This window comes from Nomascus leucogenys, chromosome 6 (genome assembly GCF_006542625.1).
Source record: "Nomascus leucogenys isolate Asia chromosome 6, Asia_NLE_v1, whole genome shotgun sequence".
Taxonomy (NCBI): domain Eukaryota; kingdom Metazoa; phylum Chordata; class Mammalia; order Primates; family Hylobatidae; genus Nomascus; species Nomascus leucogenys.
The window spans coordinates 9,077,572-9,149,660 of NC_044386.1; positions in this window are offsets into that span (position 1 = coordinate 9,077,572).

The window sequence follows — 72,089 nt, forward strand, 5'->3', positions numbered from 1 at the left end:
GACATCAAAGGCCCTGATGTGAAATCAGTCTGGGCTTTGTGATAAACAGAAGTAGGAAGGACTAGAGTAGACAGAGGCAGAGAGGAAGGGAGGGGCCAGGTCATCAAGTCTCTGTGATGGGTCAGGCACCGGGGTGTAAGGAGGAGGCTTCAGGGAGAAAAGTTTCCAGATTTCTGTTTTGAGGCACTAGCTGGAAGAGATACCACTTACTGGGCTTGAAGAAGAGAAGACCTAGGTCCAGTTTAGAACATGTCAAGTATGGAGTGCTGCTAAGACACCCTTCCTGCCCCAGGTCTCTGGCCTGTGGGCCAGGATAGCCCACAGTCCCCCTTCCAGGGATCCCCCACTGCAGCCGTTCCCCTCTAGAGCCTGGGAAGCTGATGTAGACGCCTAAGCTCTCAGGACCCACGAACCCCTCACCAGCCTCTGCCTTGCCCTTGTCCCCTGAGCCTGGGTGAACCACTAATCCCCATATGTGAGTCTCCTGTGCCTCTGTGGTGTCTGTATCAATTCCTATGGCTTCTGTCACAAACTGCCACAAACATAATGGCTTAAACCAACACAAATCTGTGTTATAATTCTGGAGGTCAGAAATCCCAAATGCACCGCCCTAGGCTAAGATCCAATGTCCATATCGGAGACTCCGGAAGGAATCAGTTCCTTGCCTTTTCCAGCTTCTAGAGGCTGCCCACATTCTTCGGGCCATGGCCCCTTGCTCCATCTTCAAAGCTCACAGTCACACCCCTCCAACCTCCACTTCTTTCATCCTATTACCTCTGACTCTCCTCCTCCCTCATGTAAGAATGCCTGTGATTACCATGTTCCCACCCTGATAATCCAGGGTCATCTCCCCATCCAGATTGTCAGTCCCATCTGCAAAGTCCCTTTTTCCCATGTAGGGCAACATATTCATAGATTCTAAAGATTAAGACATGGGCATCTTTGAAGGGGCTATTATTCTGTCCATGACAATACCCTAAATCCTCTTCCTCACCCTGCAGGTTATTTCTCATTCTCTATCCTGCCACAGGTTTTTTACTGGGAAAAAAATCAGACAGAACAAGTTCTGGCAGGAATGGAAGGTACGAAAAGAAGAAATACAGGAAGAAATCACACACTGAAATTAACAACCGAAAATACTACACAACCACAAAATTGTAAAAAAAAAAAAGTATATTTGACGGGCACGGTGGCTCACGCTTGTAATCCCAGCACTTTGGGAGGCTGAGGCGGGCGGATCACGAGGTCAGGAGATGGAGACCACGGTGAAACCCCATCTCTACTAAAAATACAAAAAATTAGCCGGGCGTGGTGGCAGGCGCCTGTAGTCCCAGCTACTCGGAGAGGCTGAGGCAGGAGAATGGCGTGAACCTGGGAGGCGGAGCTTGCAGTGAGCCGAGACTGCACCACTGCACTCCAGCCTGGGCGACAGAGCAAGACTCCATCTCAAAAAAAAAAGAAAAAAAAAGTATAACTACAATCCAATCCAAAGTTTTACAAACATGTGTTAAAAACTTTAGACCAGTTAAATTCAATTGAGTTTAATTGAGTAAAGAACAATTCATGAATCGGGCAGCTCTGGAACCAGAATATGTTCCGAGAGGCTGCAGTGTGGCTGTGTGGTCAAAGACTGATGGACAGAAAATGGAAGTGGGTACAGAAACAGGCAACTGTTTACAGCTTGGTGTTTGCCTTATTTGAACATGGTTTCAATAGTTGGCTGCCTTTTGCCAAAGCTTGATGACTGGCCAAAACTAAGTGATTGGCACAAGAGTAGGTTATGCTCTGTTTCCACATCCAGTTAGGTTACAGTCTACTACGTACAGAGAGACCTTTAGGCTGAACCTAAAATATGTAAGGAACCAGCTTTAGACTAGACTTAATTTAACAGCTATATTAGAGTATAGGCCCAGTGTGCACAATTCAAGATTAAGACATACATAAGATTGCTGATATCAAGTTCATAATCAATTTATGCACAGTTAAATAGATTCAGTGCCTTTGGGACTGAAGAGGGAAGAGAGACACACATTGGGTGTTGGCTTCCATTCAGTGAAACACCAGAAGCTGAGTACCAAAGCAGCACCACTGTATACTGTGCCTCCCTGGGATCTGGGCAGGGCCCCTGCACAGAAAGCATGTCTGTGGCAGGGATGGGAGCCATTACTTAGGAACAAAAGTAGCCCAAGGACCTGCCTGGCCTCCTCCAGCCCAGCAGAACTGAGATGTGATGGCAGGCACACTCTCCTGGGAACTCTCAGGCCACGACTGTTGTCCCCTACCTGGGGGAGCCATGGGTCTCTCCTCCTCCACCTTGTGAGCTCTTGGACTCCATGGGTAGGAAGCAGCTCCTCTGGGAAAATGGTAGATGGATATTGCATTAAATACACGGCCAGCAGCCAATGCCATGTGGCATGTCGTCTACCTCGGCTCCATCCCTCTCTCCCCGACCACTACTTCTGCTCTTCCATATTCTTCCCAACCCTCCTGCTCACAGCACCCTCACTTTCCACCTCCCTCCAGCACAAAAGATTTTGAAATGGGAACTTGCCTCCTGCTAGGGTTATGATGAGTAACATTTTCAATCACAACACATTTCAATCATAAGGAAAATAGCTTTAGAGGATCCCCAGGGAGTAGGAGTAGGTGAAGAAAAAGCATATTCATACAAGTTAGATTACCTATTTTTTAAAAAAAGAAAGTTGCCAATGAGAAAATGGGACTCCTTTTGAGCCACTAAAATGTTAACGTCTGCACATACCTAAAGAGCTATGGATTCCTAATCTTTCTTCCTCACGACAGTAACATGCTTTGGGGTTTAGAGAGCAGATTCCAAGTCTGAAGCCCACACCCATGGGGACAGCACCACAGCTTAACCCTAAGTGGTCCTATTGGCAGAAACTAAATTGGAAGATTCTGGATGTCTGCAGCCTAGTAGGATGGCAGGGTTCAGTCACTGGAAAACCGTCACATATGTGTCTTTGAGCCTTCCCTGCAAGGTGTGCAGAACTCATCTAGAAGGACATAGAGCTGAGGTTTTATCAGGCTCAAGGTATCTTGCCTGCTTTCTGTAGATAGCAAATTTCATTCAAGACTTGCTTTCACTACAAACTAGTAGCAAGGTATATTAGTCAGGGTTCTCTAGAGGAACAGAACTAATAGGAGACAGAAAGAGAGAGAGAAGTTTATTAAGTAATATTAACTCACACCATCACAAGGTCCCACAATAGGCCATCTACAAGCTGAGGAGCAAGGAAGCCACTCCAGGTCCCAAAGCTGAAGAACCTGGAGTCCTATGTTGGAGGGCAGGAAGCATCCAGCATAGGAAAAAGACGTAGGCTGGGAGGCTAAGCCAGTCTAAGTTTTTCAGGTTTTTGGGCCTGCTTTATATTCACTGGCAGTTAATTGATGCCCACCCAGATTAAGGGTGGGCCTGCCTTCCCCAGCCCATTGACTCAAATGTTAATCTCCTTTGGCAACACCCTCACAGGCACATCTGGGATCAATACTTTGCATCCTTCAATCCAATCAAGTTGACGCTCAGTATTAATCATCACACAAGGTTTGAGGGCATAACTAACCATCAACCACCTCTTAGTGTTGACCAGACAATTACCAAGCAAGGAACACATCAGAGCTGGGTATGGGGCACCAAGTTCAGGGCAGTCCTCAGCAGTGATATTTAGTGAGTGTCTACCGTGTGCCAAGCCAGGGGTTGCTGAAATGGATGACAGGGCTATCTTTCTCTTTCAAGGGGCTCCCTTTCCTGTAGTTCAGTGGTTATGTGGCCTTGCTGCTGACCAGAACAAACACCAATGCTACCATTTCCTAGAAAGCCAGTGTGAGCACTGTCTGGACAGCACACACTATTGAAGGCCCAGGTGAGGGCCCAACGAAGGCACTGCCCACAGGAGGTGCCCAGACAATCCCTGATCTCCTGGCCCTGGGTGATCACACCTGGATGAAAGGTCTGGGAAATCACACCTGGATGAAAGGCCTGAGGAATCACCCCTGGATGAAAGCTCTGGGGAAAGACCTTTTTTTTTGTGAGATAGAGTCTTGCTCCATCGCCCAGGCTGGAATGCAGTGGCATGATCTCAGCTCACTGCAACCTCTGCTTCCCAGGTTCAAGCGATTCTCCTGCCTCAGCCTCCCAAGTATCTGGGACTACAGGCGCATACCACCATTCCTGGCTAATTTTTTGTATTTTTAGTAGAGACAGGGTTTCACTGTGTTAGCCAGGATGGTCTCGCTCTCCTAACCTCATGATCCGCCCACCTCAGCCTCCCAAAGTGCTGAGATTACAGGCGTAAGCCACTGCACCCAGCCAGGAAAGACCATTTTTACAGGCAGTGCACAACCACCAGTGCCTGAAGGTCTTGGGTCCTCAACAATGCATTATTATAAACCTCCACGGCTCGCAAGTTTCTAATACTGCACAAGCTTACCAGAGGAGATTGCCACAAGTTCACAAGAGGAGAATAGATATGTGTGTACAGAGGCTAAATAGGAACTTACAAGATGAGAATTCACAAAAGCTTACAGGAAAATACACACACAGGCTCACATGGAGAGATGCACACGGGCTCACATGGAGAGATGCATGAGGCTCACATGGAGAGATGCATGAGGCTCACATGGAGAGATTACACAGGCTTACATGGAGAGACTCATGAGGCTCACATGGAGAGATTATACAGGCTCACATGGAGAGACTCATGAGGCTCACATGGAGAGATTACACAGGCTCACATGGAGAGATTACACAGGCTCAAGTGGAGAGATTACACAGGCTCACGTGGAGAGGTTACACAGGCTCACGTGGAGATTACACAGGCTCACATGGAGAGATGCATGAGGCTCACATGGAGATTGTACATTGACTCACATGGAGACAGGCACATGTGCTCACATGGAGAGATGCTCACAACTGCTGGGGCCCTTAGAGGCCATCTTATCCAACTCAGTTTACAGAAGGAGAATGGAGCCAGGAAGATTAATATCTTACTCCAGACAACCTGGCCATTTCAGGACAGTCCTAGAATTGGAGATCATGGTCATCTGACAAGATGTGTTGTTTTTTAATCTCCATTCATACTAAAAAATTACTAAGGCACGATTTCACCCAGGGATGCTTCCGGCTTTATGTACACGCAGGACAAGGAGCACTGGACTGAAATCTGCAGGTCTGGGAAGTTCCCTCAGGGCTGCCTGTTGACTGACAAAGGAGCATCCGACAGTCCTTTTATAAGACAACTCTCTCAGCAGTCTCACATTGGCCCACTCCAGGCCAGCGTACTCCTTCCTAAGTATCTACTGCCCGGCTTCTCTCAGGATGTGCTGGTCCTGCTCACATCTCCATGGTTAGAACGCCTGTCTTCACCCCCAACCACAGTAGGGTCCCTCTCGCCCTCAGCCCCCATGCCTCCTTTAGTTTTCCTTTTAGTGTTTATGCTACATGGTATTTTACCTTTTTTTTTTTTTTTAGATACAGTCTCATTCTATCACCCAGGCTGGAGTGTAGTGGCACAATCTCAGCTCACTGCAACCTCCACCTCCTGGGTTCAAGCAATTCTTCTGCCTCAGCCTCTCCAGTAGCTAAGATACAGGCACACACCATCACACCTGGCTAATTTTTAAAATAGTTTTGGTAGAGATGGGATTTCACCATGTTGGCCAGGCTGGTCTCAAACTCCTGACCTCAAGAGATCAGCCCACCTTGGCCTCCCAAAGTGCTGGGATTGGTATTTTACTTTTTGTGCTTTATCTTCTTTACTATCTAGAATGTTCTCTGGGAGAAGGTAGAAAGAGAGGCTAGTTTGCTTGCTGCTTTATTCTTAGTGTCTAGAATAGAGCATGGCATGTAGTAGACACTCAATCAGCACAGCATGAATAAAATAATGAGTTAAACTCATTTTATTTCTAAATGCAAATATTGCTCTGTTTTGTTTGCAAAAGGCTATCTTGAAGGATATATGTTGTCACATTTAAAAAAAACAAATTCTGGTGAGTTTCCAGAAAACAATGATCTTGTATCTTTATACCTCACTGTGGTTCCTGGAACTGTAATCATAGAATAAATGAATGACTACCAAGTGGGTAAGGAAGAGGAAACATGCATTAGTTTCTCTGTGATCTTGCCACCAACGAATTAGGCTTTCAAATGTCCATCTGCCTGGCTGGGCTCAGTGGCTCATGCCTGTAATCCCAACACAGGTGATTACTGTGAGGCCAAGGCAGGTGGATCACTTGAGATCAGGAGTTCGAAACCAGCCTGGCCAATAGGGTGAAACCCCGTCTCTACTAAAAATATAAATAAATAAATAAATAAAATTAGCCAGACATGGTAGGTGGTGTGCGCCTGTAATCCTAGCTACTCCGGAGGCTGAGGCAGGAGAATCACTTGACCCTGGGAGGCAGAGGTTGCAGTGAGCCGAGATGGCGCCACTATACTCTAGCCAGTGCAGCAGAGTGAGACTCTGTCTCAAAACAAACAACAACGAAAAAGAAGTCTATCTGCTCTATTGGGAGATAAGGAGGGGGAAAGGGGACACACTGCAAATGCCTCCACTTGAGGACAAGCTCCAGATGACAACTGTGTGGTGTCACTATGCCATCGGAAATTTTCACACGGCTCTCTAGACTCCTTCCTAGGGCATATTTGTAAATTATTCAGAAGTGATGGAAAATAACATTGCACCATATTCTTTCATTTTCCTGACAAACTGTCTTAAAGCAAATGCAATTGGTCATGATGCTTTCTGAGATCACTCCGTGCTTGGATGAGTAACCTGGGATATACAAATAATGTAGGTCATTCCAAGGAGCCCTTATCTTAATAACAGTTACACTCCGTAGCAGGTCCTCAGTAAATGTTCACTGGACTAGAAGCTTCCTCCCAGTGGTGCCCACATAGACAATAAATTCCCTGAGAGGGAAGTCACCACCGCTTCACCCCGCCCCACCCTCCTTCCACAGTTATCATGGTACAGCCAAGAGGGACCCCTGACAAGTACCCCATACAGGTCGCCACTGACTGAATGGTTTGAAATCAGTTATCTGGGCAGCAAGGTGAAATATGTTTAATGCAAACCATTTTGGCAAATTGGCCAGTATGGCCACCAGAAACTGATAGCTGTGAGCAGCCAGTAAGCAGTACTGTGTGATCATTTGCATGACTTTAAAATTATGTTGAAAGAGAAATAAGAAAGCCAGTCCAAATATCCAACATTTATAAAAGCAGAATCTCAATTATATTATCATTAAACCTAGATGTTTGGTTTGTATCTGAGCTTGTTGTGTCCTTTTGAGCCTCCTTTCCCCACTGCCCTGCATGCCTTGTGTGTGCACGTGCGCCCACACACACACACACACACACACACACACACACAGTCCACACTCTAAAAAGCCTCCACTGACAACAACCTCTTTAATAATGCAGCATGGAGAAGAGAACTAGAAAACTGTTATCATGTTATTCTGCCAGAACTCAAGTGACAGGAGAAAATATTTTCCAGCCCTCACATCCTTGAGATGCTAAAACCTGATTTGCAATTAGTTTGGTGCTGAATACGAGTGCCTGATGGAACGGCATTGTAGCAAGACCAATGATGTCACTGTGCAAAACCATAAATTGTGCACTTACTTAAGACGATTTGTATGCAGAACAAAAGGTACCTCGGAAATAACCATCCAGCAAATGAAACTGCATTCCTGAGTGGCTAGGCCTGAATTTAATGAAATGAGTGAAACATGTGCCTGTAGTGTCTAAAAGATTTGAAATGTAGGCCCTTGTTCTCCTTGGAATAGTTTGGGTTTGCATTGCTAATTAATTTACGTTCCCAGTGAAGGGGTGTGTGTGTGTGTCTGAGTGTGTGTACATGCGAACACAAGTGCATGTGCATCTACTTGTGTGTATAAGCCAATAGCAAATAGCTACACAAAACACACAATGCTAGAAACAGCATTACTATACAAGAGAACACCCTTAAGTTTCAGCATCCAGCCTGCAGGATTTGAATGCAAGCACTGAATTAAGAGGTTGCTTTAGGGATCAGGATGGTCATGATTCCCTAGTAATCACTTCCCTTTGCCACTACCAGCCTCTGCATGCAAAGATATCTAATGGAGGTCCGCAGAGAATAATCTGAAAGCTAGGAGGCTACAGGGACCTTCGGGATGCAAACATTACGACATAAAAACAAACTCAGCCAATGCAAAAAGAAAAATTAAATTACCTTTAAAAGTGTTATGAAGCCAGCTAGGAACACTAAGGAAATTTATACGAGCCTTTGCTAACTGTCTTTGCTGCTAGAATCTTAATTCCAGAAGGCACTGATGTGCAGTCCCTTCAGATTCTCGAACACACACAGGGATGAGGGTTCAACAGTCAATATGCAGTTCCCATGTGAGGTGGGCCAAAACTTCAGGGAAGACAATCATTAACAAAATAAGAGAAATGACAGCTTAAATGTGAATTTGGAGAACACCTTTTAAATTGTTTGCACAGATGTGACATTATTTACATGACAATTTCATGCTCCTCAGCACAGAGAAAATAAAACGAGTTAGACGACATTAATGCAACCATTAATTCTATTAATGGGTTAAGGATTGTTTCTAGAACTTTTCTGTTGCTTCATCATCTTGATATAATTAAAAATATATGTTGCATCTGCAATGTTGTTTCAGCACCTACTGGGAAAAGCAAGTCAGAAAGAAAAAGAGTTTGCTAGTTTTCCTAGAAAAAGAATGTTTACTCTTGTCAAAAATGTTGAAGGCCTTTGAGTTCATTTGTTTAGGCTGATCCCATTAGTCAAAATGTTGAAAAATGTTTTAGGACTAAATATTTTTCCAGTCTGAAAAAACAATGAAGAGCGTTGACTACAATACTTATTTCAGAAAGCAACAAATAAATAGGCATGTTTTAACCAAAAAAAATCACTTAGCTTCTTTAACTTGATGTTGCTACTGTTTCCTCAAACTCAGCTGAATCAGCTCCGTTTAAGTGGCAATGCTTTGGAAGCAAAAAATGATAGATTACGGTGTGGCAAGCTCCATTTCGAAAACACAGGAGGGATTCTCTTCCCTTCTCACTCACATTTCATCACTTACTTGCAATTTCTGTAAAGTACTCTCCAAACTGGGAAGGATGAGGAGGCCGTGGGAAAGATTCTCATTCAAGAGATTCAAGATTCACCCTTCACCCTGTAAAATATTCCGTGTTGTCGATCTGTAAATAGAATTATAGCTCCACCACCACCAAGCTGTGATGCAAAAGTGCCTGGGTAAACTAAAATTAAATGCCAATGAAAAATACCTCTCTGCACATCAGCATCTATCTGCTTGGGCCTTTTTTGGCTTCCTCATTTATCTTTATTTTCATTTAGGGCCATGTGGTGTACTGCCTTTCGCTCAAGGCACTCTCCCTCACAGTCGTCGGTGGGTGTGTGTTGTCCTTGTCACCCACAGAGCTACATGGGGGAAAGAAATTACTTATCGATTTTCCTTTCTGTGGAATGGTGTCTTTGGCTGGTTTCTTGAGACAGGGCAATAATGCACAGAGCCCCAGCAGCATGGATGCAGGCAGCATGCCACACTGGGCTGCACCACCAGGGTCACCCGCTCTCACCGGGGTCACCTGCGCTTAGCTCTTTCAACAAAATAAACAGCATACACTTCAAAAGTTGAAGGAATGAACAAAGCAATGGTATGTTCCCATCTGAGTAGTGGAAACAGCATGATTTGAATTTTCTTTTACTCTTGTATTCTAAAAAAGCTTTGGTTGGGATGGCATACTATCTGGTTGGTTAAGGAAGTATATTTGACATTTTAGGGTTCGTCCTAAATTTAAAGTCAGAAAAAAAAAAATTAGGAATGCTGTGAGTTGTGAATCAAGTCTTCGTAATTTTGGGCCGATTACCAAAGATGCCATTTTTGGCTTCCTGAATTGTTACTAGAGATAGCGGTCTGGGCTGGGAGCAGTGGCTCATGCCTGTAATCCTAGCATTTTGGGAGGCTGAGGCAGGAGGATCACTTGAGGCCAAGAGTTCAAGACCAGCCAGAGCAACATAGAGACCAACCCCATCTCTCAAAAAAAATTTTAAAAATTAGCTGGGTATGTTGGTGCATACCTATAGTCTTAGAAGGCCAGTGTAGGAGGATTGCCAGGAGTTCTAGGCTGCAGTGAGCCATGATTGCACCACTGCTCTCTCTAGCCTGGGCAGCAGAGTGAGACCCCCATCTCTAAAAAGTAATAATAATCATAGTAAAGGGAGAGATAGTGGTCTGACTTCCTACAAGTCTGACTTCTAGAGAGCAGGCTGGCTTTCTGAGCTGGTTACTGTAGATAACAAGTTGGTTTTCTGGACTGGTTGCTGCAGGCTGTGGGTCAGTTCTATTTTTATGCATAGTCTGACCATTGCCCGTTTGTATGTTTATATATCCAGTGTCTCACTCTTTCCTCAAAGAAGGTGGACCTGACTTTTTGCTGCTGAAGTCCAAAGGAGAATGCAGCATACTGTCCAGCCTAAAACACACACCCCACTGGGGGACAACTGGCTTTAACACCCAGAGCTTCTCCGGTGGTTTGTGACACGCCTTTCTGGGAGCCATTTCTGAGAGCCACACACAGCAGGAGTGTGAGTGCTGTTCTGTTCAGCTGTCAGAGATGCTGATTCCTGTGGATGCTGCTGAAAATCTCAGAATAAGTGGATTGCTTTCCCCACTCCCCATAGAGGAGCTCTGTATTCGCAGAGCACCTGCACCAAGAACTCTGCACTGGTCACAAAGTCTTCCAGTTTTCCAAGGCTGATATGCAAAGACCAACCCCACCCCCATAGTACCTTCTCCCCTGACTATCATGGTACCAGGCCCAACACCAAGGCCACAGGGGCAGGGTCTGGAGGTGTCCCCTTCTGATGTACAGTCACCATCGGGCTGCTGGGCTTCCTGCAGCCAGCAAGTGCTCACTGGTGTCCAGCTTGGCCTCAACATCTTCTAGGAGCTTCACTTATTGCTGGCAACTCACTGTTTGAGGCTGCACAACAGGAGACCCAGCTCTGATGCCAATCAGCCCCCTTATTCCTGTTTAAAGCCTCTTGGGGTAACAACCCCAGGATCAAAGATTTAAGAAGGAAGAATAAGAAAAGTGATGTTGGCCTCTTCCCATAACCGTCCCAAGAGAACTCAGTGGTGTGTCCTGGTGCCCAGAAGCTGGGTCAGAGCATGTGGCCTCCATCCACTGCAGACTTGGAGGTCCTGGGCAGATGTTCAAGAGCCTGTTTCCGAAGAGAATGGTCCTAATGAGTGACCCACTGAACTTCAGAGTATTCCACCTCAGACCAAGGTGGTCCAGGTAGTGGCCCAGGTAGACCTGCCTCTATAGGGATGGAAGCTGTGTATCTGTGGGAGACTAAGTCAGACATCAGCTTGTACCCAGTCAGCCTCAGAAGCCACTGTGGGTGCTTCCTGCCTTTGCTCCCCTTTGACCTCTGTCCCAGTGTTGCTGATAAGATCTCACCAGCCCAGCAGCTGAGTCTTGTTCTTCTTATCATCTGACGAACCCTCTTCTTGCCCCTAAGGCTCAGAGCACACTGAAGGCTGGGGGGGTCGGTTGGTGATACTCACTTTTATTTTTTAGTTTAAGTTCCGGGCTACATGTGCAGAATGTGCAGGTTTGTTACATAGGTATACATATGCCATGGTGGTTTGCTGCACCTATCAACTTGTCATCTAGGTTTTAAGACCTGCATGCATTAGGTATTTGGATAATGAATTTTTTTAATGATGATAACAAAAGCCAGTTTAAATCTCTTTTTCAAAACCATAATTTAATTTTATTCAAAATGGTTTGCTGTATATAAGAAATATAATAACCCTTGAAGAAAACAGTTTTGAAAAGTCATCTTTCTTACTACTCTAAGCTTCTACATTAAGCTCTAGCCACCCTTTAGAGCTTGCTGGAGAAGTAAACAAGCATCCAATGCAAATTGGGTTATACTTAGTTCTAGTTAAAGAAGAGAAATAGCTAAAGGGGACATTGAGTCATGAGTTCTTCTAAAAACAAAGAGGTAAACACAGAAAACTTGTAATTAGGAAATTATCTAGGGACTTTATATGCATACAGGCAAAATGCGCTACTGATTAGATTGATTTTTTTCTACTGAGTTTTGCTATGTAGAAAAATTCAACCTGTTGAAGTGGATGAGCAGCTATGCCCTGAGCAACCACATCTATACCAGCCCTGGCCAGCCTGAGGCACCAACAGACTGAAATGCAGATCTGCTATGAGCTCTCATTGGGCTTTTTCTATAAAATATTCATGGTGAATTACAAAGGATCATTTGAATCACAATCTCTAGAAACACGTTGGAAAGGAGAAAGGCATCAAATTGCATCTTAGGCTTTTATCTTTTTTTACAAGCCACTCTAAAGTAATTATAGATTATTCAGGCCAATGTTAAACTCAAATTTTTAAAAATCAACATTTATAATAAAATGACCTGCTGATTTCTTACCCTGCTCACCATATGGTGATTCATATGGTGCAATGAGGGCCAGTGGATTCATCCCACTACTGCCTCCTGGTGGTAATGTATCTTAATTGCAGGAACCATTTTACAAAAAACAGTTATGCTTTGAAAAATGAAACATGAAGTTACAAATACTGTGACATAAAAAATACAGACTTGACATCTGTGGTAGGAGAGATATGCCCAACCATCCATTCTTACCATGTGAGGGAACCTATTGTGAGCTGAGTGTTGAATTAGGGAACAAAATTTCTAACTTGAAAATTCAGTTTCATCAATAAAAAAATACAGATTACTCAAGCCAAATGATCAAATGTCACTAGAAAAAGAAACACACAGTATAATCAGGTGCTGTTAACTCAATATACATAATATTTTAACCCAGAAACACAATAATATTCTTCAGACAGCTTGACATCAATGTGGACAGGACACCTACTTGATTTCTCTAAAATCGGTTTAAGGAACTGATTGACCCATCCTTCATTAATCACCCCTGGGTTTTTCTCCCTAACAATTTTGGTCACGCAAAATCTCCAGAAGCCTTTGTGTCAAGTGTCTAACCCAACTTTATTTTGTATACCTCAAAATCCAATTCAAATTCAGCTTTCTTCATATGATTTTTCTTTCCCACTCAGAATTAAAGTGATTTCTCCTTCTAGCAGTTAGATTGGCAAAAATAAAAACTATGACCCTGTCTACAATAGTTACCTCCACCCCCTTATGTTTATATAATATTACACCATTGACATCCTTTGCCCCACCTGTCATGGTACTTTGCTGAGCTATGTGTTTGTTTGCTTACTGTGTATTTCTGCCCCTAGAATGGAAGTCTCATGATGGCAGGAACCTTGCCTGCTCTGATACTTTAAGGAGCATACCAAGCTCCTGAAATACTGCCTTGCACGTAGATGCTCACTAGATATTTTCTGAATGAACTAACAGTCAGTGTTAGTGAAGGTATTATAGTCAAACTCTTAAACTTTCTGGCGAGAATGCAAAAATTATTCAGAGGACAGTTTGTTAATATGAATCAAATTTCATTATACAAATATAACAATTGAATATAAGAAATGTTTGTCAATAGAAATTATGTATATCATCAATAGTATGCTACACAGCCATCAGAAATGATGACGTCCAACTATATTTACAGACACAAAAAAAGGTCCTTGACATATATTTAAAATTAAAAAGCAGAGTTTACAATAGCATGTGTGGTGGTTAATTTTAATATGCTAACTTGACTGGGCTACAAGGTGCCTAGATATTTGTTCAAACATAATTGTGGGTATTTCTGTAAGGATGTTTTTGGGTGTGATTGGCATTTAAATTGGTAGACTGAGTAAGAGAGATTGCCCTCCCTAATGTAGGTGGGTCTCAACCAATCATCCAAGAACTTGAACAAAAAAACTGCCCCTACCCCAGATAAAGAAGATTCTTCCAGACCGACTGCCTTTGAACTGGGACAATGACTTTTTCCTGCCTTTGATCTTGAACTGAAACATTGGCTCTTCCTTGAGCTTGCTAGCCTTCAGACTAAAACTATACTGTCAGCCCTATTGACTTTCAGGCCTTCAGACTCGAGCTGGAACTAAACCATCAGCTCTCTTGAATCTCTAGCTTGCCAATTCACTCTGGAGTGAGTGAGATATTGAAACTTGCCAAACTCTATTATCATGTGAGCCCGTTACTTATAATAAATGTCTTTCTGTGCATACATATACCTCCTATTGGTTCCATTTCTCTGGAGAACCCTGACTAGAACAGTGTATAGTAGGATCTCACTGTGCTAAAATATTAGAACTATGTAGATCTAGTTTCTGTAGTGTGCCCAGTTTGTTCATGCCTCCCTGTATTCATGCCTTTCTATGGTTCCTTTCACAATGACTCTAGGCTTAGTCATGCAACTTCCTTTTCACCAGTGAGACAATAGCAAATGTGACTTAAGCAATGACTTGAAAAGTGCTTGCATATTGGAGTTGCCTTTCTGCTGCTCTTGAAACCTGAGACAGCCTTGTGAACCAAACCAAGCAGCCTCGTGCAGCAAGAGAAGCCACTGAAGAAAGGATTTAGCTCTCCTACCCATGCTAGTCAAGGCCCATCACCACCTCACTGCCCACACAGGACCAAGCTCAGCTGACGTTGAGGGGAGCTGCCCCCTCCCACTTCCCTCTCACATTCTGAACAGGCGACACCACTCTGGGTGCATCTGACCCTTCATTCTCACTACTGAGCACCCATGGACTAAAACATGGTGGCACATTACTGCAAATCACAGGCAACTTAACACCACCATTCAACAGCTGCAGTCACCTGAGACTAACCTAGACCAGAACTGACCAGCTGAACCCAGCCCAAATTGCAACCTTAATAATTGCAGACTATGCTGAATTTTTTTTGATCTTGCCCAAACTCCCATCTAAGGGGTTTGGGGAGTCATGCCCTACAAACTATAAATTCTCATCAGATGAGTTTTATTTAACCCTATATATCATGACTTACTTTCCAAATCCAATATGGCATATAACGCTATGTGACAAAGAAGAAAGTCAACATATTTTATCCCAAAACATGTTTCTTTGCCATATTTTAAAATGGTCCTGCAAAGCTGTCCTTTGTGGGGGAAAATGTACATTTGTAAAGAATCTCTATTAACATAGCTAGATCTTTTTCTTCCAGGCCTCCCAATCCTGAAGATATTAAGTAAGAGTCTAACACCTTTTACAGGAAACATTTGTCATCTATTGTCTCTAAGGGCAGCCACTGTAAGACTTCAAAAGAATCTAAGTCTCCACAGTCTTTTATTTTAACCTGAAGGTTTTCTTTCTATTGATCCCAGGTCTTTAGACAAACTCAACCAATTGTCAATAAGAAAATGTTTAAATTTACCTACAGCCTGGAAGCCCCTCCCACTTTGAGTTGTCCTGCCTTTCTGAACCAATGTATTTCTTAAATGTAATTTCATTGATGTCTCATGCCTCCCTAAAATGTATAAAACCAAGTTGCACCCCAACCACCTTGGGCACGTGTTCTCAGGACCTCCTGAGGGCTGTGTCACAGGCTATGGTCACTCATATTTGGCTCAGAATAAATCTTTTCAAATATTTTACAGAGTTTGAGTCTTTTTGTCAACAGAATCATTTATTAAGTAAATGGTTAGCATTTCAAGCTACTAAGTTTTGAGATGGTTTGTAATGAAGCAAAGACTAACTGATATGTTACTATAGAACAACAGCAACAAAAAAGCCTAGAAGGCTATATCCTAAATTGTTAATAGTGGTTACCTCTATGTAGAAATTACAGATGACTTCTGGTTCATTCTTTTTAGCATCTCTGCATACGTGTTTATAGTAAGTGCATATTATGTCTGCAAGCATAAAAAACAATTAAAACCCATTTCATTTTGAAAAAATAATTTTTAAGTTGATCTCTCCCTTCTCAGATTTCCTGCAATAATTACTGTTTACATGACTAATTCACCAATCAACCATGAAGTGTTTTGATATCAAGAACTGATATTTAAGGCTTTCATTGTTATTTGACTATGGCAATGGAACATGCAGTGATAGTTTTTAAAAATTTTGTGTATCATCCACAGTTATTAAGCCTATGACTGGCATACAGCATGGAGCCATTAATGATATTATTTACTTTGATTTGAAATCACTGTTTTGTATTAACAAATAAGGCAGAGTAAAGAGTACAATATCCGCAAGAAGAGGAGAGGTCCTGGCAATGGCAGTGTCCAGAATAAACCTGAGTTACCTGAAAACTCAACATCAAAGCATCTGGTGCCCACTTGCAACCGCCTATGCCCTGTGGTAAGAGTGGGGATTCTTGTGGCCATGCCACAATTCTCTGCTCAATGTCCAATTTCAAGCTTAATTCAAATTGATTTAAACATGCATATACATATCTACCAGAGAATTAAACAAATCATGGAAATTTAGAATACAAATTAAAATTTCTTCTAGAGACCTGATATGGAAAAAGAATATTTGAAAACTAGTAAAGCAAATAATGTGGAAAAAATGGCTTAAGCAAAAAGGGTTCAGATGTGAAAGAAATCATCCTTAACTAACTTTCCAGAATTTAATTTTTAAACAATATGGCCAAGAAGTCAAAATTTATTCACCTCCATCCAAGTTGATGAAAAAAATGTAAGAAAGCAGGTGTTATGTAGCTTTATCTGATTTTTCAAAAAGACTCCATGTAAAGCTTTAAGAGAGAGAACAAAATAGTAGATGACAAAAACGAGGCAAATACTTGATTAAGAATCTAAAGTGAGCCTCCCTCGCCTTCAACTTCGAGTTAGCAAGGAGGGTCACTGGCTCCTTCAAGGAACGCTGCCACGCATCATAAAGCTAAGTGGCTCTGACAAGGATCTGAGCGTCAGGGCTCTAAAATCTGCTGACAACACTAAAGTGGGAGTTGGAAAGAAGAATGAGGAGCTGTGTGACCAGGTTTAAAGGAATTTGAATCATTTAGGTAATTGGGCCAGCAGATGGCAAATGCAGTGCATTCTGGAAGACTGTGAAATAATTAGTCTGAAAGACAGAAGCTAATCTAGTAATAACGATCTTCCATTTATGTAGCATTATTTTTTACAAAGCACCTTTCACCAAGTGGTTCCCCTAGTACCTTCTGTAATGGTCATGCATGGTATGTTAATGTGTTCACAGTGATAGAAGAGGCACTCTTGGTGGAACAGTGTAATCCGCACAACTGTCGCCCAGAAGAGAAGGCAATGCCCGAAGGAGAGGTGGGAAACCCCCAAGGTGATTCGCCAAATAGAAATATCTTTTGGACACTAAGGTTGAGAACTAAACCGGCAGGATGTTTGCTTGAATTTGAGTGATGACTCATGAAGGATCAGAATGCTATTTCCTTGGGATGAGATTAAAAAATACGTGCATGCCAGGATTTAGAGGTTTATCTCTAAATAAAGGCTGAAAGAATTTAGCTTTATCTTTCTAAAATGATAAAAGCACCACACATGTTTTTTTAAAACAACAACAACAACAACAACAACAACTTTCAGTTAGCCAAGTGAAACTTTTCAGTTTTGTAAATAATTCCCAAGGTTAAATAGGAAACATGCCGAGTAGTTCAAGGGAGAGTGGAGAGAACATTGTTTCACAGGCTGCATTTGCTTCCCTCCCTCAGAAGCAAACCTCTTCTCTCCCCCTCTACTCCCCTTCTTCTAGAACTTAGTCAAAGCAGAATTTGTAGGATCAATATGGCCAGGGGCTGCCATATTGATCAGAGCAGCTCTAGAGAGTGAATCAGGCTGTGGTGCCCTAGAAAGAAATATCAGAAGGTCTGTTTCCAATGTCCTGTGTGACCCGAAGCTCTTCCTTCTCGAAATCATTATTAGCCATAAACGTTCACTGCAGATGATCATTTCTTAATCAGAAAAATACTTCTTTACTGCACTTGGCTCTTTTCAACTCATGCTAACAGATACCACATTTCCCCATGTCCCTTTCTCCCTGTCATAAACCACACCTTTCCACTACCTGTGCAAAACAGTCCATGCTTCCTCCTCTGCCCTGCCCCCTCCCACTTCCCTTTCACATTCTGAACAGGCGACACCACCTCTGGGTGCATCCAACACCTCATTCTCACTACTGAGCACCCATGGACTGAAACATGGTGGCACATTACTGCAAATCACAAGCAACTTAACACCACCATTCAACAGCTGCAAGCAAGCCATTCCAAGCAGAGGAATTCTCATGGTCACGGTGCTTCAATAACGCATTAGTGCTTTTTGAGTTTCTTGTCTGTCTTACAATTGTTGTTATTTTTGCATTAGCAAACATAGCTATACAAACTGTTATGAAAAGTATGCCCTCTAAGACCTGCCTAATTTTATCTAATTCCAGGATCCTAAAAAGTTTTCTGGGTGTGAATTTTGTTCCATTTTCTTCCAGGAAAGTCTAAGAGTGTGTTCCAAATAGTGCTCCACCAGGAGAAATCCAAAGCTGGTAAGATGTGCCTGAGGATCTGGCAAAAATCAGCATCCATGGTCTTGGGGATTGCAAATATTCTGCTTGCAGCCTCTTCATAGATTCTTTTACAGATGGCAATTTTATATGGCTTTACACTGTAACAAGAAGGAAATAAATGGGGCTCTTATACTTCTCCTCTTCACTGATGCCAGGAGAACATAGCCTCTGGTTCTCACCAGCAGGACCTTCTCACTGTTCTTGGCACAAGAAGATGCCAGCAAGTAAAAGTTGCTAAGCGTTGCTTTTAGATCGAAAATAAGATGCACATGGTAGGTTTCACTGCATGACTTAAGCAAAGTGCCAGGTTCTGTTTTCTTTTAAATATTCTCACTAGAGGGATAGGAGAGGGGAGAAAAAGTGTCAGAATCATCTGCAAATCAAAATGCTTTTTAACGGGGATTGTGGACCACGGCTTTTCTTTGCTGGTTTCATGAAACCTCTGCACACTCAGGAGAAGAATGCATGTTAGCTGGTATGAGCGGGGCTGGCAGTCTCCATGGAGTGGGGACGGAGGAGTGCAGATTCCTTTTAAAACATTATTTAAGGTTCTTCTCAGCCATCCACACCGCACATTGATCTTCTGTCACAGCTCTGTGTCTGGAGGGCTGGTACTCACCATTGATCCACAGAGTGCATTTTTAGTGCATCAAAGAGATACAGAAGGTGGGACTCTGAGGGAAAATCTGGAACCACACTTTTAGTGCTGGACACAGCTCAGCAGCATAAAAGTCACATAAAATATTAAGCTGAACTTGAGATTTTTTTTTAATGCTGTGAAATCTGTTGACAAATGAGACTCAATGGGACACAAAAAAACAGAAAGGATTAATACCTCTTCTAATGGAAAAATCTCCCGACAGAATAGAAGCAAGCCCTAGGACCTGATAAACTGAATCCCGCATTCATCTTTCTGCGAAGGACCTTAGGTTGTAAATCACAAGTGTCTAGGCTGAAAAGTTCAATCAGTCTAGATGTGGTGGTAATGGGTCCAGGTCACGCATCAATCCAAAGACAGACTGGTTAGTTTTACTCCACAGTCAAAGAGTTTTACCCAGATGATAAAATCTATGCTCTTCTCAGGAGCAAGGAGATGGCTGGCTTGACAGAGCCTGTCACAGCAAGGGACAAAACTACTATAAAAACAGACCTTCCCACCCAAGCCAGCATGCCAGCCACCCATGGAAGTCCTACCTGTGCCACAAGGTCAGACTCAGGGTCCCTGTCTCAGTCAGCTTAGGCTGCCATAACAGAATACCACAGACTGAGTGGCTTAAACAACAGAAATGTATTTTCCCATAATTCTGGAGCCTGAAGGTCCCTGATCAGGATGCCGGTGGGGTTGGGTTCTGGTAAAGGCCCTCTTCCTGGCTTGCCTTCCCTCAGTGCAAATGCATGGAAAGAGGGAGAAAGAGATGACTCTTCCTCTCCTTTTTTTTTTTTTTTTTTTTTTGAGACAGAGGCTCACTTTGTCGCCAGGCTGGAGTGCTGTGGCACGATCTCAGCTCATTGCAACCTCTGACTCCCTGGTTCAAGGGATTCTTGAACTGGTTCAAGGGACTCAGCCTCCTGAGTAGCTGAGATTACAGGCATGTGCCACCACACCCAGCTAATTTTTGTATTTTTGGTAGAGATGGAGTTTCATTATTTGGCCAGGATGGTCTCGATCTCCTGACCTCGTGATCCACCCGTCTAGGCCTCCCAAAGTGCTGGGATTACAAGCATGAGCCACCATGCCCGGCCAACTCTTCCTCTTCTTATAAGGCTACCAATCCTAGTGGACTAGGCCCCACTCTTATGAATTTGTTTAACCTTAATTGCCTCCAGAAAGTCCAGTCTCCAAATACAGTCACACTAGGGGTTAGGTCTTAGATATATGAATCTAGGAAAACACAGTTCAGTCCATCACGCTCACCTTCCATACACAGCCTTCTTTCACCTCCCTAATCAGACATAATTTTCCCTGGGGAAAAAAAAAAAAAAGATGAAAGAGGATTTTTTTCTTTGAGGGAGACATTTTAGACACTTTTACCTAAACCTTTTTCTAAACACTGAAAGAGCTGAACATGTAAATCAATAATGAAAAGATAACCTGCTCATATCCCAAGTGGACAACTAACTCATGAAGGCTATGGGACAAAAAGCAAGGTCAAAAGAAGACAATTCTTATGAATTTGCAGATTTAAGCTTCCAAAATGGTGAACTGCATAATCTCTGGTACCTAATAGATTCTCAATGTCTAGTGAATGAACAAATGAATACATGAATGATGGATATTTTCTGATAATGAGAAGAAACTAATATAAATTAAAATCAAAGCCAGAAATGGCCTCATCAATGCTTATTCAAGGCTAAAGTTGACTAAAATGACTACCCCTTTAAAATCAGGATTTCAAATTATAAAACTATAACATTTCAAACACAGATAATTACATTTCTTATCAAATGCATGGGTTCTTGTAAAATAATTCAGTTTAATATATACCCAATTTAATTAAAATTTATAAGTGGTTGTGGACTAAACCAAGTGTATCTTAATTAAATCAGAACATGGCTCACAGATGTTAAGGTCAACCCCAATTTTAATAAAAAAGATGGAAATATAATCATTAGGGACTTGGCTGAATAATTGTGGTCAGGTGGAAAGTAAGATGAACGGAAGGCCAGGAAGACCCCTTCTACTCAAGGCTAAAAAGTAAAATGACCTACAGAGTGCAAGTGCAGAAAGATGGGGTTGCCTGCTCAATGAGCCGCTGAAATGGAGGTAGGAAATTCAGGTATGAAAAACCAAGTCAACAATCAATCAATAAACTTAAATTGGATAAGGAAGGAGGAGGAACTTTCTCTGACAGTTCACACATCATGGAAGGTTGCAGTGGGTTCTGCTATCATCAAAACAATCAGAAGTGAAAATAGGACATTCTTAGAGCCAACGCTAAAGCCTGAAGGATTGCATGAATAAGGTTGACACATAAAACACAAAGTTTTCAGTTAAATCAGAATTTCAGATAAACAATTTTTTTTTTTTTTTTTTTTTGCTAAAAGTATGTCCTACGCAACATGCATCCTGTATCGTCTTTTCTAAATTTGGCACCTACACGTGAACTTAGGCCTGTAGCAAAAGGCTTATCAAGGAGCTTTCTATAATTCCAATATAAACCACAACATTTATTGAAGAATTATCATTAAGGGCTGACCGAAGTCTTAAAATAGAAAGTATATACCTGAATTACACTGTAGGCTCATTGCCAGCCCTTGGAAGGCACACAGAGAGACGATCTAAATTTTAACATTCGGGTCATTCCTATCCACCTGCCTAGGAGTCCTTCTTCTGAATATATCTCCCTCAGAGCACAGCAGACTCTGAGGAATGTGTCAGTCACAGGGAGCTATGCTGGTCAGAAAATCAATCCAGAAATGTTGATTTCAGGTCTATTCCATAAAGAGAACTGTGCTGTTAATCAAAGCCCAATGGCACCTCTGCACCCCTGGAGACTCTGTGGGCAGATGAAGAAACTGAGGCCCTAGACAGTGAAATGGCTTTTCCAAGGTTTAGCTGGGTCTCCCTGGCAGAGCTAAGACTAGTGCCCCGCTATTGTAAATCACCTTTCCATGAGTCTTTCAGTATGGAATAAAGCTTATAAGTGCTATTGAAGCTCAGAAATATATATATTATATAAATTTTATATATTATATATAATTAATAATAAATATATATTAATTATATATATTATATATGTTTATATAATATATAATTAATAATAAATATATATTAATTTATATAATATATAAATATCTATAATATCTATATTAATTTCTTGCTCTTTGGATGTTTAGGAAAAAATTTAGATAGGTGAAGATATCACTCACTTAACAGTGTTTATTCACTGTCAACTTCATGCCCAGCACTGTTGTAGACGCTGGGACCACAGACACAATGCTGCCCTATAAGGAGATTTATCACCACAGCCTTCCCCACCTCCTGCCAGGCACAACCAGACTACATTTCCCAACCTGCCTTGCAGCTGTGTGGCCATGTGACTGAGCACTAACCAAGGGAATGTGGGTGGGAGTGATGCCAGATATTCCCAGGCCAGGTCTATTGGAAACCTTCTGCATTAGTCAGAGCTCCCCAGAGAAACAGAACCAACAAGAGAAATGGAGATGGAGATAGAGAAACATGAAGAGATCTAGAGATAGAGATGGGGAGATGTAAAAAGATTATAAGGTATTGCCTCACATGATTATGAAGGCAGAGAAGTCTTACCATCTGCTGTCTGCAAGCTGGACACCCAGGAAAGCCGGTGGTGTAGTCTGAAGGCTGGAGAGCCAGAGAGCTGACAGTGTAGATTCCACTCTAAGCATGAGGTCCTGAGAACAAGAAGCATGAGAGAAAAAGAAGGTTGATGTCCCAGCTCAGACAGTTGGTTAGAATGGGAATTCAACCTTCCTCAGGCTTTGTGTTCTGTTCAGGCCCTCAGTGAATTGAATGATGTCCACCCACATGGGAGACATCAAACTACTGTACTCAGTCTATGGATTCAAATGCTCATCTCTTCCAGACATCCCCTCTCAGATACACCAGAAATCATGTTCAATCAGCTACATGGACACCCCATGGTCCAGTCAAGCAAACACCTAAAATTAACCATCACACCAAACACCTAAAATTCACCATCACACCCTCCATGTGAAAGGAGGCAGAAGATCCAGCAGAAAAGTCCCAGGCCTCAGAGGAAGGAGGACTCACAAAACGTGTCCGTGAATCACTACCTGGAAGGCTGGGCACCAGACACTCACATAGAGCTGTCACATGAAGAGAAAACTAATCCTCTATTGTGTGAAGTGGCTGAGGTGTAGGAGTCATTTGTTTCAGGAGAGAGACAACCATGATACACTGCCTGGTGAAACTTAGAGAAAAGACAGGTTCTGGGCAAATACACAAACGAAAACAGATATGATTGCAACTTGTTGTGAGTGTTTTGTAGAAACAACATGAGCACAATGATAAAGAAAAGCTGAGATGCAGGAGGCTGCTCTGATAGGTTTGGACATGGCTGGTAATAAGCCAATTACAATAAGAACGGTGAGAGTAATAGCAGATGCCACTACAGTGTCCTGTTTGTGGAAGGCCCTGGGATAAATATTTCATGCACTGTAACTCATTTACTCTCACAACAACCTATGAGGTAGGAATTATTATCATCTCCATTTTACAGATAAAAGTAAGGATCCCTGAAGCCACCTATACTATTTCATTCTCATGCTGGTATGAAGAAATACCTGAGACTGGGTAATTTATAAAGGAAAGAAGTTTAATTGACTCACAGTTCGGCAGGGCTGGGGAGGCCTCAGGAAACTTACAATCATGGCAGAAGAGGAAGTAGACACGTCCTTCTTCACATGGCAGCATGAAGGAGAAGTGCCGAGGAAAGACGGAAAAGCCCCTGATAAAATCATTGGATCTCATGAGAACTTATTATTACGAGAACAGCATGGAGGGAACTGCCCCCATGATTCAATTACCTCCCACCAGGTCCCTCCCATTACATGTGGGGATTATGGGAACTACAACTCAAGATGACATTTGGATGGGGACACACCCAAGCCATATCACCAGCATATTTCCTGATTGGTCAAAGCCTGTACTATACCAGGTGTTAAGTCTTTATTATTATTATTATACTTTATGTTCTGGAATACATGTGCAGAATGTGCAGGTTTGTGACATAGGTATATACGTGCCATGGTGGTTTGCTGCACCCATCAATCCATCATCTACATTAGGTATTTCTCCTAATGCTATCCCTCCCCTAGTCCCACACCCCCTGACAGGCCCCAGTGTGTGATGCTCCCCTCCCTGTGTTCATGTGTTCTCATTGTTCAACTCCCACTTATGAGTGAGAACACACAGTGTTTGATTTTCTGTTCTTGTGTTAGTTTGCTGAGAATAATGGTTTGCAACTTCATCCATGTCCCTGCAAAGGACATGAACTCATCCTTTTTTATGGCTGCATAGTATCCATGCTATATATGTGCCACATTTTCTTAATCCAGTCTATCGTTGGTGGGCATTTGGGTTGGTTCCAAGTCTGTGCTATTGTGAACAGTGCAGCAATAAACATACATGTGCATGTGTCTTTATAGTAGAATGATTTATAATCCTTTGGGTACATACCCAGTAATGGGATTGCTGGGAAAAATGGTATTTCTAGTTCTAGATCCTTGAGAAATTGCCACACTGTCTTCCACAATGGTTGAACTAATTTACACTCCCAACAACTGTGTAAAAGCATTCCTATTTCTCCACATCCTCTCCAGCATCTGCTGTTTCCTGACTTTGATCACCATTCTAACTGGCGTGAGATGGTATCTCATTGTGGTTTTGATTTGCATTTCTCTAATGTCAAGTGATGATGAGCTTTTCTCATATGTTTGTTGGCTGCATAAATGTCTTCTTTTGAGAAATGTCTGTTCATATAGCCCACTTTTTGATGGGTTTTTTTCTTGTAAGTCTGTTTAAGTTCCTTGTAGATTCTGGATATTAGCCCTTTGTCAGATGGATAGATGGCAAAAATTTTATCCCACTTTGTAGGTTGCCTGTTCACTCTTATGATAGTTTCTTTTGCTGTGCAAAAGTTCTTTAGTTTAATTAGATCCCATTTGTTAATTTTGGATTTTGTTGCCATTGCTTTTGGTGTTACAGTCATGAAGTCTTTGCCCATGCCTATGTCCTGAATGGTATTGCCTAGGTTTTCTTCTAGGGTTTTTTTTTATGGTTTTAGGTCTTATGTTTAAGTCTTTAATCCATCTTGAGTTAATTTTTGTATAAGGTGTAAGGAAGGGGTCCAGTTTCAGTTTCCTGTATAGGCTAGCCAATTTTCCCAATGCACTTTGTTAAATAGGGAATCCTTTCCCTATTGCTTTTTTTCAGGTTTATCAAAGATCAGATGGTTGTAGATGTGTGGCATTATTTCTGAGGCCTCTGCTCTGTTCCATTGGTCTATGTATCTGTTTTGGTACCAGTACCATGCTGTTTTGGTTACTGTAGCCTTGTAGTATAGTTTGAAATCAGGCAGCATCACGCCTCCAGCTTTGTTCTTTTTGCTTAGAATTTTATTGGCTATATGGGTTCTTTTGGTTCCATATGAAATTTAAGGTAGTTTTTTTCTAATTCTGTAAATAAAGTCAATAGTAGCTTGATGGGGATAGCATTGAGTCTATATATTACTTTGGGTAGTATGGCCATTTTCACAATATTGATTCTTCTTATCCATGAGCATGGAGTGTTTTTTCCTTTTTTTTTTTTTCCTCTCTTATTTCACTGAGCACTGGTTTGTAGTTCTTCTTGAAGAGGTCCTTCACATCCTTTGTCAGTTGGATTCCTAGGTGTTTTGTTCTCCTTGCAGCAATTGTGAATGGGAGTTCACTCATGATTTGGCTTTCTGTTTATTATTGGTATATAGGAATGCTTGTGATTTTTGCACATTGACTTTGTATCCTGAGACTTTGCTGAAGTTGCTTGTCAGCTTAAGGAGATTTTTGGGCTGAGACAATGGAGTTTTCTAAATATACAATCATGTCATCTGCAAACAGAGACAATTTGACTTCCTCTCTTCTTATTAGAATACCATTTATTTCTTTCTCTTGCCTGACTGCCCTGGCCAGAACTTCCAATACTGTGTTGAATAGGAGGGATGAGAGAGGGCATTCTTGTCTTGTGCCAGTTTTCAAAGGGAATGCTTCCAGCTTTTGTCCATTTAGTATGATATTGACTGTGGGTTTGTCATAAATAGCTCTTATTATTTTGAGATACATTCCATCAATATCTAGTTTATTGTGAGTTTTTAGCATGAGGGATGTTGAATTTTATCAAAGGCCTTTTCTGCATCAATTGAGATAATCACATGTTTTTTGTCACTGGTTCTGTTTATGTGATGGATTACCTTTACTGATTTGAGTATGTGGAACCAGCCTTGCGTCCCAAGGATGAAGCTGACTTGATTGTGGTGGATAAGCTTTTTGATGTGCTTCTGGATTCAGTTTGCCAGTATTTTATTGAGGATTTTCACATCGATGTTCATCAGGGATATTGACCTGAAATTTTCTTTTGTTGTTGTGTCTCTGCCAGGTTTTGGTATCAGGATGATGCTGGCCTCATAAAATGAGTTAGGGAGGATTCCATCTTTTTCTATTATTTGGAATAGTTTCAGAAGGAATGGTACCAGCTCCTCTTCATACCTCTGGTAGAATTCAGCTGTGAATCCATCTGGTCCTGGGCTTTTATTGGTTGGTAGGTTATTAATTACTGCCTCAATTTCAGAACCTGTTATTGATCTATTCAGGGATTCAACTTCTTCCTGGTTTAGTCTTAGGAGGGTGTATGTTTCCAGAAATGTATCCATTTCTTCTAGATTTTCTAGTTTATTTGCATAGAGGTGTTTATAGTATTCTCTGATAGTAGTTTGTATTTCTGTGGGATCACTGGTGATATCCCCTTTACCATTTTGTATTGTGTCTATTTGATTCTTCTCTTTTTTCTTCTTAGGGGCAGCTGTTGCACAGCTTCAGCAGGCTTAAACTTTCCTGCCTGCCAGCTCTGATCTCCCAGCACAGCATTCAAGCTCTGCTGAGGGACAGACTGCCTCCTCAAGTGGGTCCCTGACCCTCGTGCCTCCTGACTGGGAGACACGTCCCAGCAGGACTCAACAGACACTTCATACAGGAGAGCTCTAGCTGGCATCTGGCAGGCCCCCGTATGATGAAGCTTCCAGAGGAAGAAACAGGCAGCAATCTTTGTTGTTCTGCAGCCTCTGCTGGTGATATCCAGGCAAACAGAGTCTGGAGTGGACCTCTAGCAAACTCCAGCAAACCTCCAACAGAAGGGCCTTATTGTTAGAAGGAAAACTAATGAACAGAAAGGAATAGCACCAACATCAACAAAAGAAAAGTCCATACAAAAACCTCATCCAAAGGTCACCAACATCAAAGACCAAAGGTAGATAAATCCATGAAGATGAGGAAAAACCAGTACAAAAAGGGTCAAAATTCCAAAAACCAGAACGCCTCTCCTCCTCCAAAGGATCACAACTCCTCGCCAGCAACTGGACAGAGAATGAGTTTGACAAATTGACAGAAGTAGGCTTTAGAAGGTGGGTAATAACAAGCTACTCCGAACTAAAGGAGCATGTTCTAACCCAATGCAAGGAGGCTTAGAACCTTGAAAAAAGGTTAGAGGAATTGCTAACTAGAATAACCAGTTTAGAGGAGACCATAAATGACCTGATGGAGCTGAAAAACAGCATGAGAACTTTGTGAAGCATACACAAGTATCAATAGCTGAATCAGTCAAGTGGAAGAAAGGATATCAGAGATTGAAGATCAACTTAATGAAATAAAGCATGAAGACAAGATTAGAGAAAAAAATTAACGAAAAGGAACAAACAAAACCTCCAAAAAATATGGGACTATGTGAAAAGACCAAATCTGCATTTGACAGGTGTACCTGAAAGTGACAGGGAGAATGGAACCAAGTTGGAAAACAGTCTTCAGGATATTATCCAGGAGAACTTCCCCAACCTAGCAAGGCAGGCCAACACTCAAATTCAGGAAATACAGAAACCACCACAAAGATACTCTTCAAGAAGAGCAACCCCAAGACACATAATCGTCAGATTCAACAAGGTTGAAATGAAGGAAAAAATGTTAAGGGCAGCCAGAGAGAAAGGTCAGGTTGGGTTGGGGGATGAGTGGTGGGGAGTATTTTAGGTAGAGCAGTGGTTCTCAATCGAGGGTGATTTTACCATGCAGGAGACATTTGGCAATGTTTGGCAACATTTTTGGTTGCCACTACTTGGGATGAGTGTATACTACTAGCATCTGGTTAGTAGAAGCCAGGAATGCTGCCACAAATTCTATAATGCATAGGACAGTGTCCCTCACAACAAAGAATTATCTAGCCCCAAACGTCAATAGTGTTGAGGTGGAGAAACCCTAGGGGAGAGTAAAAAGTACATGCAGTGCCCCTCTATTAATCAATTTCATGTTGCTATAAAGGAATACCTGAGACTAAGTAATTTATAAAGAAAAGAGGTTTATTGGGCTCTTGGTTCTGTAGACTGTACAAGCATGGCATCTGCATCTGCTTGGCTTCTGGTGAAACGTCAGGAAGCTTACAATCATAGCAGAAGATGAAGGTGGAGCAGGCATGTCACATGGCAAGAGAGGGAGCAAGAAAGAGAGGAGGTGGTGCCAGGCCCTTTTAAATAACCAGGTCTCACATGAACTAACAGAGCAAGAACACACTCATTACTATGAGAAGGTCACCAAGCTGTCCACGAATGATCTATCCCCATGACCAAAACACCTCCCACTAGGCCCATCTCCAACACTGGAGGTGATATTTCAATGTGAGATTTGGAGGGGACAAAATATCCAAACCATATCAGCCACCCCTATAATGGCAAAGCCCCAGGGTGGCTGGCACTGGTATAGATCAGATGGAGCATACATCAGATGGAGTGGCACCAGATGATGTTAGCAAGGTAGGCAGGGTTAAGAGCACACAGAGGAACCCTTGTAAGGTACAGTAGGAGTTGGGATTTTACTTCAGATGTAGGGGGAAGCATAATGGACCACTGATGACTGCTATAGAAAATACAATGGAGAAGGAGTCAAAAGATAAAAAGCTGCTCTGTGGACCAGTGACATATGAAGAGGGTTAGAACAAAACGTGATGGCAGAAGTAGAGTAAAGTGGATAGATTGGAACTTCAACTTGGAGCTGGAAATGGCAGAATGTGTTGACGGCCTGCATGGGATGGTGGGCTGGGGAAGAGGGAGGAGGAAAGGATGTTGCTCCAGGCTCTGGCTTCAACAACTGGGTGAGTGGGGTTGTCATTTACTGCGAGTGAAAAGAAGGAGAAAATTGGGAGGAGGTCATGACAATTCTGAAAGGCCTGTGAGCCAGCACACAGATATGTCAAGTGGACAGTTGAATGTGCGGGTCTTGGGTTCACATAAAACATATGGGCTGAAGATTTATGTGGGAGGCATGAGGATATACCAGCTCTCCCAGGGATACAGAAAGGCGACCCAAGATGAGCCCTATGGCCCTCAAATATTTACAGTTAGGGAGAACAGGAGGAGCCAGCAATGGAAAAAAGCAAAGGCCAGATCTGAAGAGAATGTGGATTGTGATTATCTGCGGAGGCCATTGGTGACCTTGAAGGGCACAGTCTAAAACAAAGGTCAGAGTAAAAGTCAGATTACCAGGGCCTGAGATAGTAAGCATGGACAATATGTGCAGAGAATTCTTTTGAGAATTGAGAACTTTTTGCTGTGAAATGGAGCAAAATGATAGGGTAATTGCTGGAACCTGAAGGGGTCAAGGAAGATTTAAGAAGATGAGAAAAACCACTGCCTGTTTGTAAGCTATGAAAAATGATATAGCAGAGAAAAACTGATGATGCAGGAGGAAGGGGAAGGAACAAGAAGCAGTTAAATCCTTGAAAAGATGGTAGGAGTGGCGGCTTCCAGAGAACACAGACCTGGAGAGGGAGAAAGGAGAAGTATTGTACTTCCAGTGCAGATGGGTTCCCAGGTTTTATGCTGCTAAATGAAGATGTGTCCATCTAACTCCTCCTATTTTCACAGCTAACTCACATTTAGCTGATGACCTGGTTGTGAGAAGGACAGAAAGGAATAGGGTGCTGGGAGGTTTGAGGAGAAAAATTGAAATATGAAATAGTTATCCCAAAGAATGAAGAGCAAATATTCTGGGAGTTGTGAAGGGAATAGGTTTGATGGGCAATGTTGGAAACTCATGAGAAGTTTGAGACCATGAGTTTGAAGTGAAGAGCCAGCCAACTTGCCTGAAGTCCTACAGCAACATTTTATGTTTCAGATGCATACCTAGACAAATCAAGTGCTGCGGGTTCTCCAGTACACACCCAGCCCCCTTCAGGATATGGCACTCACTCTCCCACTGACCAGAGCACTGCCTGTGGGAGGCTCATATCTGAATCCCCACTATGGGAACTGCCCATGACTGAAGGGAGCTGTTCCCCCAGGTCATGGTTGTTCAGGGAAAAGAAAAAAAAGGCCTTCTCACCTCCATGAAGAGACACTCAGGGCATGACAAGGTTCAGGCTGTATCCGTTAGTGTGAAGAGAGCCACACTTTCTCAAAGGAAGATAAAAGGGGCAAGTAATCCATTTTATTAGACTAATTTTTAGAGCCGTTTTGTGTTCACTGCAGAATTGAACAGAAAGTACAGAGAGTTCCCGTATATCCCTGGCACCCCTCCACACACAGCCTCCCCCACTATCAACATCAGGCACCAGAGTGGTACTTTTGTTACAATAATAAACCTACACTTAACACATCATTATCACCCAAAGTCTACAGTTTACATTAGGATTCACTCTTGGTGTTGTACATTCTATGGGTTTTGTATAATGACATCTATCCACCATTAGAGTATCATATGCAGTAGTTTGTTACTGCATATGATACTCTATTATGCAGTTTATTACCGCATGTGATACTCTGTGACATCCACCAATTTTCATGGGTTACTATATTCATTTGCTAGGTCACCCATAACAAATTACCACAAACCTTGTGGCTTAAAGCAGCAGAAGTTTATTCTCTCACAGACAGAATCCAGATTCACAGAGGCCATCCAAAATCAAGGTGTTGGGAAGGTCATTCTCCCTCCCAAAGCTCTGGGGAAGAATCTGCCCTTTGGGTCTTCCAGTGTCTGGTGGCCACTGGTGTCCTCCATATTCTTTGGCTTGAAGACACAATCTCTGCCTCCATCTTCTCACCCCCTTCTCCTCTGTGGCTGCTTCTCCTTGGTGTGTCTCTTATAAGCATCCACCCAGATATAAGGACCCACCAGATAGCCCAGATAAATCATGTCAAGATTCTTATTTGCACCTGCAAAGGCCCTTTCTTTAAATAAGGTCACATTCACCAGGTTCCAAGGATTAAGACATGGACATGACTTCTTAGAGGCCTCTGTTCAACCCACTACAGTTACTCAGAGGTGGGGCAGAGCTGGACAGAAATATCTCCGGCCTTCTCCACAACTGGAGAGAGATGAGGATACTAGATGCTGGGCATGGGTGAGAACAGAGGCCATGCTGGGCTCCATTAACAACGATGGGTGAGGCGGGGAAACTGGAGTGCATGATGAGAAATTACTTAATAGGTACAATGTACATTATTTGGGTGATGGATACCCTAAAAGCCCTGACTTCACCACTATGCAATCTATGCATGCAGCAAAATTGTACTTGTACCCCATATGTAATCCTATACCCATTTTTTAAATAAATCAATTTTAAAAATAAAAATGTATTTTAAAATAATGATGATGAAGCCAGTGAGGAGTGCAGTGGTGGTTCAGAGGGGCCTTATTTTGATCAATACTTGAGAATTAACATCAGCTCCCTCACGCTCAGCCCCTCAACGCTGTTCTCAGTGACTTGTGTTAAATCTTATTGCCAGAGAATAAATGAACCACAACAAAACCCAGAGTAGACCCAGCCGTTCCAGTAATTTTGTGCCAGCACCAGAACTGCAAAGCTAAGAGGAAAAGCCTTCTTGCTTTCCTGTGACATTTTATTATTATATTATTATTATTATTATTATTATTATTATTATTGAGATGGAGTCTCATTCTGTCACCCAGGCTGAAGTGCAGTGGCACAATCTCATCTCACTGCAACCTCCGCCTCCCGGGTTTAAGTGATTCTCCTGCCTCAGCCTCCCGAGTAGCTGGGATTACAGGCACCTGCCACCACACCCAGCTAATATCTTTATTTTTAGTAGAGATGGGGTTTCACCATGTTGGCCAGGCTGGTCTTGAACTTCTGACCTCAAGTGATCCACCTGTCTCAGCCTCCCAAAGTGCTGAGATTACAGGCAGGAGCCACTGCACCCAGCCTCCTGTGACATTTAAACTGTCAGTGAGAAGGACTCTGCTCTGCTGTGAAAGGTTCAACTATATTAAAGCTACATGTCATTTTTTGTTTTTTATTCATGCATAATCAACATTCATGTTTTCAGGTATGTGTGATAATTTAATATATTCATGTAATTTTTAAAGATCAAATCAGTGTCATTGGTATATCCATCACCTCAAATATTTGCCTTTTCCTTATGCTAGAAACATTCCAATTATTCTCTGCTTGTTATTTTGAAATGTACAATAAATAAAGAAATAAACTTGTCTATATTGATATCTACTCCCATTCTGGGGACAGACGTGCTTAGGGTATATTTTCTTTCACTAATAAAATGGTGGATTAATTTTTCTGTGAAAATTCTTCTTTAAAGTTTACTGCTTCTAAAAGCATGGAATTTTATTTCTCTGGTGATCAGTGATGTTGAGCTTTTTTTTGTATGTTTGTTGGCCACGTGTGTCTTCTTTTGAGAAGTGTCTCATGCCAGTCAGAATGGCGATTATTATAAAGTCAAGAAGAAACAGATGCTGGCAAGGTTGCAGAGAAATGGGAACACTTTTACACTGTTGGTGGGAATATAAATTAGTTCAACCATTGTGGAAGACAGTGTGGCGATTCCTCAAAGATTTAGAACCGGAAATACCATTTGACCCAGCAATCCCATTACTGGGTATATACCCAGAGAAATATAAATCATTCTATTACAAAGATACATGCACATGTATGTTTGTTGCAGCACTATTCACAATAGCAAAGACATGGAATCAACCCAAATGCCCATCAACAAGAGACTGGATAAAGAAAATGTGGTACATATACACCATGGAATACTATGTAGCCATAAAAAGGAGTGAGATCATGTCCTTTGCAGGGACATGGATGAAGCTGGAAGTCATTATCCTCAGCAAACTAATGCAGGAACAGAAAACCAAACATTGCATGTTCTCACTTATAAGTGGGAGCTGAACAATAAGAACACATGGACACAGGGAGGGGAACAACACACATTGGGGCCTGTCAGGGGAGGGTGGGGTGAGAGGGGAGGGCGGGGTGAGAGGGGAGGGCATCAGGAAAAATAGCTAATCCATGCCAGGCTTAATAACTAGGTGATGGGTTGACAGGTGCAGCAATCCACCATGCCACACGTATAGCTATGTAACAAACCTGCATATCCTGTACATGTACCCCAGAACTTAAAATTTAATTTAGTTTAAAAGCATGGAAGTACAGTCAGCCACCACCATACACCCAGCCAATTTTCAATCAGATTCATCTCCAAACCACCTGAGGTCTGTTGCTGGAATGTGGGGTGCATTATCCCAGAGAGCAGAGCCACAGACAGCACTGGCTCCCCTAGTCAGCCCTCAAAGCCACTGTCTTAAAGTCTAATTGGAAATGTTTTTAGAAAAGATAATTTTGCAATTAAAAAAAAAGTCATGAATACAGTTCCAGTAGTCACGACTACAACATCAAAACAGTCATGTAGAAAACACAGAAAAGAGCGTCTTGTTAGGTCTCCTGAATAGTGACTGAGGAGAGCCTGAGTGAAGGAACCTGAGAGGGGAGAGAGGCCCACGGGAGCCTGCAGGTGATGGCCGGCTCTCCCGAGAGCCCGTGGTGGACGGTGCTAGCTCACTTTGTCATATGTTTCACTTCGGGAAAGGGGTGGCAGGCAGGACCCATTGTCACCTGGTGTCTTGTCCTTGTTTGTTTTGTGGTTTGGGTTTGGGTTCACCGAGAGAATTATGAAAAGGAAAGAGAGGAAAATATCCTTGATGTGCCTCAGCAAAATTGTAGCAACAAGAGCCGAGGAGGGTGAGGGAGGCCAGTGCAGAGCTGAAAGAGGTGGCAGCAGCTGGAAATCCCTGGGCTGCAGAATACCAGGCCCCTCACTGGCCCTGCAGGTCCCCTCGCCCCAGCCTCCCAACCCTGCGACCTGGGATGAGTGTCCACATCTGACAGCCGCTGAGAAGGCGGGCCTGGCAAGGTGGCCCTTGTATGTATTAATACATGGAGTGGGCACCTCTAGAAGTGGCTGTGATATGTGGGAAGGGTCACATGGCAGAGGTGAAGGTGTACTGAAAGGCAGCACGGGAGGCTGGCTCTGCACATTCCTACCTGAGGATGAATGCAAGGGCTCTGCCTTCCCCAGAGCCAGCACCCTCCACGCTCCACCTTCTGTTTGGGGGAAGGGGTGCCTGTGACATCCTGGACCATTGAAAAGGGAGGCTAAGCACACAGAACAACTCAGATGGGAAAAAGCAAATCACAGGGCTTAGACGGACCTCATCCTACAGTACAGTTAAATGACATCCAAGGATGAGCAGAAGGACAAGGGACAAGACACAGCCCTTGGCACTGCCTTCATGTGGGGCCCACTCCAGTGCTGACAGGAGAGTGTGCAAGGGCTCTCCAGTGAGCACTTCGCTCCAGAGCTCCGGGCAGAGCTCACTGGACTGGACTGATTCCTGTCCTTGCCACCCATGGCTCCTCCCAACCTAGTCCTCTGCTCCTTGGACCACTGAGCCCTCTGTCTGTTCCCATTCCTTCCAATCCCCCTACCCTGTACCTTCTACTGAAATCACTGAATCTTTATCCAGTGGGATGACAAGGCATCTGGCTCTATTTTCCCCCAAATCCAATCTTCATAGCATAAATGTTATGAACCTATACACAGGCACTTCTTTAGCTTTTGATAGTCAAAGACAAGTTATTGAATCTCAAGCACCATTTTTGCTTTCAAAAAGCCCAATTCTTGCAAGTCAATAGCTTGGATCCCAAGACTATAGTCTCTTCATAAACTCCAAAAACTATCCAAGAAACTCATGATGAGACATGACTTCATTATCTGCGCTGTTCACTGTTCATAGCTATTATGGGGGAAGGAGGTGGCCATTATCACCTCCATGGAGACCTAAGATCAAGGAAACACGGGTGTGAGAAGCATCAAAGTGTGTGCATTTGCAGGTGTATTACCCTGGCTAATAAATCTAAATGTTTTCCCAATAAAGCAGTTGGGTAACAACTGCAAAATATTTTATATGCTTACAGAATGTCCAAGATGTGTGTAGGTGTGAATGTGCACATTTGCCTATAACACAGGGGTATCATCTTAGACTAGTAGATGACTGGGCCACAGGATTCTGACAAACTCATGGGTTTTTTAATTATCCAAATGTTCTGCCCTGACCATGTGTTGCAATAATTGTTAGAAATATATAATAAATATACATTTTAAAAGAGTGAACAACAGAAATAAAATAAAATCATTAGGTGTTTTTGAATTGCATTTTTATGGCAGCCCAGGAAACTGACGCTAACTGACTGGCCAGCAGGTGTCCAGGGTGAAAGACAAGCTGGGCCATTGGCCCTCTGTCCTGTGCCATTTCCAAGGCTCAGGCCATGGCCTCACACAGAGAGCTCCCAGCACTCCCGCATCTTTCTGGCTCTTTCTAAAGAGCTGATTCCTCTGAAAATTCCCCATCCCAGGGCTTTTGTGCCCTCCCTTCTCCAAGTTCCAGTTCTAGAGGATAAGAGGTTTCCAGAATCCAGAAACTTTGAGAATCCTGCAGTGCTGTCAGAGGCCCAAAATGTCATCCTGCATCCAGCTGTGGACAGAAGATTCTCGAACACCTGCTCGCCTTGCCCACTCTCTCAGAGGAGATGATGCCCCTTCCAGCCTCAGTTGAGTCTGGAGCCTGGATTCACTCTGCACTCCACCCAGTCTAAGAATCTCCTGCTAAGGTAGGCTGGACAGTGGCCCCTCATAAGGTCCGTGTCCTAGTCCGCTAGCCCTGTGAATACGTTCTGTCAATAGGACACTGTGGGTGCAACTCAGCATCTTGAGATGGGGAGAGTAGCCTGGATTCTCCAGGTGGGTTCAATTTCATAGCACAGGTGTCCTTATAAGGGAGGGCTGAGGAAGAAACAGTATCACAGAAGAGGAAAAGGCAAGGTGCCCTTGAAAGTGATGGAAATGATGCACCCAGCAGCCTTAAACATGGGAAAGATGAGGAACAGATCCTCACTGGAGCCTCCACAAGAAGCCGGCCCCGTCGACACCTTGATTTTAGGTTAGTGAGATGCTGCTCAGAGTTCTTTAAACTAGTATGTTTGTGGCAATTTGTTATAGCAGCCAGAGAGCAACCCCTCCCTCCCATCCACCCCTACCCTGTTCTAATCGGATGATAGCTGGAGACTTTCAGGAGCCCTTGTGTTTTATAACCCAATGGCCACAGTGACCCTAGGCGAGGCCCTGGTCCTTCAAGCTGCATGGTCAGTATATGTGCTGCAGGCCCAGGGTCCACAGAGGGCACCAAGTAGGGAGCAAGACCTTGTTTGTTTTTTATTTCACTTGCTTCCCAAGCAGGAATTTCAATGCTGAAATCCTATCATCGCTATAGAGAAGCTGAGTGTAAGTTCTGTTGGCAGCAAAAATTAGCAATCAGTGGCTACTCCCTACTCAGAGGCAGGAGACAAGTTCAAAGTCAGCTGTGCAAAAAGAGGTCATGGATGGCTGGGGATGTTGGGCTTGGATGTGGCCGGCTCCAGTTCTGGTTGTGGCCGTCCAGTATCATGCAAGGTAACCTTTAAATAGTTTGCATTTCCAGCTTTTCAACTGTGTGATCAGAACCAATTATGCCTTCTCTCCAGGGGTGCTGCAAAATCAGTTACGTTAACTCTGTGCTAATTTTCACACTGTTTGTAACTAGCCAGTGACTCAAGTACAGCCTGATAAGTGGGGGTTGCAAACACCCTGGAGCGAGGTGAGTGAGCAGGACCATTGTTGCGTATTTCCTGAAACATGCATATTTGACATGTAGCTTGGCAATGCAACCGAAGACAGGAAAGCAAGACTGCTGGCTCATGTCATACTGCCCAGCACACTCTGCTTCAGTGTTTTCAAAATGTTTAGCTGAAAGAAAATTTACTCAAGGTGAAGCATAGATAGAAGCCCAACATGAAAAACTGATAAATGTGGCGTTATTCACATCGACATGAGGAACAGACCTTGAGGGCGGTCCAGGGCCCCTGTAAGCTGCCCCAAGCAACCTCTTGAAAAACCTAGAAGCTCCCAGGGGAGCTCAGCTTGGAAACCACCGTTCCAATCCATCCTCGTGGCTGTTAAGAGTCAGTTGGTCCCATGGACTATAGAGTGTTTTAATGAAAACTGGGCCTTTTCACATGAAAAAACAGAGGCCCAGAATTATTGTCTCATTGGGCAAATGTCAGACTAGTACCAGAGCATGAATTGTGGAGCAGACGGGAATGACGAGGGTCCTATAAATTGGGCCCCTGTTTGACATCACCGTGTCACCTGACCTCAGCCCTGCGCTATTTATATCAAACCACATGGCCTCTTCCGGCTTCCCGCACAATTTCTTGCTTTCCTTTCCCACGTTCCAGATTTGCCCCTTTGGAGTTAACCCCTTCACGCCTCTCCTTGCTGCCTCTTTCAAAACCAGCTTCATACAGTCATATGCCTAAAAAATCTGTTACTGCTAAAGGTACCTCCCTGTCAATGTTCCATAATTACAGGGCAATAGAAAATAAACACTGCTATATCCCAAAGGCAACCTCATTCAGTGACCAAGAAAAGGCCAGAGAATTAAAGAAAAAATCTAGAAAACAACACAATTTATAAAATGCCTGGGTTGTACCCATGAAGAGCTTTTAACACATGCAGTTTCAGGAGTGGGGCTTGAATCATTTCTGAGGTACATTCTGACACCTGGCCACAGGTCCTGTTGCTGTCCGTCCTCTGCTGGTTCTGGAGCCACCGAGCCCTCTGCTCCTTACATCCCCTTGCCTCCCCTCCACTGCCACCCAGTTCTAGCTGCATAGATAGTTTGAATTTGGCTTCTGTGTGGCAGCAGAGAGACATTGCAGGTGTGGAAAAGAGATGTTCAAGGAGAACTCCAGCTGAGGATGTTGGCTTGATGCAGTCAGAAGAATAGCAAAGGCTGAAATAAACAAAGACCAGCAACAGAGAGCAGGCACAGGCTGTTTACTCTTCACTTGTTATAGCACGGGAGGCAGTTGCTGTCACTAGTGTTTGGCAGAGACTGAAGGGAGGCAGAGGATCAGGGAAGCTTCACAGTGGCAAAGGGGAAGGCTGAAGGTGTACCCTGAGTGGAGGCTGCTGGCCTGGGAAGCTGCAGGTGGGGTTCACTAGAAGCCAGGAATCCCATGTGATTGGTTAGCAGAGCGAATGTGGCTTTCTCTGGCAGGTCCTGAGTTGGAAGTAGGGGAAAAAATTAGAGATGTCAGTGATGAATCAAGTCCTGGCCACTTGGGGCTGGTTGCTACAGGTGCTATTGTTTGGCTCATTTGGTGGCTGGGGGCAGCAATCTGACTTCCTGGGCTGGTTGCTGTAGATCAGTGGTCCCCAACCTTTCTGGCACCAGGGACCAGTTTTGGGAAAGCCAATCTTTCCACAAGACCTGGGCAAGAGGTGGGGGATGGGGTGGGAGGGGATGGTTTCAGGATGAAACTGTTCCACTTCAGATCATCAGGCATTAGATTCTCATAAGGAGAGTATACAACCTAGATCCATTGCATGTGCAGTTCACAACAGGGTTCACGCTCCTATGAGAATCTAATAACACTGCTGATCTGACAGGAGGTGGAGCTCAGGTGGTAATACTCACTCACCCACCACTCACCTCCTGCTGTACAGCCCAGGTCCTAACAGGCCCAGGGGTTGGGGATCCCTGCTGTAGATAATGAGTTGGTTTCCTGGGCAGGTGATATGGTTTGGCTGTGTCCCCACCCAAATCTCATCTTGAATTCCCACGTGTTGTGGGAGGGACCCGTTGGGAGGTAATTGAATCATGGGGGCAAGTCTTTCCCATCCTGTTCTCGTGATAGTGAGTAAGTCTCACAAGATCTGATGTTTTTAAAAAGAAGAGTTTCCCTGCACAAGTTCTCTTTGCCTGCCACCATCCACTTAAGATGTGACTTGATTCTCCTTGCCTTCCACCGTGATTGTGAGGCCTCCTCAGCCATGCGGAATTGCAAGTCCAATTAAACCTCTTTCTTTTGGAAATTGCCCAGTCTCAGGTATGTTGTTATCAGCAGTATGAATACAGACTAAGACAGCAGGTCTCTACAGATTGTGGGCTAGAGTTCTGTTTTCACATCTGGTGTGGCCTTATCCATTCATATATTCTGTCTCTCCGGCAGTAAACCAAGCAGTTTCAGCCTGTTCCAGCCACATCAGCCTGCAGTGGAGCAGTGATGGCAGGTGGGGGTTGGGGAGAGGGTAGTGGATTGAATGGTAGTCCCCCAAAAAGATACATTCATGTCCTAATCCTCAGAACTGGTGAATGTGACCTTATTTGGAAGAAGGGTCATTATGATGTAATTAAGTTAAGGATCTCCGGATGCAGTTATCCTGAGTCATCCGGATGGGCCCTTAATCCAACAACAGTGTCCTTAAAGGAGACAGAAAAGAAGACCAAGAGAGGAGGAGAAGGCTACATGAAGATGAAGGCAGAGGTTGGAATAAGGCAGCTATGAGCCAAGGAACACCTGGAGCCACCAGAAGCTGGAGGAGGCAAGGAAGGATTCTTGTGGGCCTGGCCCTGCTGATGCCTTGATTTTTGACTTCCAGGCTCCAGAACTGTGAGGGCAACAAACATCTGCTACGATCTACCAAGTGTGTGCTATTTGTTATGCAGCCCTAGGAGGCTAATACAGCGGCTCCCCTACACATGCACATCATAGCTTTGTTCCTCCAGTCTTGCCCTGCCTAAGGGAGAAGACTGGGGAAAGAGGATATTTCCTAGACTTGGTTCAAATAACCAAGATATCTGGAAGAAAATTGAAAAATTCAAACACTCAGATATTTTAGAGTGACTTTATGTTTTATGCCGTGAAAATAGACATCCAGATTTATTTTTATTTTCTCCCAGATGTTTGGCCTTTTGGAGATCTAGACTTCCTTTGGTATGTGGTCAACAGTCCCTTGAAGGTGTATCTGTGGCTATTTACCTAAATACACACATCAGATAGTGTCATTCATATGTTGGTAATTAATAATAAATATAGTAGAACTTGTTTATAGAACCAGGGTAATAGGCATGATGGGCAATACATATTACCTGAGGAACTGTAACCTATTTAGCATACTTAGGATTTGTCCAGTTATCCTCTTAATACACTCCCCCACACTCTGGAGTTTCTCTTTCCCCTCTTATCTCCTGCCCTCTTCTATGCATACATTCTGGTCACTTCTGAATTAACCATAACATTTTAGAAGCAAAAAAACGTGTCTATAGCCAAATAAGTACTGCACTGCTTTCCAAATTGAAACCCCAAATTGTTAAAACTCTGGACTTATTACCACTTTTCCCCATGCAATATCCATGTCACATTAATTGTTTAGACCCTGATTAACTCTAATAGACTCAAATAATAATAAATTATTTGAAAATAAATTTCAAATAATAGAGTGTGGACCTGTAATTAATATGCACAACAAATGCTCTTGGAAATTCATGCAGAATATTCCCAACTGCAGTACGAGCTATCATTGCAGTGTGCCCACAGAGGGTCAGCAGCATCCCAAAACACTTGCCCAGTCACAAATGGGCAAATTCACATCCACATGGGTAAACATGTTGGAGAATAAGTTGGTATATTCAAGTGCAACTGATGCATGGGTTCAACTTCTTTGACCCCAGCTCTGTTTCAAGATGTCAGTTTCTGCCGCTCAGCAGGAATTCCCCAGAAAAGAACCTGCTGATTGGCATCTACAAAGCAGGCCCCCTCTGTGCACTATTTTAGATCTTTCTTTTCTCATCTTTGTAGATAGAGAACAGCAGGAAGAATGAATGATTGGATTCAAATATGAAGGAATGTCCTCTTTTAGCAGACCTAATTTCATTATGTTTCACAGAGAAGGACTGATGAAGTCAACACATTTACACAGAAAATCTCTATGTCTCAAATGCAAATGTCAATGTATGTCACAAACCTTTAAAATTTGCATTCCTTAGAACTACACTTCTAGAAATTGATCCTAGCGAACTACCAGAAAAGTGCAAAAAGACATATATCAAGGGTATTACTCACAGTAGTGTTTATGCAGCAGGAAGAAAAAAAAATCTGGAAGCAATCTACAGTGAGGCAGGATAGGTCGTCAAGGAAAGTTCTCGGATGCAGCAACCATGGTGACCCGAGAGTCAACACAATCGCATTGTAATTGAGCTCGTTCAAGCAAAGCTATCTTCAATAGGGACTTTCTCCTCTAGAGAGCACATGCACTTTGATTTTACCTGTCCTCAAACTTACCTTTTGCTCATTATAATAGTAAAAAACACACCCCTGGGTGGAGATTTAAGATGCTAATGAGACATGCGATGTATGAACAAGAATGTGCAGTTACTGCGCATGTGCACTCAGAGGGCCACCCAGAACTTGTTTATAGCAACACCTCTTCCCATCTACTTATGAATAATTGTGTAAGGCTCCCCTAAAGGGAGTCTCCCTAGAGCCAGTCTTTGCTGCCTCATCCTTACGAGCAGCCTGCCCTGATTCTCTCTCTTACGGTGTACTGTCTATTCTGCACCTAACTTTCAAATTATTCTTTTTCTTTGGCAATAAATTACTCTATGCTGCATCTCCTTTGCTGTGCATCTCTTAAATTCTTTCAAACTAAGAAGACAAGAACCAAGGTATCACAACAGCGCTCAACAAAGGAATTCAGTAGATAAATTATGGGATAGCTCCATAGTGGAAAACGATTAGACTCATTAACATGAGCCAAAAAAGAATATATTTATGGGTCTGGAAAATGTTTATTACTTATTTTAAGTAGAAACTTGTTTTAGTTTCCTATGGCTGCCATAATAAATTACCACAAATTTAGTGGATTTTAAAAACCCACAAATGTATTATTTTGCAGTTCTGGAGGTCCAAATTTAAACGAGTCTCTCTCGGCTCAAATCAAGATGTCAGCAGGATGGTGTTCCTTCTGGAGGCTCTCAGGGAGAATACTTTCTCCTTGCCTTCCCAGCCTCTGGAGGCTGCCTGCAAGCCTTGGCTCATGGTTGCTTTCTCCATCTTCAAAGCCAGGAGTGCAGCATCTTCCACTCTCTCTCTGACTCTGCCCTCTGCTTCCACTGGCACATCTGCTTCTTGACTCTGACCTTTCTGTCTACCTCTTATAAGGACCCTGTGATTACATGGGTGCCACATGGATAATCTAGGATACCCTTCCCATCTCAAGCCCCTTAACTTAATCACATCTGCAAAGTTGCTTTAGTCATTTAAGATAACATAGTCACAAATTCCAGGGATTAGCTTATGGACATCTTTGGAGGTCTATTATCCTGAGTGCCACAAAAGCTCAAATTGCAGAATAATATACTTAGACTTGGTTCCATTTTTCTATGTTTTGACAAAAATTATATAAATATTAACCAACAGACACTCCTATCACTCAGGAAATGCCAAGGTTTTGAAGACCTGTGCCAGGAAGTGAGGATGAACACTGGATATATTCCTTGTTATACCACATTCAGCTTTTACAATTAGCAAACCAGAAGGAGACCTGCCCTGCTTTTTTCAGCTCTTTGCTCTTAGTAGCCCTTTTCTTCAGGAATGATTGCAAAATACACAGATGTACCAAAAGGGAGAAGAGGATAATGGAGGAGGAGATACATATTTGGCTAATATTTACTCACATTACCTTCCACTCATGCGTGCATGCACATATATATATATGCCATAAACCTTGAAGCTCATATGAGACCTCTCCTTGGCACAGTGACTCCATGCTCATATTTTCACTTACTTTTCTATTCAACAAATAAGTAGTGAGTCCCTACAATATAGTGAGCTGCGGGAAAAGCTCTGGAATAGAGAAGGCACAGGGCTTGCGCCACCAGGAGCTTACAATTTAGCAGGTGAGAGGGGCACCAAACAGCTAGGGAAACAGATAATTACTTTATCACAATGGTGCAGTGAGGGAAAAGTTCTAGGTGGTATCAGCACATGCTGGGAGAGTAAAACTTGACAACAGGATCAGAAAAGGCAGTCCCGGGCAGCTCCAGCCACTGTGAGGGCTGAAGCATGAGTAGGTGTCAGCAAGATAAAGTTCGGAAGGTGGAGTGGGAAGAAGAGGGTCCCAGCATTAGAAATATGCATGCAAGCTCTGGATTGGGAAGCCTGTCTTCAAGGAACCGAATAAGGCATAGCATGGAGCACAGAGGATGAAAGAGAAGGAGGATGCAGCTACAGGTGTAACCTGGGGCCAGGAATCAGGGTCCAGTGGGTCAAAGTAAAGGTTTCGGGCTTATCTAAAAAGCAATGGTGAGCCATTGAGGGGTTTAAACAGAGGGTCAACATGATGAAATGTATGTTTTAAAAACCTAACTCCACTGCAGTGTCAAGAATAAACAGGAGGGAGCTAAGGAAATTGGGGGAAGAAAAATCAATTGCTATTTCCACAGTATGATTGTGGATCTGACCCAGATGATGGTATGGAGGCGGACAGAAGTGCACAGGTATTTAGGAAGATGAACTCTGCCTCAGGGATGAAGCCCAAGTGTCCAGCTTGAGCAACCTGATGTTGCTTTGAACTAATAAGGAATGGTGAAGGATCTAATTAGAGGACAAAGGATGGGAGGCATCAGCGTATGGCATGAGTTTAGTTTCACTAATGTAGTCCCAATTTTGTCTCTTGTCTTTATAAACTCTCAACATCTCTCAGAAAATCTGCTATTTTGGTACCAAACCACATTTCCAGACTTCTTTCAGTATAAAAGTATTCCCAACGTTCTTTTTCCTTTTTTAATCAGACCAAGAGCCTTTGGGTACAAAAATACAGCCACAAAATCTGTAAGATATCCCCTTAGGCTTAAGAAGTGATGTTAATTAACCACTCTTCTAAAGCTTATATCTATTGTAAATTTTAGCACAATGATTATAATAAACACAAGTAAGCTTGTTTTCTTTTAGGCAAAAAAACATCTGGAAACCTCAACCTGGAAACTTAATTCTATCCTGGCAAAGACCAGATCCCTCTGAGATGATTACTACCATTACTACCCGACTCTCTTTTCTGTACTCAACCTTGATTAAATAATGGGAAACACATGGATAAAATGAGTCCTCTGCAAATGTCAACGACAAAAGAACTTTTACCCCTAGGTTCCTCCTGCAACATGGCAGGTTTCCCTACTACACAGTGATTAATTCAGAGATATGGAGTTAATCTATAACAAAGTTCCAACGGAAACATTTTAATACTGTTTATTGTAACCAGAAATGGATGGCACATACTGAAATGGTTACTAACCAATTTTCATAATCAAAAACAATTATGCTATATTGGCCAAAATATTAGTCATGGGATTAGAATCTATCCTCCCTTGAAGAGCCTAATCCTCTTTAAAATAGCTCAGAGTAATCAGGTTAGCTTCACAGTAAATTTTAGTAAACCCATCACTCTTCTAAAATAATTTCAGAAAAGGAAAGATCAAAGTTTTTTAAATCCTTGATGCTGATGAAACATTGGGCAAAATAAATGTCTTACAAAGCACTTATATAATTGATTTAAGCTAACTATCCTAATAGAGATACATTTGCCATTACAAATGGATTTGTATTATAAAGTGGAAACTAGCACTAGCACTGTGGAAACAAGTTCTCAGTGCTAGTTTTCTGAAAAATGTGATAGCAACAAGAAAAAGCATAGGGAAATGTCTCACCAAGCACCCTGCCTTCCAGCCATTTTTAAATGAAAGCCCTTTTTGTCAATGCTATTTTGAGTAAACTACGACCAGATAGGGTGGCTGATTGCTTTGTGACCTCTGTTTAACACAGCACCCTCTCCTAGTCAACACCATGTTGGCAAGCAAAAACAGCCCGAGCTTTTCAAAGCATCCAGTTTGCTCTGGGGGAACAGTCACCTTAAGACTTCTAAGAATTTCTTATGCATCCTATATTGGCCACAACCCTATCTTCCTATAGACTGCAAAAGTGCTTGAGAAACCAAGAATGGGAGAGCAAATGTGCTCCTGTAAGTTTCCATATAGATCAAATTCCTTATTGGATCTTTTCATGTCATCTTGGATTCTTATTTTATTCTAATTTCTCCACTGTCAATCCAGACTTATCGAAAAAATCACAATGATCACATCTATATATCTTAATTCAAGTTACTGATAAAAACATTAAAGGTTATAGATCCTAGAACAATGACTTTTGAGAAATTCCAAGTCAGCATAGAATGGCCTCATCACCCGACTTGTTGTTCTTCCCAATAAGTGTCCTTGCATCCAACCCAAAGTTTTCCAAAGATTTATCTGAAACTGAACATACACAAAATCAACAATGTAGGTCTCATGAATGCATGCCCTCAAACAGGTTCTAAGATTCAAAACCTTCCATTGACTAATGAAGAAAATTTCCCCTAGTTCCACCCCACCTAAACATGGGTTCCCATTACTGTCTCTTCTTTGCCATCTGCCCACAAGTCAGCCACCTTGTTGAAAGTGAAAAAGCTACTGCCAACATAATTTCAATCAAAATGCTTTTATACTTTTGGAGAGTATTAGTGTGATAGTTAATTTTATGTGGAAACTTGACTGGGCCATGGTGCCTACACATTGTTCAAACATTATTCTGGATATTTCTGGGAACATGGTTTTTCAATGAGATTTACACTTAAATTGAGACTTTGAGTAAAACAGAATGTTCTCCATAGTGTGGTTGTCTTATCCACATTATGGATGAGATTAGATGAGATTGTGTCTCATCCAATCATTCCAAGGTCTGAATAGAACAAAAGACTGACTTCCCCCAAGCAAGAAGTATACATGCATATCCTATGGGCTCTGTTCATCTGGACAAGCTTCACTAACACAAAAATATATAATACTTTTTATTACAAAAAGTGCAAGAATTTGCTAATACATTGCACAAAAACAATCTTGTACCCATACTTCTTCAATTAGTCATTTTATCATAATAGCCTCTTTATTCTCTTTAAGTGGTTCACACCCAGAGTTCTTTAGAACTCTTTCAGGATGCTTCCACCTTCTTGTTTGTCTTTGAAGTCTTGAGTAAAGGAAATATAAATATTTCACCACTGCAATTCCTGTTTTCTACTCTTCAGAAGATCTCTCCTGAATCATGGGTCAAAATACAGCCATACTCTTTGGTATAGAAGTCATAAGAGTATTCTATACCAAATACTCTTTGGTATAGAAGTCATAAGAATATTAATAACTCATAGTGGACTTATCAGTCATGCTTATTCATAAAAAAAACATTACATTCAGGACACAAGAGCCCCTTTGAGGCAAATGAGAAAGGGAAGCCTAGCTGAGACTGACAGGAACTGGAGTGGCTAAGGGCAAGAGGACCCTGTGCACAAACACTTCTATGGAACATGAAGAAAGGCCTCACTGGTTCTAGGCACTGCCAGAGACATCCGCTTTTTTGTGGCTATAACAATGATATTTTCAATGACAAATGATTTCTCAGGAGAGGTCTTGGTCTAATGAGATGCTACCATAAAGTAATAAAACCACAAAAGACTGCAGAAAAACAGAATGATAGATAAGTCATGGAACACTGCCAAGTTGTCTTTGCATTTCAATTACTTGTGGCAATAAGAGACAGATATAATATGGGTAATAAAAAGCCAACCATAATCCAAAAACTTAATTTTAGCAAATGGTTCAAAGTCTTCCCACAAGATCCTTTACTAAAGCAATTGACAAATGTTGCATTTGCAGGAGAGAGCTACAGAAGCCTGCCTGGGAAGACCACTTAAAAGCCAGAGTCTCCCAGCGGAGCAGCGCTGGGTGAAGTATCCAGAGGTCTCAAAGAGACTGGCTCCATCCGTCCTCAACAGACAGGTGTAAAAATAAGAATGCCAGTTCTAAATCCCAACAAAAGAATTCTTGACTCAGCAGGACACTTCTTACTTCTTCTGATCAGCACATTCTCTCCCTTTTGAAAACTCCAACATTGACAGTTATAAACAAAAGGTTGTTTGATGAGCATGAAGTGAGGACAAGGGAAGCTTGTAGAATAATTTGAAGGATAGTGATATCAAGTCTTGGGAAAACAAACCTTTCAGAGAGACCAAAACCTGTGCCTGCTACTAGACATCCTCTCCATGAGCAGTGACGTTCCTGCACCAGAAATATGCTGCTCGCCAAGTCTCGATCTCTGAGCCCCTTGTTTATAATCTGATCTCTAACAACAAGGTCTTTTTTCAGTTGAGGTGGTTTAGAATAGACTAAGTACAGCTTTAGACATGCTAATACACCATAATTTCCTGAGAGCCACTGACTCTCCTTCCTAATCACTGACATCATGATTAGATTCTAAAACTCCCCTAACACCCATTTATAGATCAATGCATGGGATGAGTGTTGTGGGCTGAATTGTGTCTCCCAAAATGCATATGTTGAAGTCCTCTCCCCTCAGTTCCTCAGTGTATGACTGTATTTGAAGATAAGGTCTTTAACGAGGTGATTAAGTTAAAATGAGATCATTTTTAATGAGGTCCTCATCCATTACAAATGGTGTCCTTATAAAAGGGAAATTCAGACACAGAGACAGGTACAAATAGAGGGAAGACCATGAGAAGGCACAGGGAGGAGATGGCCATGGACAAGCCAAGGACAGAGGCCTGGAACAGTCTTCCTTCACAGCCTCAGAAGGAACCAACCCTGCTGACACCTCTGTTACCGGTGGAAGAGATCCGAGTTACCCCGAGTTACTGGTAGTGAATCTATAAGGATCCACAGCAACTTCAGTCCTTGCATCCTCAGAAGAAAGAATTCAACTGAGGGGCATAAAGCAGAAAAAGAGACCCAGGCAAGTTTCAGAGCAGGAGTGCTAGTTTACTTAAAAGGCTTTAGAACAGGAAAGAAAGAAAAATTCGTTTGAAAGAGACCCAAGCGGGCACCTGAAGATCCAAGAGAGAAAAGACAGCAAAAGAAGACTGCAAAAAGAGAGCCTTTCACCTTGATCCCAGGACTTTTTGGGCTCACCTCTTTCCCATGATTCTTCCCTTTAGGGTGGGCTTTCCAGGTGCCCAGTGTTTTGTTTTCTTTTTTTTTTTTTTTACCCTTTGGCATTGAGCACAGCGCAGTGTGTTTAAGGAGTTACGTGCATGCCCATCTGAGCCTTTCTTCCCTTTTCTGGTGGAGTTGCCCCCAGAAGATCATACTTCACCACTTTTGTCTCTTAACACGTATGCCCAGGAAGTTGCTTCTCCCTGGGGTTTGCATTCAATTAACATTTTGATGTTAATGGGTGTGGACCATTAGGAAGTGGCCTCTCCCTAGCGCTGCCAAACTATCATTTTTAGAAAGGCAATGCAATAACCACCGAACCATCACTGGACATTCTAGTGGGTGGAGGAAGAGCCCTCTCCTGCCCTGCTCATGCCTAACTACCTGTAACTCCTCCATATCAGACTTCCAGCCTCCAGAACTGTGAGACAATGCATTTCTGTTGGTTAACTCACCCAGTCTGCTACTTTGTTAGGACAACCCTAGAAAGCTAATACGGTGGGTGGCTTCAGAACTTATGTGTGGATTTTTTTTCCTCCCAGAGTTTTTCATAATTTTGAGAGGTTTGGGTTAGTTTGTTTGTTTGCCCCTACCTACCACCACCACCAAACAATAAAAGTTACTACCCACAGTGTAGCTAATGAGCATGGAGCTCCCTATTGCCAAAGATGGAGGGAGGGAAGCTCTGTTAAAGGAGGGAGCAGGGATGCTTGTAGACCCCAAATCACATAATTAGCTCAGAGTAACTGGTAAAGCATAGGTTGATAAAGAATCATGCATATATATTCATTGACAACATTGAATATCCATGAAACCATTGTCCTCACTTGGACCCTCAATATTCACCTACCCCTTTATTCCCAATTCCCTGCAATCTCTTCTTTTTCTCTTTTTTTTAGTGATAAATGCTACATATTTATGGAAGAAGGCTAGAGTATTGTGGCAGTGATGGGTGATAACACTTTTTTTTATTATTATACCTTAAGTTACCAGATACATGTGCGGAACGTGCAGCTTTGTTACATAGGTATACACGTGCCCTGGTGGTGTGCTGCACCCATCAACCCATCATCTACATTAAGTATTTCTCCTAATGCTATCCCTCCCCTAGTCCCACACCCCCTGACAGGACCTGATGTGTGATGTTCCCCTCCATGTGTTCATGAGTTCTCATTGTTCAACTCCCACCTGTGAGTGAGAACAAGCAGTGTTTGACTTTCTGTTCTTCTGTTAGTTTGCTGAGAATGATGGTTTCCAACTTCATCCATGTCCCTGCAAAGGACATGAACTCATCCTTTTTTGTGGCTGCATAGTATTCCATGCTACATATGTGCCACATTTTCTTAATCCAGTCTGTCGTTGGTGGGCATTTGGGTTGGTTCCAAGTCGGTGCTATTGTGAACAGTGCAGCAATAAACATACGTGTGCATGTGTCTTTATAGTAGAATGATTTATAATCCTTTGGCTATATACCCAGTAATGGGATTGCTGGGAAAAATGGTATTTCTAGGTCTAGATCCTTGAGAAATTGCCACACTGTCTTCCACAATGGTTGAACTAATTTACACTCCCACCAACAGTGTAAAAGCATTCCTATTTCTCCACATCCTCTCCAGCATCTGTTGTTTCCTGACTTTTTAATGATTGCCATTCTAACTGGTGTGAGATGGTATCTCATTGTGGTTTTGATGTGCATTTCTCTAATGACCAGTGATGAGGAGCTTGTTTTCATATGTTTGTTGGCTGCATAAATGTCTTCTTTTGAGAAGTATCTGTTCATATCCTTCGCCCACTTTTTGATGGGGTTTTTTTTTTCTTGTAAATTTTTTTGAGTTTTCGTAGATTCTGGATATTAGCCTTTTGTCAGATGGATAGATTGCAAAAATTTTATCCCACTATGTAGGCTGCCTGTTCACTCTTACGATAGTTCCTTTTGCTGTGCAGAAGCTCTTTAGTTTAATTAGATCCCATCTGTCAATTTTGGCTTTTGTTCCCATTGCTTTTGGTGTTTTAGTCATGAAGTCTTTGCCCATGCTTATGTCCTGAATGGTATTGCCTAGGTCTTCTTCTAGGGTTTTTATGGTTTTAGGTCTTATGTTTAAGTCTTTAATTCATCTTGAGTTAATTTTTGTACAAGGTGTAAGGGAAAGATCCAGTTTCAGCTTTCTGCATATGGCTAGCCAGTTTTCCCAACACCATTTATTAAATACGGAATCCTTTCCCCATTGCTTGTTTTTGTCAGGTTTGTCAAAATTCAAGGGATGCTTTTTATGGTTCTTTAACTGCCAAATCCAGTGGATGATTTTTTGCTATCTTTCTGGACCTCTTCTACATGGGTTCCCTTCCTCCCTGTTGAAATGCCCCATCTTTATTCGTTCACATCACAATGAATCAAGTCTCTTCCGTGATCTCTGCCAATGATATTATTCCTCCAGTTGCCTTGGTAAATATCACTGTCTCTTGAATTTGTGCTAGCCCACTTCCATCAACACAGAAATGTATTTGCCACTTACACACTGATGGCCCTCATACCAACATCAAGAACCTGAAACCGACTTTGCAAAAATCATAACCATGAGAAAAATTATGGCAGTGGGGGAGATCTGATCTAGCTAACCCTCATCTTGCCTTTGGCCTTCAAGATGCCCTTAATAATTCCAAGGCTTAAACCAAACTAACCTGGGGGGACTTTCAGTTTATAGTTTAAATGATAATAGCCCTTCCCCAAAACTTAACCACCTTTGTAAAGTGGTTAGGAGGATAGAGGGGCCTGAATTCTGCCAAGATATAGACATAAATGATTGCTAGCCATGATTCTAGAGGTCACAAGATAGGCAACTTCCCCAATTACTCTTGCATATAACATCACTATTGTAGGACCTAAGATTGGCCTTTTGAGATATCTTTTCAGGTTTTTTGCATGTCTAATGACCAGTGGCTCCACCTAGACATGCCAAGTGCTCCTTTGGCCCCACCCAGAAGCAACTCAGGGCACATGAGGACCATTGGCCACACCCCTATGATTGTACCCCCAACCAATCAGCAGCAAGAACCCATCACGTAGCCACTCCAACCCCTTCCCCAAAACTACCTTTTTAAAACCCTAGCCCACAAATTCTCAAGGAGATTGATTTAAGTAACAACTCTGTCTCCCATTTGGCATGGTTGGCCTCGCATCAATGAAACTCTTTCTTTACTGCAATGTCACGGTCTCATGTGTATTAGTCCATTTTCACACTGCTATAAAGAACTGCCTGAGACTGGGTCATTTATAAAGGAAAGAGGTTTAATTGACTCATGATTCTGCATGGCTGTGGAGGCCTCACTATACTTACAATCATGATGGAAGGCACAGGGGAAGCAGGCACCTTCTTTACAAGGTGGCAGGAGAGAGAGAGAGTGAGCAAGGGCAGGGAAAACTGGCTTATAGAATCATCAGCTTTCATGAGAACTCACTATCACAAGAACAGCATGAGGGACAATGCCCGCATAATCCAATTACCTCCTTTCCTCCCTCGACATGTGGGGATTACAATTTGAGATGAGATTTGGGTGGGGGCAGAGAACCAAATCATATTACTGTGAATTGATCTTGTTTGTGTAGTAGGCAGGAAGAACACAATGGGTGGTTACAAACCCAGCCATTTCCCATTGCATCCAGCCTAGTACAGCTTGTCCAGCTTTCTAATAAGGAAACTCGATGCCAATTCCACTCATATTTCTTTAGAACCATGTCCACGGCTCTTCCTGCAACCCCTCCTCAGAGGCATCCTCATGCTCTGGAAGAGGACACACATATTTTATTGGCCCTCTCTGCTTTCCCTGCTTATAAGTACCTGAGGATTTGCACTGCCTGTAGAATAGGTGGAAACCATTTTAACATGCCATGCCAGATCCTGCACAAACTGGTTCAGTTTATCTTTCAGCCTCCACTCCATTCTCTCTCCAATCTTCCAGGCTATTCACAGCAGACAACTTGTTTCTTCTCAGACATTTCCAGGCCTTTGTTCATATTCTTCATGTCTGGAGAATCTTTCTCTCCTAATCTGACCTAAAAAGAGCTACTTGTCTTCCTAAGACTGAAAAAGCACTCCTCTTTAGCTTTCAATGAAACATACTCAGGCAGAATTCTACCATATTCCGTGTTCCCTCTGTATGCTACAAATGCCACTATTGCAGTGTTTATATACTGTGCCATGGTCATTTGCTTGTGAATCTGCCTTCTCCATCACTGCATGAGCCACTGCAGGAAGGGGCCACTGCTCTCTCAACTCCAAAGTCTCTTAAGCCCCCTACCATCATCAACATGGTGACTCTGAGTGCTCCTGAAAGGAATTCAGCTCTTCAGAGGAGGGAGTACACACGACCCACATAAGACTAGGAGAAAGAAATGGCTTTGCAAAGAAATAAAAAATGATATTCACCAGAAAATCAGCACACCACTTACCCTTTTCAGGATTTATGACTTTCTGAATATAAAAATGTCTAGGATATATCATGGAGAATGGCACCATTCAAGGCTGGGACCTGGTCCCTGAAATTCCTGACAGACAGTTCTGCTAACTACAACTTCAAATGACCCCTTCTTCAATTTAGCCATGTGGAAGTAAAAATTGACCTTTCATCTGCCTGACAAGGTTGATGTCAAGATCAACACAGCTTGTGAAATTTAGCTCTTCATATTAGTGTGAGAAGTCGCCCTAAGATTTCTGGAGCAGCAGAACTGTCTCAAGAGGGGGAGTCATGGGGATGGCTCATTTGTTTGAGGGAAAGTCTCTGAACACATCCTTTTGGTTCCTAAGATGTAAACTAATGCCTGCCCACTGTTCTAAAGGAAAACTATGAGACTCCCTGATGCAAATTCAGGTTATATGATTAGTCTAAACTGTGTCTTTGTTGACTCTTTATAGGATGGTGTGGAAGAGGAGGAGCAGAAATAAATGACTCCTGATTTAGTGCGATTTTAGAAAGAACTATTGCTTATTGAAGATAAATGTCAATGTTTCACAGTAACTCACTAGATCCCCCAACTTGAGATCTGGGATATCAAGAAAGATGCCAAGACATGGATCGCCATCTATCGCTGGAGTTTGGGCTGCAAAAGGAAATAAGCTTGGCCTGGGAAAACAGAAACTGCACTGGGTGGTTCACATGTGCACTGGTGTGATGGGTGTGGACTAGTCCTGGCCCTTAGAGCACATCCTGATGTTGAACTAGCCTCTTCTGATGTGGTCACTCTGAGAGCCCCTGGGGTGAGAGGTGAGCACTTTCCCCTGAAATGAGTGTGTCTTTATGAAATCCATACCCCTGGGAAGAGGAAGATATGGGAACATGGAATGCAGACTCCAGAGGTAAACCCTGAAATTGGATAGTGGGGAGCCACTGTCTTCTGATCTTGTAGTGGTTGGATTTCAAATGGTGAGGGATTACTGCCACATCTCATAACTGACCTCACAACAGTTGAAAACTATTCTCGGAATTGTGCTTCCCTTTTGTTATCCATAGACCTTTGGTAGAAATTTTACCAATGCTGAGCCTGATTTTAGTCATGCTATGAGCATTCAGTGGAAAGACCTGTGTGATTTGGGGGATAGAGAGGCAAAGGGGGTCAGTAATGTCCCTCCCACATGGCCCAAGTAGTGGCCCTTCAGCTTTCCCCAAAAGAGAGAGACTCGATCCACAATAGAAGATGCCACATGAGGGGAGCAGGGGATGTGGGGGGTGCCAGGAGGATGATGCTGGATCCAAAGATGTGAGGGAGTGAAGCACACAGAGCTCAAATCCCCAGAAATCCCTCAAATACCCAAGGATCCACTGGAGGGGAACAGGCAACTGCAGGGGGACATTTGAATTCATGTCACTTTGCAAATTAAAGAAAACATAATTTCTTTATAATGAGGGCTGGACACCCCAGTTACCATTTCAAACCAGTTATTTTCCATGCAGATGCTTGATTGCACTTTTCCACTCACTTAAGGTGCACTCCAGCAACCAGGCCATAGAGGAACATACTCATCTCGTCTGAGCCCCACGTCTCCTGGCTGTGAAATCCATGGCTTATTCTCAGGAGGAGAATCTGGGGAGCGTGGCACATTGCGAACAAGTGCCCATTGTAGGAAGAGTAACTTTTCTGTCGGCTCTCCCTCACCTTGCCCATTTATGAATCTAAAGTAAGAAACGTGTGGGTGTGTGTGTGTTTACAGTTTATATTGGAAGGTATTGTAGGATAAAATGTTCTGTTGGAGAGCTATAACCCCTTTTTTTTTTTTTTTTTTTTTTTTTTTTTTTTTGAGACGGAGTCTCGCTCTTTCACCCAGGCTGGAGTGCAGTGGCGCAATCTCGGCTCACTGCAGGCTCCGTCCCCCGGGGTTCACGCCATTCTCCTGCCTCAGCCTCCCGCGTAGCTGGGACTACAGGCGCCTTCCACCTCACCCGGCTAATTTTTTGTATTTTTAGTAGAGACAGGGTTTCACCGTGTTAGCCAGGATGGTCTCGATCTCCTGACCTTGTGATCCGCCTGCCTCGGCCTCCCAAAGTGCTGGGATTACAGGTGTGAGCCACCACGCCCGGCCGAGCTATAACCTTTTTCAGCAGTTTCATATAACCAATGAAAAATTGCTCATGTAACATTTTAAAGCTTTCAATTTAATTGACAAAAATTAATGAACAAGCAGAAGAGCAGCATAAACACTTGGAATTATTCGCGAGAACATACCATGCTTATCAATCTGTGCAGGAAGACCAGCTCCCGTGGGATAACTCCTTAAAGTTGAAGACTGGACTTTTAGCCCAGAATTACTTCTGGAAGGCCAATCCCAAAAGTCACTGACTAATTGGGCTAATTGGAAGAGAAAAAATCCACAAAATGTCCCTTCAATATATACATTAAATTTGCTTTTATTTCATTTTCAGCTAAGGCTTTTGTATCTAATTGTATTGATTTGTACTTCCAACAAATGAAAAATCCTGAGGGAGAAAACATTTACAGAGGGCAATTCTAAATGAAAACAGAGATAAAGAAGAAGGAAAAGAAGGTCACATGTGCCATAAAATCTAAAATATTATTCTTTGACAATCTGTTTTAAGATACTACAATCACTTAAAACTCAACAAAAAATACCATCTTCAACACTCTCAGGAACTGAGAACTGCATGTCCCAAATAATTGTCAACATGACATAGAGCTTTTGTTTTATGGGAAGGCAGTTCCCAACTGACAAATGGGTTGTGCTCAAAAAGTTCTCTTGAAGTTAATTGTTCAGAACTTGGACTAGCTCACAAAAGAAAGTTAACCCTAAGTGCTCCTTGTCCTCGTTTGCTAGGGGCTGTCCTCACAAAATACCACAGACTAGGGCTGCAACAACAGAAATGTACTGTCTCACAGCTCTGGAGGCCAGAAGTTTGAGATCAAGGTCTCAGTGGAACTGGTTCCTATTGAGGGCTATGAGGAAAAATTCCGCCCTATGCCTCTCTCCCTTCTTCTGGTGGTTTACTGGTAGTCTTTGGCGTTTGATCTCTGTCTTCATCTTTACCTGGTGTTCTCCCTGGGCTTATGTCTGTCTCAGTGTTCAAATTTCCATGTTTTCAGAGGGACACGGTCACACTGCACTAGGAGCTCACCCTACTCCAGTGTTACCTAATTTAAACTTAACTAATTACATCTGCAACAATCTTGTCTTCAAATAAAGTCACAGCTTGAGATACTAGGGGTAAGGACTTCAATATGTGATCTCTGGGGAGGGGGAACACAAATCAACTACCAGCGTGCCTAAACGTTTTGCTAATACACTCTTCAGCAGCATCACTGAGAACTTCTCTCAGACAGCCATTCTGAGCCGGGTGGCTCTCAGAGCTCATAGGGCTTCTGCACTTGGAATGTGGGTAAGAGGAGGGCAGGACCGAGTCTTTGAAGCCCATGAATTGTGAACTCCATATCTGCATAAGCCAGGGCAGAGCACTGAACCACAGTGCTGCAGACCAGAGTTCAAGTCCCCCGGCAAAGGCATCTGCTTCCTACAGCAGAGGTTCCAAGATTTGGGACACATCAGGGTCACCTGGAGGGTACGTTGAAATGCAGGTGACAGGTCCACAGCCCCTGTTCCTGACTTGTACATCTGGAATGGGGCCCAGGAATTTGCATTTCTAATAAGTTCCCAGGTGAGGCTGACGCAGCTGGTGCTGGAGCACACTTCAAGAACCATGCCCTAAAGGATGCATGAATGAGAAGATTTGGTTTCTAATTAAAAGAAAATACTTACAAAGGAGATAAAATCTGTCTTCCCAGGAAACATGTTTGAAGGAAGAGGAGGCATAATAGGTTGAATAGTGGTTTCCCCAAAACACAAAATAGGAACCTGTAAATCTGACTTTATTTAGAAAAAGGTTTTGCAGATGTATTTAAGTTAAGGATGTTGAGGTGAGATCATCCTGGATTAACCATGTGGGCCCTAAATCCAATACCACATGTCCTCCTTGTCAAAGCCAGAAGAGGAGAATACACTGACCCTCAGAAGGCCAAGTGAAGGCAGAGATTGGAGAGATGCAGCCACAGGCCAAGCAATGTCAGGAGTCACCAGAAGCTGGGAGTGGAAAGAAGGATCATCCCTTAATTGCCCTAGAGGGACTGTGGCTCAGCCAGCACCTTAATTTTTGACTCTGGCCTCTCAGACAATAGGAAAATTAATTTCTATTGTTTTAAGCCACTCAGGTTGTGGTGCTTTGCCGCAGCAGCCCTAAGAAATTAATGTAAGGGAAAAACTATTCAAGGAGACAAAGGAGGTCACCATATAATGATAAAAGGGACAATTCAGCCAAAAACAAGAACAATTTTAAACATATATGCACCTAACATGGGAGCACCCAGATAAATAAAGAAAATATTATTAGAGCTAAAGAGAGATAGGTCCAAATACAAAAATAGCTGAATTCAACACCCCGCTTTCAGCACAGGACAGCTCTTCCAGACAGAAAATCAACAAAGAATCATCAGACTTAATCTGCAAATGGATCTATAACATAGATCCATTATTACCCTGATACCAAAACCAGACAAAGACACATCAAAAAAAAAAAAAAAAGAAAGAAAAAATTACAGGCCGATATCTCTGATGAAATAGTGATGCAAACATCCTCAACAGAATGTTAGCAAATAGATTACAGACCAAATGAATCTATTAATAATAGATATTTACAGAATATTTCATCTGAGAATTGAGGACTACGCATTCTTTTTCTCAGCACATGGATCATTCTCAAGGATAGATCATTTGTTTGGTCACAAAATAAGTCTTAAAACATTAAAACAAATTGAAATAATATCAAGCATCTCCTCTGACCACAATGACATAAAACTAGAAATTAATAAAAAGAGTTTTGGTAAGTATATAAACACATGGAAATTAATCAATTTGCTCCCCAGTGACCAGTGGGTCAATGAGGAAATTAAAAAGGAAATTGAAAATTTTCTTTTTGAAAAATTTCTTAAAATAAACTATAATGGAACCATAACAAACAAGAACCTATGGGATAAAGCAAAAGCAGTACTCAGAGGGAAACATATAGGTATAAGCACCTACATCAGAAAAGAGGAAAAACTTCAAATAAATAACCTAATGATGCATCTTAAAAACTAGAAAAACAAGAGCAAACCAAACCCAAAATTAGAAGAAATCACAAAGATCAGAGCAGAAATAAATGAAATTGAAATTGAAAAAATATAAAAGATCAATTAAACAGGTTTTTTTTGAAAAGTTAAACAAAATTGACAAACCTTTAACCAGACTAAGAAAAAAAGAGAGAAGACACAAATAAAGTCAGAAATGAAAAAGGAGACATTACAACAGATATTGCAGAGTGGCTACTATGAGCAACTATATGCCAATAATTTGGAAAATCTAGAAGAAATGGACAAATTCCTAGATATATACAACCTATTAAGATTGAACCAGGAAGAAATCCAAAACCTGAACAGACCAATAACAAGTGAGGAGATCAAAGTCATAGTAGAAAGTCTTCCAGTAAAGAAAAGCCCAGAAACTGATGGCTTCCCTGATGAATTCTACAAAACATTAAAAAGTACTAATACTAATCTTACTCAAACTATTCCAAAAATTGAGAATAAACTCATTTCTCCTCATTCTATGAGGCCAGTATTATTATTACCCTGATACCAAAACCAAAGACACATCAAAAAAAAAAAAAAAAAGAAAACTGCAGGCCAATATCTCTGATGAATATTGATGGAAACATCCTCAACAGAATGCTAGCAAACCAAATTCAACAATGCATTAGAAAGATCATTCATCATGACCAAGTGGAATTTATCCCTGGGATACAAGGATGGTTCAACATATGCAAATCAATCAACATGATACATCATATCAAAAAAATTAAAGATAAAAACCATATGACCATTTCAATTGATGCTGAAAAAGCATTTGATAAAATTTGGTTTCCGTTATGATTTTAAAAACCCTCAAAAAACTGGAAAAAGACAGAACATACCTCGACATAATAAAAGGCATATACAACAGACCCACAGCTAATATCATACTGAATGGGGAAAAACTGAAAGCCTTCCCTCTATAATCTAGAATGCAATAAGAATGTCCAGTTACACCACTGTTATTCAACATAGTACTGGAAGTCCTAGCTAGAACACTCAGACAAGAGAAAGATATAGGGCATCCAAAGAAAGATATAAAGGGCATCCAAATTGGAAAGGAGGAAGTCAAATTACCCTTGTTTGCTGATGATATGATCCTATATTTGAAATAACCTAAAGACTCCACACGAAAACTAGAACTGATAACAAATTCAATAAAGTTGCAGGGTACAAAATCAGCATACAAAAATCAGCAGCATTTCTATATGCCAACAGTGAACAATCTGAAAAAGAAATAAAACAAATAATCCCATTTACAATAGCCACACATAAAATTAAATATCCAGCAATTAACCAAAGAAGTGAAAGATATCTACAATGAAAACTATAAAACACTTCCGAAGGAAACTGAAGAGGACACCAAAATAAAGGAAAATATTCTGCGTACATGAATTTAAAGAACAATATTGTTAAAATATCCATACTACCCAAAGCTATCTACAGATTCAACACAATCCCTATCAAAATACCAATGCATTCTAAACAGAAATAGAAAACACAATCCCAAAATTTATGGAACCACAAAAGACCCAGAATAGCCAAAGCTATTCTAAGCAAAAAAGAATAAAACTGGAAGAATCACATTACCTAGTTTCAAATTATGCTACAGAGCTACAGTAATCAAAACAGCATGGTACTGGCATAAAAATATACATATAAATCAATGGAACCAAATAGAAACCCAGAAACAAATCCACACACCTACAATGAGTCCATTTTTTACAAAAGTAACAAGAACATCCACTGGGGAAATGAGAGTCTTTTCAATAAATGGTGCTTGGAAAACTGGATATCCATACACAAAAGAAGGAAACTAGACCCCTAACTTTTACCATATACAAAAAAATCAAATCAAAATGGATTGAAGACTTGAATCTAAGACCTCAGCTATGAAACTATTACAAGAAAACATTGAGGAAAATCTCCCGGACATTGGTCTGGGCAAAAATATCTTAAGCAATACCCTACAAGCACAGGCAGCCAAAGCAGACATGGGCAAATGGTATCACATCAATTCAAGGACACAATCAACAAAGTGAAGAGACAGCGCACAGAATGGAAGAAAATATTTGCCAACTACCCCTCTGAAAAGGGTAATAACCAAAATATATAAAGAGCTCAAACAACTCTATAGGAAAAAATTTAATAGTCTGATCAAAAGATGAGTGAAAAATTTGAATAGACATTTTTCAAAAGAAGACATGCAAATGGCAAACAGGCACATGAAAAGATGCTCAATATCATTGATCAGAGAAATGCAAATCAAAACTACAATGAGATATCATTTCGCCCCAGTTAAAATGGCTTATATCCAAAAGACATGCAATAACAAATGCTGGCAAGGATGTAGGGAAAAGGGAACTCTCATATTCTGTTGATGGGAATGTAAATTAGTACAACCACTATGGAGAACAGTATGGAGGTTCTTCCAAAAACTAAAAATTGAGCTACCATATGATCCAGCAATCTCACTGCTGGGTATGTACCCAAAAGAAAGGAAATCAGTACATCAAAGAGATATCTGCACTCCTATGTTTATGGCAGCACTGTTCACAACAGCTAAGATTTGGAAGCAACGTAAGTGTCCATCAGCAGGTGAATAAAGAAAATTTGTTACATATACACAATAGAGTACTATTCAGCCCTGGAAAAGGATGAGATCCAGTCATTTCCAACAATGTGGATGGAACTGGAGATCATTATGTTAAGTGAAATAAGCCAGGCACAGAAAGATAAACATCCCATGTTCTCACTGACTTGTGGGATCTAAAAATTAAAGCATGAACTCATGGACACAGACTAGAAGGATGGTTACCAGAGGCAAACTCCTTGAACACCAAGAGCAAGGGGGTTGCAGTAGCTGCAGTAAACAGGTGGGTTTGAGAGCCCTCGCTCCTGCGTCTGGGTGGTTGTGCCTGATCCCACAGCTCGCTCCCAGCAGAGGATGACTGCGGGAACCCACAGATGAGAGAAGAAAAGAGCCAAGGGAATAAAACCATGGCCAGGCCTGAAGAGGAACGGAACCAGACAGCACAACCCCTTGCATTGTGTATCTCAATAAATAAATGCATGCAATCCTATACATCATATGCAACATAGGTGTATCAATATAGAGATGTATATGATACAGATGTATATTATATAGATGTATTAATATTACATTGTACTATATATTGTGTGTATTAATGCAACATATAACATCAATCTGTATGCATAATACATACTACATATATACATAACTATATATTATCTGCATACATATTAATATATTACACATCATATTATTACATTAGACTGCCTTGTGAATTATTTATATGTTTGGATCTAAATATCTATAGATCTCACTCCAGAATTCAGATCTAGTTGACTTCAACACATCCCTTTGGAGACCTTCCAAAAGTGTTGGAGGGAGACCCTGTTTGACTAGTGCAGAATGAAATCATGAGTGAGCCTGGCATAGGCCACGTGGCATGGCTTCTGTCGGCCTGTGTCTGTGAGCTGACCCCCTTCTCTGTAGGTGGAAACAGGGGAAAGCCTTCATGGCTTCACTGGCCATTTGAGTTAGAAGCACTTAGTTTCCCTTCAGTGGCATCCACACCAGTCAGTTTGCTGTCTGTTGTGTCCTGCCCACTTTGTGCATTTTCCAGGTGGGTTTCTCCAACCCTTCATCACACCAGACTTTTCTCTCTCGTTCCATTGAAGCCAAGCCCCAGGAGTCAGATGAGATAGTGATGCCCTGACAAGGCTTTGTCTTCCTGATGCTTCTGCTTACAGACGGCATGGTGCACACAGGATAAAGCCACACGGAGGTGGACATGGTCAGAGCAAATAAACTGCTGCCTGCTTTCACCCCAGGGAACATCTGACTTCCTACTGCTGACCCCCAGCTCACACCAAGCAGAACTTGTAAGCCCCCTTGCAGCTACTGGGTCGAAACCAATCTCCAATGAATCTAAACCCCCATCCAATGACATGAGGAGAACGAGATGAAAGATCACTGTAGCAATACAAACTATATCTAGCTCAAAACTCTAAGAAGTGAAGAATTAAAAATATAGAAATTTCAAGAGAATGATTTTCCCCCATATCTTTACAATTTTCTACTAGTTGTTTTCCTGGAGCATAATTTTTCCACATAATTAAAAATGATGGCACAGCAAATAGCCTGTAATCTCAGTAATGGAAAGGGTGTTGTGTGTCTCTTGTTTAATAAATGCTATCAGATTTTTCCGGCACTGAAGAAACTCATTTTACTAAAACCGGCAGAAACCGCTTATATGATAAAGCTACTGGAACAGTTTCCCTTGGAAACATTTGTAATCTGCTGTATCAGGGATGGAGAGTTCCTATTAAAAATATATCAACACCCTCATAAAGACCATTTTCCCTGTGCAATTTATTCTGAGAAATAACATCCAAAATACAAATTTGTTGACAATCAATTTTTGCTTCTCCCTGCAATACAGTAGAAGAGTATCTGTTTCTTAATAGAATGGTTCGCATACAAAATAACATTCAATTACCAGGTGCCATGACACTGCAAACTCTCCAGTGTCTCATCTTGTGTGGTGACATATCTATATACCAGTCATTAGCCCTAAACCCTGGCCACAACAAGGACAGATTGTCCTGTGTGCATTAGAATTCCTCAATAGATTTCATTGACTTCAGGCATGGATACTATAAATATTGAACCTCAACTCCATTGTGAAAAATGTCTCCTGTGTCTAGATGTGTAAAAAAGTCCCTTAGATGCTAATGAGGGGCACCCTTTTGATGTTTTTCATCAGAGAAAATATTGAAAGGTGAGTCTAGCAGCTTGCATAAACAAACTCAATGATTCAGATACCTGAGGCTGTCTTGCTTTTAGTTCTGTAAGACTGCTGAGGTAGACAATTGTAATTATAGTTTTTTATCTTCCCACAATTTCCCTTTCCCCCGTTACTTCCTGTAACAGAATCCCTTATAGGAAACGTCTTCCAATGGAAGTGTTTAAGGCTGACCTCTTCCCCAGCCCTAGGGGAGGGGACATGACACAGGTTTGATCAATCTGGGAAACACATACCCATGGTCAGAGTGACTACTTCAGGGACAGACACCCACCTGAGCCAGGGAAAGAACTTCCCTTCCCCCATAGGGACTTGGCTGAAGTCATCAGAAAGGAGACAGTGTTCGATGGAGTTAGCAATCCCTTGGGAAGCTTCATCACTGGGAAGATGAGAGCCCAGGTGAGCTGGCAGCCATCTTTGCCACCCCGTGGAGTGCCTACCTGCAAAGGAGGCAACTCCGCATGCACCCCCAGGATCCAGACTCACCTCAGGCACCCCGGGCTTTGCTGAAACAGGAGGCAGACATTAAATAAATTTGAGTTGAGTTTCTGTCACTTGTAGCCAAAAATATCCTAATACAGACACTGAGAGGGAAGGAAAGAGCATAACCTATGTTGAGGCAAACTTTATGTTTTATTTTTAAAAAATAAAGGATGATGCCCTTTAGTGCTTGGGTTGGTAGCTAACTTTGAATGTGTGTGATAAGACATTTTTTTCTTGTGTGTGTGTGTGTGTGTGTGTGTGTGTGTGTGTGTGTTTGGTTTTGGTTTACTTCACAGTGTTGTAGGCATGTTGAGATACACTAGGACAAGAAACAATGGGCACAAATTCTCTTAAAAGGCATTTCTTTAACCAAAGCGTAAGAAGGTAGAAGTTCCCAAACATGGCGTTGATTTAGTTTCCTGCCTAGACCTTTCTGTCCACGCAATGGCCCTCATCACCTGAAGGCCCGAAATCCGTGGAGTCATGCAGCTGTTAGGTCACCAGCAGAATGTGACCTGCTCAGGACGGCCTTGTGGCAGAAAAGCCAGTCCTGACACATGAACCGTGGCTCCTGGGTAATCTGGGGGCTAGTATCTCAAAACACTGCTATTAATCAGATCATTGCCACATTTTCCTCTGGGGCATATATAATTTATGTATGGCAACTCTTCCTGGAATCTCATTTTAAAAACAGAACAACTCATTCCCTTTCATTTTAAGAAAGTTTTTGGTTTGTGTTGTTAGAAGCAGCCTGAAATAAACAAAGAGGACTCAAATGTGAGAGGTCAATTCAACAAATGTGCATTCGGTGTCTCTTTCAAGAAAAATATTATGCTGGGGTAGTGTGGAGGGGTGGAGGGGTGGAGGGGACAGAGAAAACTGTACCCTTCCCCCAAAGAGCTTACAGTCTAGTTGGACAGAGAGTACAAAGATAAAGCCAGGAATATGACAAACACACACATCTCAAAAAAGTTCAGCAAAAAAAGACAAAAATTTTCATGAACCTTTAGAAAAGGGGTGTATTCGGGTTCTTCAGAGAAACAGAACCAATATAATAGATATAGATATAGAGAAAGAAACGTCTTATGGGAATCAGCTCATGTGATTCTGGAGGCTGAGAAGCCCCACAATCTGCCATCTGCAAGCTGGAGGCCCAAGAAAGCCAGTGGAGTAATTCAGTTCAAAGCCTGAAGGCCTGAGAACCAGGAGAGGCGATGGCATAAGTTCCAGCGTGAGTCAGAAGGCCCCAGAACCAGGAGCACTGATGTATGAGAGCGGGAGATGCACAGCCCAGCCCAAACAGAGCAAATGTGCCCTTCCTTCTTTTTGCTCTATTCAGTCCCTCAATGGTGACAGCAGATCTTCTGTGCTCAGTCTACCTATTTAAATGCTAAGCTCTTCTGGAAACCCCCTCACAGACACACCCAGAAATAATGCATCCATTAGCTCAAATTGACACATAAAATTAACCATCATAAGGGATTACACATTCAACTAAAATTCCAGATATATTAAAATTTGATATGGGCCATAAATGGTGGAGGGTGGATATCTTCAAATTGCCATTTTAAAAAGGGATTATACTACTCAGTCATAAAAAGGGATGAATTAATGGCATTTGCAGTGACCTAGATGAGACTGGAGACTATTATTCTAAGTGAAGTAACTCAGGAATGAAAAACTAAACATCATATGTTCTCACTCATAAGTGGGAGCTAAGCTATGAGGATGCAAAGGCCTAAGAACAGTGGACTTTGGGGACTCAGGGGGAAAGGGTGGGAAGGGGGTGAGGGATAAAAGACTACAAATAGGGTGCAGTGTATACCGCCCAGGTGATGAGTGCACCAAAATCTCACAAATCACCACAAAAGAAGTTATTCATGTAACCAAATACCACCTGTTCCCCAACTATGGAAATATAATTTTTTAAAGGATTGTCTATATCCTTTATATGCTTACAATGATCATTAATACATACTTTCAGACTCATGTGGTTTTTGAAAAGTTATTGTCAAGATAACCCATTCTAATTGTGAATGATCAAGCTTCCACTACAAACAGAAGAGAAAAGTGGGTAGAATAGAAAGGAGAAACTGGAAAGGATCAAATGGGAGAAGACAAAATTATTAGTTCCCTGGACTGGGTAGATTTTGAGAACTGGAGGAAGACCAACACCAGCGCGATCCATGAGGTTTTCAGCAGTGTCATGACCTCAGTAGCATCTCCACCCATGGATACCCCTCAAACCCAGTCTGTCCTTGGGCCACACCCAATGCCCAGAGGCAGCCTCCAGGAAGCATCACAGCTCTACTTAAATGGAAAGGAAACAATTAAACTATCATCTCCAGATGAATGCATGGAGCTCTACTTCTCAGGAGCTACAATTTCCCAGGCCTGGCACAAAATTTCAGCTCAGGTAAATATTAAGAAGATGAACTTTTACCATGAGCACTTGTAGGGCAGAGTCTCTCTCCAGCTATCATAACACACAGCAGTGTTTGCATACTGCATTTAATAACAGCTGTTATAAGAATCAAGATTCTGACAGAGTCTCTATAATTTTCAATAGTCTCCGTAATTAAATATTCTGATGTTTTGCCCAAACCTCCTCACTTTCATCCCATTTAAAGTGGGCATGCGCTCTTTTTTCCACATGCTTCTTTTTTCTGGTCTCAATCTCTCGTCTTTCTGGGTGGCTTCAGATCCCACGTTTGAGCCTCATTCTTCTCCTCTCCAATTAAACTTCATCCTGGCTCTTTATGGAATTCATAGAGAATAACTAAAACATCTGACAGATGCAAGTTAACGTTCTCTGGGCAATTTAAATTGACAATCAGATGGAACTAATACCTGATCAATCAATTGAAGTGATAAACAGGAAAAAAGCAAGAACACAGACTGAAGGCCATGCCAGGAAGAAACCCAAAACTACTGACAAAACAGATAACAAATTTTTAAACATTTTAATCATTATCAACTTTGGCATAAGAATAAATGTTTGACATCTTATCCCGTTGTAATCCTGCCTTGAACTGCATGTTATCAGAAACATATGAGAGGAAATTAGGAGGAAAAGCCTAAATCAAAAAATATCATCATTTTTATGGCATTTGTGCTGGAATTATTTCTAGAATAATGCAGTTTCACAGATATAATTCAAACTAGGTTTTAGTCTATTGGTTTAACTGCAGCATATCTGAAGTTATGAAGTTTTTATAGTACTCAATCCCACAGAATGATGGTTAAAAACCTTAGAGAAAATGCAATTATAATAGACGGCCGTTTTGTCCTTTCCCTTTTCTTAAAAATTGACTTCATTTGGAGACCTGCTAAACAAATAGCTGCTTTCTAACTCCCAACTGTGTTAGTCCATTCTCATGTTGCTATGAAGAAATACCCAAGACTGAGTAATTTATAATGGAAAGAGGTTTAATTGATTCACAGTTCCACATGGCTGGGGAGGCCTCAGGAAACTTACAATCATGGCAGAAGGCACCTCTTTGCAGGGCAGCAGGAGAGAGAATGAGTGTCCAGCAAATGGGGAATCTCCCTAAAACATCATAAGATCTTGAGAGAACTCATTCACTATCGCGAGAACAGGATGGGAGAAACTGCCCGCATCATTCAATTATCTCCACCTGGTCCCTCCCTCGACACCATGGGGATGGGAACTGTAATTCAAGATGAGATTTGGGTGAGGGAACAGCCAAACCATATCACCAATCCAGTGTCTATAACAATGGATTGGATTACAAATCCAGAAATGCTACAGTGGGACACATAGGTTATTAAATATAGTATGAGAATGTTTTTTAAAAACAATTCTTTAATACTCTTATTCAAGTAAAATAGATCCTGATCCTAATACAGTTTTAAATATATCACATGATAAAATAATTACACAAATTTCTACAAATACATGTGGCATCAATAAGAATCCAGAAAAGGCCCAATCACGCTGAGGACGGGAGGTCTCATCTTTTATCTTAAGGCAACGAAGAAACAGAACTGAAAGATTCCCTAGGCTTGTGGGATGCTGGTGTTCTGGCTGCCAAGGACAGCTCCATGCCCAGCAGCTGTGCTGATGGTCCCTGCTGTCCTATAGGAGGTGATGAGGGCAACTGGCTGCAGAGGTGGCTCGGCACCTCTTGTCTTCCTTTCCACACCCCCCTCTTAACTAGGGCCATTTTTAAAAGCTATTTGGAAATGGGCCAAGCAGGAAGTGAGTATCAGGCGGAGTTTTGAGGAAAGGATTTCAGAATTATTTAGAGTTCATTCTTAGAGATTATTTAATCCAGATATCTCTGTTTGATCCAAGGACATGAATTCCAAGAAATTAAGTAGCTCACCCAAAACTAAGTAGCTAATTCATGGCAGGGCCATTAGAACCCAGCCTCTAGATCACTGTCTCCAGCAGCTTCCCCTACATCAGGGCTCAGACACGCTCTTCTCTCCTAAGACAAATATCCTCTGAGCAGAACCTTCTCTCCTCCAGGCTGTGGAGGTCTTGGGCTGGCTGAAGCACCTGGCCAGCATATCTGAAGGGTGACAATGGGCTCTCAGGCTGAGTTTGTACTCAAATGAAGAGCAGATTTTTATTGGTAGGACTCAGCTGATAAGTAATTTCAAGTGAGTCACATTTATTAATGTCTTAGAGCCTCCATGTGCAGTGCTTTATTAGTATACATGCATTATGAATCAGGATTTGTTTGCAATCTGGGGCACAGAGAAGAACCAATGGCTCCAGCAGCCTGGCAGTAGTTTCAGTCCTTGTGAGCTCCCACACCCTGCGGCAAAGACCTGCAGCTTTTAACTATGGTCTAGTCCTTCCTACAATGAGATAGTATTAAATAGATTATTTCAAAATCAAATATTTAAGAAAGGATACAGCAAATATGAAATATACAATAGATTTATCTCATTAACAAAGCCAACTTTCTCCCTTGGAGTTACGATTGTGGGGGGGCGGGATTTGCGCATTTAAGCAAAGCAGCATCATGCCAAGAGCTGTAATTTATTTCAAAACTATGAAGACTCCATTACTCTTGGTGAATTTTAGAAATTTCCTTTAAGGGGATCATTTGTTTGCTATTATACTTCATGATGCCTTGTTTGTGTGTGTGTGTATTTAGTCTTATAGTTTCTCATCCTATTTTTTAGTATATTTTCATATGTATTAAAAGAGATTTGCAAAGCGAGTCAAATCCATTGTTTATTTTTTAGGATGTTTTTCAGAATTAAATATGTATTCTTAACGAATTTTTTAAACATACACATACATATAACTAGATATTGTATTAACAATTTAAAGGGAGGAGTAATTATAAGAGAAGTTTATTTGGATTCCATTAAAATCATGTGTGTGAGATGCGCTATATCCCACCAACTCTTCATACAAGAATGCTATAGAATAAAGTAGTAGGGAAAGCCTCCTTGTGGTCCAGTGAGATGTCTACTCGATCTCTTACAGTCTCAGAATAGTGCTAGCATCCTTGCAAATTTTGAGAGTGGCCAGGTGTATCAAGGATGGTCCTGGCTGCCACCAGAAGCAGGTCCAGTTGATATTCCAGGTGCTGTCACTCACAGCTACAGAACTTGTACCATGCTTTCTTTAATTCCAGACAGCATTCTTTCTCCTTGGTCAGGCAGTTTTGCCTGTGTTGGGTCAGTATCTCACCCCCATGGCCCTGATGAGGGTAGATGAGCTTTCCAGTCCCTTGGTTCTGCATGTCAGCCCCCCTCTTTTTATATCCATGGTTAGCATTGACTCCTAGTTACTGGGATCAGGAAGCAGAGAAGTTTATCAAATTGCAGATGCTACAAAATGTATGGGAATCTGGCAATTGTAGATACCCAATAACTAGACCATTAGGCCAGTCATCCTAGGAGTACAGAGTTCCATAAAGACGGTATTAGGCACCAGACTTTGTCTTTTGTTTTTGACTCCTAATCAGAGAAGGCCAAAACTTTGCGGCTGGACACAGTGCACATTGAACTGGTTAATGACTTAAGCTACACGGCTTTATTAAGAATCTGCTAGGTGCTTTACCTTTTCTGGAAGTCTGGCATAAAATGGTTAAGAAGAGTACACGCCATTGTGGAAACAGCACTGATGTCTGCTAAATATTTAATTTATGACTGAGGTATTCTGGATAAAATCCATACCCTTCATGATGAAAGCCCATCTGTGCCTTCAGGAGCATTTTCTAGTAAAAACACTTTCTCATTCTTAAATGCCTGCAGCCTGCCCATCCCCCTCTTCCATCTTCCCTGCCAGAGGTTTTAGGAGAAGAGGACCACTTCTACATCCTTGATAAAAACAGTTCTGAGAATTAGTTAACTGAGACAGGTTGTAATTTCATACCACGGCTAAGTTGCTAAGTAAATATTGCAAAGCAAACAGAAAAGATAGAAGCATTCATTTCTCTTCCAACAAAGAAAAACAAAAAGGTAGTTTCTTGGATATGAGAAATAAAGAGAAAAGGGGAAATCATTCTATGTTTGCTTTTTTAAAATAGGCTTTGAGTCTCATATGCCTTTTTTTATTATTTTTTTCCAGTTTTATTTTGGTTTTGCTTCAGGTAAAAAAAAAAATTGGAGGCCTGATATTACGCTAAGTGAAATATAACATAATCTCACTTTTATGTGGAATGCTTTTTTAAAAGGTCAAATATAGACAGAATGGTTCTAGTAGTCACCAGAATTGGGGCTAGCTGGGGTGGGTGGCATGAGAAATGGGGAAATATAGGTCAAAGGATACAAAGTGGCAAATATGTACCATAAACAAGTCCAAAGATCTAACTACAACATGAGGACTATAGTTAATAATAGTATATCGTATTCAGAATGTTTGCTAAATGTGTATATTACAGCTGCTCTTACAGTGGGGTATGGGTAACTATTTGATATGAGGGATTTGTTAATTTGTTCCACTATAGTAACATTTTACCGTCTCTATGTATTTCATAATATCATACTGTATACCTTAAATATATACAATAAAATTCATTTATAAAGAAAAAGAGGCCGGGCGCGGTGGCTCACACTTGTAATCCCAGCACTTTGGGAGGCCGAGGCGGGCGGATCACGAGGTCAGGAGATCGAGACCACGGTGAAACCCCGTCTCTACTAAAAATACAAAAAATTAGCCGGGCGCGGTGGCGGGCGCCTGTAGTCCCAGCTACTCGGAGAGGCTGAGGCAGGAGAATGGCGTGAACCTGGGAGGCGGAGCTTGCAGTGAGCCGAGATTGCGCCACTGCACTCTAGCCTGGGCGACAGAGCGAGACTCCGTCTCAAAAAAAAAAAAAAAAAAAATATGGAAGCACCCACAGATTTTTGAAGGAAGGCCCTCCTTGCCTTTACACGTTCACATCCAACTCACTGCTCCCTGGTCCCAGGCTCCCTCTCTCAGTATGATCCTGCTCCTGCCCTTGAATCCTGCTCAGGCCCCACCACCTCCTGCCTCTCTGCTTATTCTCAAGCTCCTGGCGAGCACTCCCACAGGGCAGCTCAAGAGGTATACTGCAGCAGGTGAGCTGTTCTGGAGCCCAAAACCACCCACAGGCCTGGTGCATCACCTGGAGGGCTCCCCTGACCTCCATTCAAGGGTTTCGGACAGGGTCAGAAGACACCACCACAGATTAAGAAGAAAGGAGACTTCCTAGAGAAGCCTAATGGTAACTGGGCCTTGCAAGCTGGTGAATACAATGACTTCCCTGAACATATACTGTTTCTCAACCTTGTTTTCATCATCGCCCCTCCCCAGCATGGAGCCTTTTCAGTCTTTTCACCCCTTTCCCACAAAATCTGAATGGCACAGATATGCTATATATCTGTTTACATACTACAGCCTTTCAGAGAGCCACAAGCCATTATATCTAATATTTTCTCCACCCCTTTCCCCCAAAAATCAATTTTCCCTTTTAGGGGTAAATATCGCCTCTGTTGAAAATGCAGGCCATATGTGTGTTTCTCTTGTGTAAACAGTGATGTCTTTCTGTTATCCTATGGATGGTAGGCAAATTTCCCCTTGAAGAAAAATATTTTCCAGTATTGGTTATTTGAGAATGTTTGGATCCCTTTAAGGGAAAAAAATTTGAACCCCTAAAAGAGGGGCATCCAGTTGGCAGAAGAAAAGACACTTCATCCCTCCCATGACTTTGCTCTTTATCTCCAGACTTTAAGGAGTCCAGATGTCTTTCAAGGGTGAGAGGTGGCCCCTGAATCACAGGGAAAGCTGGGCATTGGGAATGCTGACTTTCCCAGAACAGACATTACCTAGAGAAACCATGTTTGCTGGGCTAGACATTATTTCATGTTACTCTGTTTATATACTTGCATTACCTCTATGAATTCATGAGTCAGCAAGGGTAGGAAAGAGAGGTAAGGAAGATAGAAGAGCGAGCATGCAGTGTGCCCTCAGCGGGATCACTGAGGACAGCCGACTCCTTCTTCTGAGGGAAAGGCAACATCACAAAGGTGATAGTAATGGAATTCGGGCTGTATCTCAATTTTGTATAGGTTTGGCACGTGCTTACAGCCTTGATTT